The following is a 72,089-nucleotide window of genomic DNA, read 5'->3' on the forward strand; positions in this document are numbered from 1 at the left end:
ATAAACAGTATGATGACTGACTTATTCACCTCTCTTCTCACTCCTCCACTGCAGCTCCTCTATGCCAAACTTCACTGGCTGATAGTTAGCCAGTGGTTCAACTTCAAACTATTAATCCTAAAGATATCCATACAATGCGTGACGTCACTGTGATTGAATCTGTTGAAAATTGTTGCCCCAACATGCCGCCCAATCATAATTTTAATTGATTTATTGACCTCCTTAGCAATCTGGACAAGCTGAGCTCGTCCAGTAACGTCGGAGGGCACCACTCAGGCCATGGGCCCTGGTGGGCTGATTTGAATTGTTGTTTTTTTTAAACATGCAGCTAGCACTTTGCTAGCTGCGCGTTTCTCCGATCGCCGCGGCTCGCCGCCGATCCACCGCTACCCGCCGCGTAATAGGGCACCCCCCCCAGACCCCGTGCGCAGCCTGGCCAATCAGTGCCAGGCAGCGCTGAGCTGTGGATCGGGACTCCCTGTGACGTCACGACGGTTGATGCCGTCATTCCATTCGTTGCCTTGGCGACAGGGGAAGCCCTGAAGGAAATCCCGTTCGGAACGGGATTTCCTGATGGGCATGATTGCCCGCGGCGATCGGAAGGGTGGGAGGGAGAAAGCAGGGAGGGGGGAATCATGTAGCTAGCGCTAGGCTAACTACATGATTAAAAAAGAAAATTAGATTTAAAGAAACCACCCGCGGCCGCCAGGGAGGTTAAAGAAATAAACTGACATTACCAGTGGCGTAGCTAAGAAGCTGTGGGCTCCAGTGCAAGTTTTGCATTGGGGCCCCCTAAGCTCTCTATACATAACAATTGATACGTCACACCAAAACCTACTAAGGACAACGACAGTGTCAGAGGTGCAAGAAGGGGATGGGAAACAGTGTGTTAATGATCACTGCTATTCTAATCATCTATAAAAGTAAATATTATCAGCATAGGACCAATAAAGAGCTAATACTGTGGTTGAGGGCCCCGATGCGGTCGCTACCTCTGCACCCCTATCTCTACGCCACTGGACATTACCAGTGGTCAGACAGGATGTTGGCGGTCATATCTAAGAAGGGGGGAACCTAGAGCTGCTGCCGTGCAATGCCACCCCCCCCCCCCCCCCACACACACACACCACCACCACCAGAGTGATATCACGTGCGTCTCCAACTGGCGTAATCCTTTATCTGTGCTGCCCCCGTCTCCCACAATGACCATAGTTACTTAGACCATAGATTGTAAGCCTTCGTGCAGGGTCCTCCTCCTCATGTCTCCTACCTACTCACGCACCTCCATTACTGTCCACCCATCCTATGGATAAAAACAAGGAACACCAAGAGCCCCAATAGTGTAATATGTACTGGTAAATGGTTACTAGATAGAGTAAATATTAATACTCACAAACCAGGGTTACCATTAGGCAACCACTATAAAGGCAGGTGGGGAGATTTTCCTGACCCCACTCAGGAATAAGAAGTCGCTCTCTGTAGATGAGAAAAAGGGGGTTCAACCCTCCACCCAGGGTGGACTCAATATTATGCAGGAGAACAGAGGCGCCAAAAGGATGAAAGGAAGCTAAATGAGCTTAAAAACCAAATTCTTGGTAAATAGAGGAGGTAGTGGTGGACTTACCTCCTCCAAGTAGACACACAATGACTGTAGTAAAGACAGTCAATATATTTTATTTATGAACTCCAAATATGCAACGCGTTTTGCAGGTTTGATCCCGCTTCATCAGGCAATAACAACGGAGCAATAGCATATGTGGTCAGTAGAAGAGTCAGGCACCTCTGTCACAGAAAGAAATGCAGGCAGCTTGGACACAGGAAGATCAGAGTGGAGGCGATTGTAGCATCAAGGCAATCACAATGTCTGACATTCCAAAAGGGCAGATGCTGTCTGCAATGTCCGTGCTTCAGTAAAGAAAGCGAGTGCAAAAGTTTAGTGCTTGCAGCATGTGTACAGAGTGACTTATCGTTGTTCTGAACACTTGGCAGCCGTAAATCAGCAACACTGATTTGAAGTTTTGTGCACTCTGCCAAGATGAAAGTATGTACTTCTCACTTTCTTTTCAATAAAGTTTGCTTTGAATAGTGAGGAGAAAAAAAAAAGAAACAGGAACAAACTTCTTTAGCTAATTAGCAGCCAAGCCTGCTGGGATGCTTCCTCTCCTCTGATGTGCAGGACTGGCTGCAGATTAGACAGTCACCTGTGTTGGCCAGCGCTGTCTCCCTTATCTCCCACCCGCCAGTGACCTGCTCTGCTTTCAAGCCCTGCAGTCCTGTTCAGGAAGCCGAAGGGAGTGGCGGAGCCGGAGAAAAGATTGCCTGAGGTCTGAAAAGACTTTGCGGCAGGGACACTGTACAACAGCTGTTCCTCTGCCGATTGCCCGAGCTTCCAAGGACGAATCTAAGGGGGGGGGGGGGGGGGGTTTCTTGCCACAGGCGCAGTTTGTTGAATTCTTAAATAGGCAGCAAAATTTGGATGGAGAAATAAACACTTGGCAGTTGGCAGCATTGATAGGCAGCGCGGGAGCGTGACGCGTCGGCACGTCTGGCTTATGTGTCGCTGGTAATGACGTGTGAGACTCGTCATTACCAGCAGGGAGATCTCTAGCTCCTCTGTGGAATTCCCCTTGTTCTATTCCCCCGCTGTGTATAGCAATCCCCCCTTCTTCCTCTCCGAGGGTGGCGATTTACTGACCCCCCCCCCCCCCTTTGTTGCAATACCCCCTTTTTCCCCTCCAAGGGTGGCAATTTACTGACCCCCGTTTGTTGCAATCCCCCCTTTCATCCACCTCTGAGCGTGATGATTTACTACCCCCCCCCCCCCCCCCCCTTCAGCCATCCCCTGTTCGGTGTAATAATACATACCGAGCCTTCGATCCGATGGATGTCACACAAGCTCTGCGCTGCAGCTCCGTCTTCCCTGCCGAGGACACAGACACTCTGCTTGGTGACATCGCTAAGCCGCGTGTCTGTGTCCCGACAGAGAAGAAGGAGCTGCAGAGCTTGTGTGACATCCGCAGGATCGAAGGCTCGGTATGTATAGTTACATCAGGCAGGGGATGGCTGCAGGGGGGGGGGGGTCCCCACATGGGGGAGTTCAGTAAATCGCCCTCGAACAGCAGGGATAAGAGCATAGGCGCCAAAACCTGACCTTGCCCCAGGCGCAACTTGGTCTAGCACTGACCTTGCAGCAGGGGGGGATTCTGGGTAACGATATTACCCCCCCCCCCCCCGCCACCCTGCATGCGCCCGTGGTGGCCTTACTAGAGTTATGCTGGGTACACACGTTAAGTATGCAAAATCGACGGCTGTATCGATCGAAACCCGATCGAACATGTCGGAAATAATCGATCCCGCTGATTGAGTGGGAAATCGCAACGTGTGTACCCAACATTAAACAGGGGCAATATTATGCTAGCATCCTGAGTGCTTACTTCCCTTTTAATGCATCCCAAAAATGTATTTGCTTTAGCTGCAGCGGCTTGGCATTGAGTACGATTATTTAACTTGTTGTCAATGAGTACTCCTAAGTCCTTCCCCAAGTTTGATGTCCCCAACTGTATCCCATTTATTTTGTATGGTGCTAGACTATTGGTACGACCAAAATGCATGACTTTACATTTTTCAACATTGAATTTCATCTGCCATCCTATCCAGATCCTGTTGCAATATGTCGCTATCCTCCTGAGAGTCGATAATTCTGCCCAATTTTGTATTATTTGCAAAAATAGCAACATTGCTACGTTTCTACTTCATCTACTGGGTTATTAATAACTGACCTAGTAGATTTTTTGCACTGACCCGAGGAAGCGGGCAAGCACCTGCGAAACACGTTGTCAATTTTATGTGCTCCAAAAAAGGACTTTTTTTTTTAATAGACTAGTCCAAATTCTTCAAGAGAGGTAAGATTACCTCTCTGTTTATAAGATCAACAGCTTATTAGCCTATCTTTTATGCATTGGGTGCCTCCACCCCTGTTTTATGCTAGGTACACATGATGCGTTTTTTTGACAGATTTTCCGTCCGCTCAATTTTCTGCTAGATTCTCATTTCTTATCAATTTCCATTCATTTCTATGAGAAATCGACCAGAAAAATGATCGGAAATAATAACAGACATGACGGAAATTATCTATCGAACCATCTATCTAACACAAAATTGTATTGTGTGTACCTAGCATTAGTGTCTTGTCATGTCTTCTTTAGAAGTGATAGTTTTTAACCATTTCAGCCTGCGGGGATTTTTCACCTTATGCATCAGAGCAATTTACACCTCCCATTCATTCGCTAATAACTTTATCACTACTTATCACAATTTATTGATCTATATCTTGTTTTTTCCGCCACTAATTAGGCCTTCTTTGGGTGGTACATTTTGCTAAGAGCCACTTTACTGTAAAAGCATTTTAACAGGATTAATAAGAAAAAAAATGAAAGAAATTCATTATTTCTCAGTTTTCGGTCATTATAGCGTTAAAATAATATATGCTACCATGATTAAAACCTATGTATTATATTTGCCCTTTTGTCTCAGTTATTATACCATTTAAATTTTGTCCCTATCACTATGTATGGCGCAAATATTTTATTTCGAAATAAAGGTGCATTGTTTCTGTTTTGCGTTCATCACTATTTACAAGCTTATAATTTAAAAAATGTTTGTGGTATACCCCCTTCACATGCATATTTTAAAAGTTCAGACCCTTAGGTAACTATTTATGTCTTTTTTTTTTTAAATTGTAATTTTTTTTTCCATTAAAAATTTTATTTGGGTAATATTTTGGTGTGGGACATAAACAGTTAATTTTTAATACTGTTAGATGTGTAAATTGTAATGTAAAAAATGTTTAGATGTAGTTATACTATTTTGCCACGAGATGGCCACCTTCATTTTTGTTTTCCCTCCTTGTACTTCTCGCTAAGCGGAAGTACAAGGGGGATGTGACATTTTTCCGGGCAGAAGAACTGAAGCCTCACCGGTGAGCACTTCGGTTTTTCTGTGGGGGACAGGGATCGGCGATCAGGAACCATGTTCCCTTTCACTGATCCCAGGGCTACCGGGGGACACCAAGCGCGGGAGCGCAATAGAGCAGCTGCCCGGACGTGAGCTGAAACGGTTAAAGAGGAACTCCAGTGAAAATAATGTAATAAAAAATTGCTTCATTTTTACAATAATTACAGTATGTATAAATGATTTAGTCAGCTTGCTCATTGTAAAATCTTTTAAATCCCTGATTTACATTCTAACATTTATTACATGGTGACATTTTTGTAATGTAATGTAGCTGCTCCTTTTTTTTGGCAGTTGGAAACAGCTATTTCCCACAATGCAGCAAGGTTCACAAACAGGAAACTGCCAGGAGTACGTACTTTTCTTGTGGGAGGGATTTCACCACAATATCAGTCATACAGCGCCCCCTGATGGTCTGTTTGTGAAAAGGAATAGATTTCTCAAGTAAAAGGGGGTATCAACTACTGATTGGGATAAAGTTCAATTCTTGGTCGGAGTTTCTCTTTAAGTTTGTCCTGCAGAACATTCAGATTGGGACATCACTGGGAGGGCGGGGCTCTACATAACCATATAGGGAACCATATAGATGTAGGAAGTGTTTCTAATGCTGAAACCAAAACAACTATTGTATAAGTGGGTATCCTGGATCATCTACTGCATTCTACTAGAGGTCACTACAGGGCCTCTTTGGCAGATCAGATGTCTGACAAGATTAGCCGCATGCTTGTTTCAGGTGTGTGATCCAGACGCTAGTGCAGCCAAATAGATCAACAGGAAGGCCAAGCAATTGGTATTAATTAAATATGGCAGCCACCATGTTCTTCTCATTTCAGTGTCACTTTAAGTTGCCACTTTTATAAATATGATGATCACCACCATTATAAATAGTCTATAGAAAAGAAAACAACAATCTGTACTACCGGTGGAAAAAAAAGCAAACAATAACCTCAATGACCCAAAACTTGTTACCGTATATATTTCATTCTGCTATGCAAAGTCACACATACTGTACAGTAAAAAATAAAAATAAATAAGACTTTGACCTGCTATTTGTTGGTTGCACCTCCCTCCAGCTCTCTGTTCTCCTCTTTTTGTAAACTGTCCTATCACCACCTCCTACCTGGACTGGACTTTTTATTTGATCTGCAGGGCAGAGTCCAGCAGTGAAACATCATCATGGACTTCTCCCTGTTACCTGGGCTGGTATCTCTGAGTGCCTCAGATGTCTTCCGCTGGGCTGCCTGGACCTCTGTTGTGTATCTCCTGTACAAGGCTTATTCCTTATACCTGACGAGGAGACATCTGCAGAAGACCTTCAGCCAATTCCCAGGTCCGGAGACCCACTGGCTGTATGGCAATGCTCATGAGGTAAGGCCTTGTACATCCTGATAATAATTAACCCAAATCCATAAGAAGACTTTAGCTCAACCACTTTGTATTCCAACGGTTTTTTCCCCTTTAACCTCCCCAGGACCTCAGGCTTACACCCCCCTAGTGACCAGGCCATTTTTTACAATTCAGTACTGTGCAACTTTAACAGTTTGCTGCACAGCCATACAACATAGCAGGCTAAGGATTAATTCACAGGAGCCTATAGGCACAGACGTCCTGGAACCCTAGACTTCACCCTCCGTGACCCTACAAATATCCACCGAACTGCTCCACAAATGTGCTGGCTGTCACTTCTCCCTTACTTCCCTTGCCCATAATAGGTAGCTACAGGTGTCCCTTAGTATTAGGTAGCTAGAGGTGAACTCGACTGAAGGGAGAATTGGTCAGTGGAATCAGGGGCGTAACTAGAAATCACTGGGCCCCCCTGCGAAACTTTGGATGGGGCCCCCCTCCTCAAGCATCATTGCAGTACATAGCACTTGGGGAGGGGTAGAAAGGCTGGGTCTAGAGCAGCACTGTACACAAGACCCTGTTGAACACTGAATAGGGACTGACTACAAATCTTTGTCTGCAAAACTTTGTATGATTCGTTATCCCCCTGTGGCTGCATCCCTTGCAGGGTCTATTGTTACGCCCGAGTGGAATGCAGAGACCCGGGTAAGCAACCTCTCAGGAGTCATTTACACTCCGCTCAGGACTCTGCATAGGTGAGGGGAGATGGAGACATATGGGGAGAGGAGTGAGCCGCCTTTTTATCATCAGGCTCCTGTAGGCATGTGCCTACATTGCCTTATAGTAAACCCGGCCCTGCAACTTAGCACACAAATGAATCTTACCTCCCTTTCTTGTCACACAGTCTTTTGGTGGTCCCTGATCGCTCCTGCGATCGTTAGTTTTTTTTAATTTATAAAAGAGTATCCTTTTAAAAAACAAACCCTTATTTCCTTTAAACCCGCCCACCCTTCAATTGTCCCTGGACAGCGATCGGCACTCAGTCCCACGCCTACAAGGCAGAACTATGGCAGGGATTAGATTGTGCGCACATCTGAGGGACAGGGACCATGAGCAGTGCCAGAAATTATAACATTACACTTACCTGGGGCCTTTTCCAGCCCACCGTAGGCGGCGAGGTCCCCCGGCATCCTCCTGGCTCCTCTCCGCATGCCTCCGCCGGCCCCCGTTACCGGCAACACCTGGGCCGGGTGTTGGGCCGGATCTTTCTGGTTCCTGACGTTTGTCGTCATCTGCGCATGTGCGGAAAACAGCGCATGCGCAGACCTGTCACGCCGGACGGCGTGATGACGACAAACGTCAGGAATGAGGAAGAGGTCATAGGCCAATAAAGTCGCCGGGCACCGGTAGGAATATTAGAGGAACGGTGGCAGACGGAGGGGGGCAGGAAGAGCTAAAGGTATTTACTTGTACTCCCTCACACACTGCCGCAATCTTATTTTCAGTTGTGGTATCCTTTAAACATAAAGGGAATAAAAGTGAAAAAAAAATTGATAACTAGTTATAGTCTGAGCAATGTGTCAAGTTACTGTGACCTTTGGAATGATAAGTCCAAAACAGAAGATATCATAGTCCAATTATGGAAAGTTTTATGAATAGCAGTTCATGGATAACAGCCAAATCCTTAATGGTATTTACAGTAGGTTGGCTGGGGACTCTCTCCCTGCCTGTGTGTGTCCAGCCATTTAACTCCTTCTCCGCTGGAGGGTGGAGATGGTAATGGGAGATGGGCAGTTTCTGCTACGCGCTCCAGCTCCACAATCTGTCATGAGAAGGATACATGTGCATTCCTGGAGTCCTCAGCTTCGCCCAGAGACTAAACACATATAAATTTTCATATTTTATTTCAGAGGAAACGAGATCTCAGTGCCAGAAGATACTAGACAATCACTTTTCTGGCTCAAATACCTCCAGCTTGGGTTTAGCACCTGTCTGTTAACTTTGACATGGCTAGCATCTATAGAAAGATGATTATTTGAGTAAAATGACTATTCTTTTATTCCAAGATGAATTAAAAGTCATTTGAAATGTGCAGTAATTGTATCTCTGGTCAGTTAAAGAGAATCTGTACTCTAAAATTCTTACAATAAAAAGCATACCATTCTCTTCATTATGTTCTCCTGGGCCCCTCTGTGCTGTTTCTGCCACTCCCTGCTGCAATCCTGGCTTGTAATTGCCAGTTTTAGGCAGTGTTTACAAACAAATGACATGGCTTCAAACCAGAGTATGATACGCTGAGAACAGCTTACTGTGTGACTCATGCAGAGCTTGGAGAGGGTGTGAATAGCTTCTGCCAATGACAAGCAGTGCTGCACATTCCACACATTCCAGCCTCAGCCCGACAGAGGAAAGAAGATAAGATTTATTACAGAGACTGTGCAACTAGAAAATGCTGCAGTAAGACACACCACATTAGAACAGGCATAGGAACTTATAGGGTAGAAGAAATAAGGCTCAACATTGTGTTACAGAGTCTCTTTGAGGGATTGATGACTGGTGGTCTGTTTTCTAGCCCATGCATTCTCCTTATCAATGTCCCTTGAAGTAAATCTGAAGGATATGAGGTAATTCTGATTTATTTATTGGCCTCCCTCTAGGGAACAATAAACCAACAACTATTACCCCAGAGCAGAGGCTATTAGTATGTCAAATTTACGTTCTTAAATCTTAAAGAGGTTAAAGCAATACTCACCTACGTAGAGGGGCGACTGTGGATCCCATAGAGCAGGCTTTCTTAACCAGGGTTCCTTGAGGACTCTGCAGGGGTTCCTTGGCATTTTCCCCCATCGTGGGGGAAGTATAATAAAGCACACTATTATAGGTGGTAGTGTAACAAGAAGCACTAAATTGAGGGTCAGAATAATAATGAGCACATTATTAAAATGCACCAGAATAAGGAGACAGTATAATGAGTGGCTGTGTAACAGGAGGTAGTGAAATAACCAGCCACACCTACTTTTAAAGAGAATCTGTACTCTAAAATTCTTACAATAAAAAGCATACCACTCTATTCTATTCATTATGTTCTCCTGGGCCCCCCTGTGCTGTTTCTGCCACTCCCTGGCTTGTAATTGCCGGTTTTAGGCAGTGTTTACAAACAAAAAACATGGCTGCTAACCAGCATGTGAGAAGCTCAGTCTGTGACTCATACAGAGCCTGGAGGGGGCGTGGAGAGGGTGTGTATAACTTCTACCTATCACAGCAGAGCAGCACATTCCTGCCTCAGCCGACAAAGCCATCAGAGGAGAGAAGATTAGATTATATAACAGAGATAATACAGCCACTGTGCAACTAGGAAAGGCTGCAGTAAGACAGACCACATTAGAACAGATATAGGAACTTATAGGATAGAAGAAATAAGGCTGAAAAATTTGTTACCACAAAATAATTGCTGGGGCTCCTTGTCCTTGACATCCCAATAATATTTGCAGTGTACCTTCAGGTTAAAAAGGATGAGAAAGGCTGTCATAGAGCTTTCCCTGTCGCACGGTCCATCACCCCCCCCCCCCCTTCCCCCTCCCGGTTGAAGTTATTAAGCCAACTAGTCCGCATGATGTCTAGTACCTGTCTGAGTCCCCATAAAGAAATCCTCATTCTTTGTTTTATGTCAACAGTTTAAACAAGATGGCACAGATATGGATAGGCTGCTGGTTTATGCACAGAAATATGAATATGGCTTCACCTCATGGCTGGGAAGATACTTTGCCACATTAATCGTCTGTCACCCAGACTATGCCAAAGCCATTCTGACCAGACAAGGTACAGTCTGCTTTCTGTCTGTTTTTATGAATTTTGCTAACCTGAGCTTCTAAGCTGCCTTAATATTTACTTTTGTTTTGGGCAGGATATTGGAAGGGGCTAATTGGACCATGCCTTGTGGGGGGTTTTTCGCCTTCCTCTGGATCAACAGGGATATGTGAGGGAGCAGGCTGGTGTTGTACTTTATACTGGTTGAACTCGATGGGCGTATGTCTTTTTTCAACCAAAATAACTATGTAACCCACAAACTATCATGCATCTGTGCTCCTTAAAGTGAACATCCGGACTAAAAATCTACTCAGCAGAACTGAAAAGTCTTGGTGTTTCTTTAACAGTTTCACAGCATCAGAACTTTGTTTTTCTTACCAAAGCATCATTTTTAGCTGCATTTTTAGCTAAGCTCCACCCATCAAAGAAAACTGCCCAGGCTTTTTTTCCCTGATGCTGTGCAAAGCATGATGGGATTTCCTATGTTGTTATTCACATTGCCTAGCAACTGGGAGAGGTGATCTGGACACAGGACAGTTGGAACTGTGTCTCATGCTCCCTGTCACCTCCTTTCAACCAAAAAGATGGCTGCCCTCATTAAATCAAACATTTGCCTGTTCTTTTAAAACAGGGTGGGTAAGAGATTATATTACCTATCTATTTTAATTAATATAACTAATGTAACTTAATGACAGTATGTTTGTTTAGGCTGAAGTTCCTCTTTAAAGAGACTCTGAAGCGAGTCTAAATTCTCTTTTTTAACCTGTATTAATTTTAAGAACCATAAGCCCTGCTAAACCGCCGCCCCCCCTGCGGCAAAACGAGGGGTTTATACCCCCCAAATCTCCTCTGCAAAATCCACGACTTTCTTGGTTGTTGCTTTTGCTGCTCATGGAGACAGAGCTTTGAGCTGCAGCTCTGCCTCCATGCGCGTCAATCTGGCGGCAGATCTCCGCCTCTCCCCGCCCCTCTCAGTGAAGGAAGACTGAGAGGGGTGGGGAGAGGCGGTGATCAGCGGGGATTGAAGCGCGAAGAGGCAGAGCTACAGCCCTAAGCTCTCTGCCTCATCAGAAAGCGCTCCCCGGACCGAGCAGAGGGGATTTAGGGGGTACAAACTCCTCATTTTGTCGCAGGATGGCGGCGGTTTAGCAGGGCTTATGGTTCTTAAAATGAATACAGGTTAAAAAAGAGAATTTATATTCGCTTCAGAGTCTCTTTAAAAAAAAACAAATTATTATTATTACTATTATTATTTAACCATTTCACCTCTAAGGGTTTTTTCTCCTTATTGACCAGAGTAATTTTCACATTTCAAGGCTCGTCTCAATTATTCGCCAATAAATTTATCACTAATTATCACTCCTAAATGAACTATACATTTTTTTTTTGCCACACATTGGAATTATTTAATTTTAAATGTATTTTAATGGGAATAATAAAAAAATTAAAAATATTATAGTTTTAAAATTAAATATTGCAGTTCAGATAAAACCCGTACATCGTATTTGCCCATTTGTGCCAGTTATTACAATGTTTACATTTTGTCCCTATTACTATGTATGGCAACAATATTTTATTTTAAAATAAATTGCATTTTTCCATTTTATGGTTTTGGTTTTCTTATTGTACTCTATCAATAATTATAAGCCCTCATTTGCAAAATAACAATAATATACCCTCATGGCATACATATACATTTTTTTTGTGAACAAATATGATAGTGTAGTGCAGTGTTTTATATGTCCACAAGATGGCACCTTCGTGTGTAGAAAGCTGAATCACAGCTTTCTATGCAAAATTAAAGTGAAAGTGTTTTTTTTTTTTTTACTTTACTGTTTTCAATGAATCATCTCTGCTGTTTATTACAGCAGAAATTTCTAATAAACTAGGCACTTAGATTGGCTTTGGGAACATATGTTCCCATTCACCAATCTGTCCTCTAACAGCCGCCAGCGGGGGCAAGCATATACACACATCCTGCTCATAGGCAGCAGAAAACGGATATCTATGCCTTTGGGACTTTATATGAAGTCCGGTGGGGCACAGATACACTGCCTTGGGAGGGATAAGTGGTTAAAGGCCCCATCCTTTATCAAATGAGTGGAAGAGGGTAACCGCCTGCAACAACACTTTGCTTTTTCTTTTTTCTTTTTTTACAGATCCAAAAGACAACTTTGCCTATCACTTCATAACTCCATGGATAGGTATGTTAATTTTATCTCTATCTAGACCTTCAGCAGCTAACACTGTAACATATCCCTGTGCACTTATACAGGGTATCGTGCCTCACTGGATGCTTGGTGTATCTCATGTGCAAATAGTTGGGTTGCCACTCTTCTCATAATTATAGGCTAGCTTGAATGCAACTTAGATGCAGACTGACAGGTGCATGAAAAAAGGGCGCCAGGAAAAAAGAGCCCGGCTGGATAACGAATTGGCACCGGTGGATAACCAAATCTCAATAATGATGAACATCCTTAATGAAATCGGTTAACGATAAATACCATTTTAAAACAGATGGGAGTTGATAAGAACAATATATTAACGTTAAAAATCATTACGTAATTCAATAAAGCTTAACCCAGCCTTACTCTCACACAGAACCCTCCCCTGGTGGTGCCTAAAACTAACCACTCCCCTGGTGGTGCCTAACCCTAACCGCCCCCAGGGTGGTGCTTAACCCTAACCACTCCCTCTGGTGGTGCCTAACCCTAACCACTCCCCCTGGTGGTGCCTAACCCTAACCATACCCTGGTGGTGCCTAACCCTAACCACTCCCCCTGGTGGTGCCTAACCCTAACCACTCCCCCTGGTGGTGCCTAACCCTAACCACTCCCCCTGGTGGTGGCTAACCCTAACCACTCCTCCTGCAGAAACAACCTTTTAAACATAGAAACTATAATATCTTTGATAACATAAAAACTGTACATACAAACAAAATAATATGACAAAAACTATAACGTTGCAAGCTTGTAAAACGATAACATACTTCAAAAACTTGAATGCTCTAATGTAGTTAATGATATTTATCAGGTGCCCTTTTTTCGCCGTATTAACGATAAATGCATTGGCGCCTATGGTGGCGCCCTTTTCCTCCACTAGCCGCCGGCGCCCTTTTTTCCTGCTACCAGACTGACTAATAAGTGTCAACCATGTTGTTATGCCAATAATGGGTAACAATAGCCCCCACTATCCTTACAATCACAAGGGCGGGGACTATATGGACATACGTCTCCTCCCTCTCCCCACCTGCATGCGGAGTAGCGCAGGGAGCGCTGCAATATAACCTGCTCTAGCACTGCTGGTGTCTTCCATGCATCACAGCCGCACGCTCTCTGCTGCCATTTGCTGGCTCCCGATCACATGACTTATGTGAGTCACATGATCAGGAGTCAGCGAAAGGCAGCAGACTGTGATGCATGGAGGAGACCTAAGTATTAGGGCGCGTTTCCACTTGAGCGGAAATAGCCGCGAATCTGCAGAGTTTCCCCGCAGGCGAATAGTGCGGGGAAACTCTGCCATAGGGTGCAATGGTAACGCCGGCCGAATCGCTGCCGCTAGCGATTCGGCTGGCTTTTCCATCCAAATCGGCGCGGGAGGCTGCGGATCCCATAGCCGTGCATTGCACGGCTGATTGGATTTGTCTGCTTTCCCCGCAGACCCAGAAGAGCCGGCTCGCGTCTCGCAGACGCGCGCCGCTCAAGTGGAATCGCACCCTTACACCGCTCCCTGAGCTACTGCGCAATGTTGTCAGGCATAGTGTGTGTGGGGGAAGGGGGGGGAAGAGGTGGGATTAACCTAACCCTACTCTTACAAAGTTTTGTAGACAGTTCCTATTCAGTGTGCAGCAGGCTCTTCTGTACAGCGCCCAGCCCCTAACCTCTCTACCCCTCCCCAAGTGCTGTGTACTGTAGTGATGCTGGAGGATGCTGGAGGAGTCTGCAGAGCCAGTTCTGCTATCAGAGATGGATAGAGTGAGTGTAAGAAGCTGAGGCTGGGAGCACATTCATCTGTTAGTTTTCTGTATGCGTTTTCTGCACACCATGTGTGTCTGTATGTGGGAAAACATGCACGTTTTATCACAGAAGCTAATGTAACTGATAGAGAAAATATGTGCTGTGCTTCACTGCTGTCTATTTTTATCTGCATGGGGAAAACACATTCAAGTGTGTGTGCACTAGCCAACTGAATTACATTGTCAGTTTACATGTGCAGAAAGCAGGGGGGGGGGGGGGGGGGTTGGGGGAGAGGAAGGGGGCCCCCATCCAAAGTTTTGCAGGGGGGCCCAGTGATTTCTAGTTACGCCACTGCTTTCCCCATTTGTAACTAGTAACTGAAGCTACAGTTTAGGGTGGCCTAATACTCTCAGACACGTCATCCAGGGTATAGCGCTGATCTCTGTTCTGTGGTTCTGTTCGGCAGGGAAAGGGTTACTGGTGCTGTCGGGACAGAAGTGGCACCAACACCGCAAGCTGCTCACTCCGGGGTTCCACTATGATGTCCTGAAGCCGTATGTTAAAATCATGTCGGACTGCGCCAACGTCATGCTGGTAAGAATAAGCTTGGCATGGAAATAAATGGATTGTCTTGCAGGATCTGGTGAAACCAATTGTTTTTTCTCTAATTCAGCCACCTCGGCATTGATGATCGTAATCTGCAAAATTTCGTGTAATTTTTCGCAATTAAACCTATACGTAATTGCGATTTTAAAACTAAATTGATTTCGTAGGCACACGAAATTTCGTGTCATTTTGTGCCGACTTTGGAGGTTAAAAGCAAAGCCCCCATACATGCTATAGCTACCAAAATTGCTACCTATGCTAAAGGGAATAGTGGGTACAAGGGAAGAAAAAGAATTTTCAAAAAAGACCATGTAGTTTTTGAGAAAACCGATTTTAAAAATGCAAAGGAAAATGGTTTTTAAACTTGAAAAAATGACAGTTTAAAACCATTTTTTCTTTGCATTTTTAAAATCGATTTTCTCAAAAACTAAAAGGTCTTTTTAAAAAAATTCTTTTTTTTTTACTTATACCCACTATTCTGCTTAACATATGTACCAATTTTGGTAGCAATAGCATGTAAGGGGGCTTTTCTATTAACTGCCAAAGTCGGCACAACATTTTGGGAAATTGCTCAAAAATTACGCAAAATTATGAAATACTACTATTACATGCGAAATCAATTACGGTTTTCCCTGAAATTTTGCATTACGATTACGATGTGAAAATGCGAATTTCGATGCGAAATTACGCATTTCGGCCCATCACTGCCTGGAAAAGAGTAACGGACCTATTATACAGTTACAGTCCCACTCCAGACATGGTCCTTTCTGGCCATATCGGTACCCCAGGCATGGCAGCTTTTGTACCCCTCATTGAATTGTGAAATGGAAGATGGTATCCTACATAGTGGTGGGCAGAAATTACACCTATGCGTAAATGAGTAATTATGTATCATAATGCAAAATTTGCAGATTATGCGTAAAAAAATTGCAATGCAACGTAACCACTAACCGTCATTACGCATGTTAGAGTAATTCATGCAAAATTTCGTTCACGTTAACTATGCAGATTTTTTTTTTCACATACGAACACATTTTTCACATTGATTATTTAAAAAATAGCCATGTATGTGCAGTACTGATGAAAGCAATTTTTTTCGCATTGAGGGCATATTCACAGTGGGATGTAGCGTTGTAATGCGTTAAAGTCGCAACGCAGCATTACAACGCAAAAAATAAGGTGGTAACATACATTTACGTTAGAAGTAATGCACTGCAAGCAGTGAGTTACCATAACGCAACATTTACAACGCGACATTAACGTCACACTGTGAATGTCGCATAGGCTTAGCATTACAGTGCGTTAACCTGCATTATAATGACTTTATAACACAGGACGACAATAACGTCCCTCTGTGAGTGCGCCCTGAATATTCAACTAATAGCTGTACATACACTGGCAAATAGATGCAAATTTTTTTTTATGCGTTAAACGCCAAATTATGCGTAATTGCGTAATCACATATGTAATTAAGATTCACAAACGTAGTATGCTGTACGAAGCATAACCGCTAGTACGCAATGCGTAAATGCGAAAAATTATGCACATTTTACGTAATCGTAATTGACCCATTATGGGCACCACTAATCCTACACGAATTGTTTTGATAACTTCAATAACAAATTGAAAAAGTTATATATAGGGATGGTCGGAAATGCAAATTTCCAATCCCGTAGAAATTCCGATTTCCGCCAATGCTGTTTGCTGATTCCGCAGTTTTTTTTTTATTTTCATTTACCGATTTCTGAGTAGTGTTTTTTTTCTCTCTAATTCTTTGCATTCTCTGATTGGTCCAATGCTTCCGAGTTCTGTGATTGGGCTAAAATGACCGAGTTGCGGTAATGCTGCATTTCCTCAAAAATCCAATTTCCGATTGGAAATGCAGAAATTTCAATTCCATGAAAAATCGAATGAGCATCCCTAATCGTATAATTGATAAGGCCTTAATATCATAACAATGATATGGCAGGTGCTATAAACCATTTAGCAGCAATTATATTTAGAAGCTTGCAAGTGCTCCAGGCCAATTTATTTTAGCACTTTTTTTTTCTTCTTTGTTAGATTTCCTAGCTTTTAATTAGTACAGCTGCAATGTGTATTTATGGCCACTTGTCACTAGGTGGCAGTGTGAGACAATAACAGGACTTCTGCTTTCAGTTTCTGTATTTTACGTTAGCAGGAAAGGATCATTGCATTCCAAAATAAAGCACAAGAGTTCTGCCATTTGAAGTTAAAAGCAGTGCACTTATCTCAAACGAGATAGCTCTATTTAAGCTGCTAATGGGTCGATATGCTAATAATTAAGCAGTAATTATTTTAAGTTTGGTCTGAACTGATTTTTGCATTTCTGAACTGTATAGACACAGGCTGTACATAAACAAAATGGCTACATACCCCTTCATTAACCTCTTCGGGACCAGCACCCTCTGCCCCCTTAAAGGGATACTGTAAGGGGGTCGGGGGAAAATGAGCTGAACTTACTCGGGGCTTCTAATGGTCCTCCGCAGACATCCTGTGCCCGCGCAGCCACTCACCGATGCTCCGGCTCCGCCTCCAGTTCACTTCTGGAATTTCTGACTTTAAAGTCAGAAAACCACTGCGCCTGCGCGCCCGTGCCCTCACTCCCGCTGATGTCACCAGGAGTGTACTGCGCAGACACAGACCATACTGGGCCTGCGCTGTGCGCTCTTGATGACATCAGTGGGATCGAGGACACGGCAACGCAGGCGCAGTGGTTTTCTGACTTTAACGTCAGAAATTCCAGAAGTGAACCGGAGGCGGGGCCGGAGCATTGGGGAGTGGCTGCGCGGGCACAGGATGTCTGCGGGGGACCATTAGAAACCCCGGGTAAGTTCAGCTCATTTTCCCCCGACCCCCCTACAGTATCCCTTTAACCACTTTCCCCTCCACTACAGTATATCTACGTCAGCTGTGGCACCCTCCAAGCCACAGCGACGTAGATATACTGACCTGCTTGCAGCGCTGTTGTGCAGGAACAGGTGCGCTTCAGAGTGCACCCCCCGGCACTGTCAGCTGCCTTACTAATTGGCAAAAGGGAACATGTTCCCTTGTAGCCAATTAGTGACCCCCCCCCGCGGATGAATGATCACCGCTGTAGCAAACAGCGTGATCATTCATCTTTCCCCCTCTGTGGCCAGATCGTAAAAAAAACGCCCCTGCAAGATGAATATCTTACCTGAACTGGTTCCTGTGATCATCCTGCAGCTCCAGCCTCCATTCTCCGCGGTGCACTCTGAATATCCGGGTCCCGGCTTGATGACGTCATCAGTATGATCGCAGGAACCAGGTAAGGTGAGATATTCATCTTGCAGGGGCATTTTTTTTACGATCTGGGGGGGCAGGGGGGCATAGTGATAAGGGGGGGGGGCACATCAGGCTGCCCATAACAGAGGGTGGGGGTTTAAAATCTGAAGGGGGGGGGTTGAAATTATTATTGGGGCCCATCAGGGTAATGGGGTGGAGGATTTTATAATGGGGGGCACATCTGATGGTCCTGAGGGACATAACTTAATGCTGGGGGGCACATATGCAATAATGGGGCGGGGGCGCTAATCCTGGGGGCACATCTGGCTATAATGGGGAACACTGATCCTGGGGACACATCTGGCTATAATGAGGGGTGCTTATTTGGGATACGCAGCTGTATAAATATATGTGGGGGGGTCGCAAATGCGGGGGCATATCTGGCTATAATGGAGGCAGATATTGGAGGGCACATCTGGCTATACTGGGGGGGTCTGATACTAGGCACACATCTGGCTATCTATCCTTGGGGGACTTAATACTGATGGCATGTCTTTTACCTACTGTAGCACTTTGTATTTTTTACTAGAATTGAAGAAAACCTGAGAAATAATGCAATTTTAACGTTTTCCCCTCTTTTTTTTCCGGCTAAAATGCGCAGAAAAATAAAATTCTCGGGACAAAATATCCCCCAGTGAAAGTCTAGTTTATCTTGAAAAAAACAATATGTACATCATTTACGTGTTGTGAGTAGGGATAAAGTTATTGCTGATTGAATAGGGACATAGCTAAAACGTCAAAACTGCTCTGGTCAATAAGGGGAAAACAAGGTCTGGATGCGAAGTGGTTAAGGACCAGAGGGTGCTGGTCCAGTAAACCGCCGCTTCCCGACGAATCGACCCGCCGGTCACGCCGCTCTGTCCCCGCCGCAGGCTGCTCTCTCTGCCGTCGCTATGACAGCAGAGCGCTGTGCGCCGGTCAGGAGCCGCTTTCATTGGCTCCTGACCCTGTCACTCCATGTAAGCCAATGGGAACAGCTTACAGGAATGACAGGGCCAGGAGCCAATGAAAACGGCTCCTGCCCGGCTCACAGGGCTCTGCCGTCATAGCGACGGCAGGGCAGCACATTTCTGCAGAGACCGAGCGGCGACAGCGGCGGAGACAGGCGGGGGCGCGCGGTGAATGGGATGTAGAGTTTACATCCGGTCAGAACCGCAGCGCCCCCTGCCTGCCGTAGATTTATACTGCGGCGGTCTGCAGGTAGTTAAAAAATATAGCAATGGTTTGTATTATTATTATTATTAATAATATTTATTGTATTTATATAGCGCCAACATATTACGCAGCGCTGCACAATAGATAAAAGGGTTAACATACAAGGTAGGACATACAGGAGACTCACAACAAAACAAGATCATGCAAATGATTTGATAATAGTGTCATAGGTCAAAATGGAGACTGTTCTAGTCCACAAGAGGGGTGATTGTCAGTAAGATTGCATAATCAAGCTGGAAACAATAAGGGAGATGGCCCTGCCAGAGGCTTACAATCTAAAGGGTGGGGGTGGAGACAATAGGTGTGTCTGCGAGAGGGTGTCTAACAGAACATATTATGGTGCTGGTGTAGGGGGGTATGCGAGCGTGAAGAGGTGAGTCTTGAGAGCTTGTGTGAAGGTATTAAAGGTTGGGGCGAGTCTGGTGGCTGGAGGGAGCGAGTTCCAGAGAGCAGCTTATTGCAGGTGGACCTGGCATTCCAGAGGCCACAGGAAACACGGAGCAAATGCCTAGGGGTAGGATGGATAGGAATAAGGTTATGCCGAGGGGGTGTGTGGGTAGAGTTTGGGGGGGAGGGAAGGGAGGTGCATGGGGGTTGAGGACCAAAAGGGAGTCTAAGGACAAAAGGGGAGAGGGTGCGGGGAAACAGAAGGGGGACAAGGTGTAGAAGGAGGTGGAGGTAGAGCATGTGGTGATGGGGGAGATCGAGATGGGGAGGGAGATAGCTTGGAAATGGTGGAGGGGTAAGGGAGTGAATAGGAGGGAACATTTTGTACTGATGGGATAAGGTAGGATGGGGTGTGGAGAGTGGAAGCATAGACAGGGGGACAGCAGTTAGACCAAGATGAGATAAATGTCACCAATGATGTGGCTGAAGGGGGTTCAGCAAAGTTGCATCAGTAATCAATCTGGTAAGGAGCAGTCCACAGGAGATCAGCAGTGAAGTTGGCAGATCATCAATGATGGCAAAAAAAAAATAAAAAAAAAATCCAGCTGTGTGTGATTGGTAGATGGGGTGTCTGGTTGGAAATGACGTAGCTTGTCTGGAGGTCGGCGATGGATCAGCTGATAGGGAGTTCAGCAGTGGAGCAGTTAGCGAAGATCAGCAGTAGTGTGGTTGGTGAGGCTTGTATGTGGGTTCAGTGTATCTAGCTCGACTTTTATTATTATTATTTATTGTATTTATAAAGCGCCAACATATTACGCAGCGCTGGACATTAGTTTAGGTTACAGACAATATTTAGGGGTGACATACAGCAATATGACAATACAGGAATACAAGAAAGACCAGATCACACAGCACAGTATGAGTACCAGGTAATGCTTAGACTTATTTTTAGAAATAGCATGATTTATGTATATCATTTATCAGGTTGTTTATGGTACCAGCAAAACAAATTATTTGTGATTGTTAAAGGGAGGGTGAAACAAGAGAAGTCTTGTCTGGGGCACCAATAATATGGCAAGAAACAACCGGATTGAGAGATACATATGAGCTGATTGAAAACAAATGCTTTTGTCCCTGTTTCTCTTTCAGGGAGGTAGACACGGGAATACTGTGCAGGTGTTTGTAAAGGTCTGAACCTGCAGCCTGCAACTGGACACCTAATGCTGCGTACACACTTGCGATAACGATCGTTCGTAAACACCAATTAATGATCGCTTGTCCGACAATTGCATAAAGTTCTTTCCGTCGCGATCAGAAGTGATCGTGAAGGAGAGCAAGGAACGTGCAATCATTGCACGAGCGAATTTTCCAAGTGTAGTGCGCAACTGCGCATATAGCTGGAACTTATGTATTTCTGGTGTATTGTGTTTGGTAACGATCGTTCTGTGAGAATAGTGAATAAAAAAAACAAAACATCAATCTTGCTGTTAATCCAAATGGTTTGTAAAACATTAATTACGTCATATCCATGTGCGCACGCAACCATTCTGCACTGATCGTTCGTTTCTGCAATAACAATCGCTGCGCTACATTCTCAGTTGCCTGATTTGCATTTACTGCTCTGCTCGTCCAACTATCGTTCGTCGTGGAACTATCGTTTCTAACGAACGATCGTTATCGCAGGTGTGTAAGTACCATTAGTCTTCAGTGTTTTGTCACAGAGTTGAGTTTGGGAGGAGCAAAAAGTGTACCTGAGACAACAAAAAGAAAAAAAATTATCTTGCACCATCTAGAGGTTTGCACGGAGGTGTTGGAACAAGAGAGCCACTGTGGAGCGCACATCCCTTCCTCCCCTTTTCCTTTTTGGATACGCGTCATTTACGTACAGAAGTACAGATGTGCACGAACGCTTGATATGCGCTACACACAAATAGTTGTACGCATGCGCACAGACGCGACGGTGTTGGTAGGAAGTGACGTATGGCGGCGTGGCGTGCGCGGAAGCTGGAGCGGATGTCCAGCACTATTAAATAACCCATAAACGGGACAGATACCACGCACAGAGCCTCAGAAGAAGCTCATCTTTGAGTGAAACAGTCGTCAGGCGGACTGCTGCTCCCACACTGCCCCACAGCTAGGACCATCAAGGGTATGTTGCATTGACATATATGGAACGTGTTGATATCTTTGACTAACTTTGAAAATTGTATACAATAAATATGAAAGAAGATTAAGCCTTTGAATGTAGTGCCGGATGGATATTTTTTTTTCTTTTTCTATGAAGATAAAAAAAAATTATACATACCTTGGGCTTCCACCTGCCCCCTTTAGGCTAATCAGTCCCTCGCCATCCTCCTCCACCACCTATATCGTCCGGTAGATGCCCCGTTATAATAATAATTGCAGTATTTGTATAGCGCCTTTCTCCTGTAGGACTCAAAGCGCTTGCGAGGCAGCCACTAGAGCGCACTCAGTAGGCAGTAGCAGTGTTAAGGAGTCTTGCCCAAGAAACTCCTTACTGAAATAGGTGCTGGCTTACTGAACAGGCAGAGCCGAGATTTGAACCCAGGTCTCCTGTGTCAGAGGCAGAGCCCTTAACCATAGTTGTCCTCACTAGTTGGGGCCAGCCTCCCCAGCCGCAGTCCGGACGCGTACACACTCCCTTGTCGCCCTCCTGCGACTGTAAGTGTTCTGCGCTGGCACAGTAGTACTGAGCAGGTGATGAATGCTCTCGGTGATGGGAGCGCAATGGGGCACAGTATACCCCGATTCCCAGAGATAACTGGGCATCTACTGGAGGATCTAGGTTGGCTGGAGAAGCCGAGGAGCCGATTGGCCTGAAGGGGACTGGAGGAAGCCTCAGGTTTGTGTATTTTTTTTCTATTTGTTGATCTCAGGTTTACTTTAAAGGAGTCATCAAGCAAATACTGCCCCCTTCCTCGCTTTATTTACCCGGGGCTTCCTCCAGCCCCTTACAGCCAACATGTCCCATGCAGCATCTCCTCTTTCATCGCCCGCCTGGGCTCCCTGCCGGTGCAGAGGCCGACGTCGAGGTCGTCCTTACTGCACCTGCGTGAAGCGCCGCTGTCAATCAAGCCCATGTTGTCCGCAGTGTACTGCGCAAGGGACAGTAGTTCTGTGCCTGCGCAGTACACTACAGACAACGTGGGCTTGATTGACAGTGGCGCTTGCGCAGGCGCAATAGAGGAGGTTGGCTTCTGCACCGGCAGGGACCCCGGGCCTGCGAGCGGAGATGCTGCGAGGGACATGTCGGCTTCAATGGGCTGGAGGAAGCCCCAGCCAAATAAAGTAGGGGGAAGGGGGGGGGGGGGAGAGGCAGACTGTTTCGGATTGTTTGATCCTCATCAGTGCATGGCATGGATTAATTTGGCTCTATGGAGTATGGAGTGCCTCTCGGTGTTACAAGCCCTACTGAATAGAGCCAAATTAATCCATGTCATGCACTGATGAGGATCAAACAATCCAAAACAGTCTGTATGCATGTTGGATTATTATGGCTCTGTACAAATTAACAAGCTGACACATCATTGCATTCCAGCGGTTCTGGAGGTGTGTTTAGCTTCTAAGGGTACAATGGTTAATTTGCATATATTCAGCAGTGTTGCTCTGGGAGACATCTCAAGCTCACTCCAACCTGAATTATCGCAAATTCTTTCTGTTTTAGGAAAGCAAACTTTTGTTTTTCTTAACATTTTAGTAAGGGGGCTTTTAGGACCATTGTAGTCCCTTACACACTCCAATGAGTTCTGGGTCACCATGAGCTTGCTGGTTAGTCTGTGCCTCTCTATAGGTAAGTATCTGGTTTCTTTTTTTTAACTAAGATCCCATTAGCTTTAAGATGTGCAAGAACTCCATTGAAATGTTGGAAATAATTATTGATTTTTCAAGCTCAGATCTCACAAGAACGTCTTCTTCATCTGCCATGATGACACATGCTGGGTGCTTCCACTGTGACAGAACGCTGAATAACATGGTGGTCCAACTGCAGGTTCAGACACGTCAATGCTTTTCACAAACACAAGCACAGCATCCCCACGTCTACATAGCTGGATGAGAGATATGGAGGGACACACTCATAAGAGACTCTGGTGACTCTAATTCTCATTAGTAACAGTATCTGAAGGGTTCCCTTGAAGAATGGCTCACATCCCAATTCATAACTAGACATAATATAACTTTAAAGTGGACCTGAAATCAGAATTTCCTCTCTGCTCTAAAGATAAGCAAAAGCATTATAACCTTTAAAGAGAATCTGTACTGTAAAATTCTTACAATAAAAAGCATACCATTCTATTCATGATGTTCTCCTGGGCCCCTCTGTGCTGTTTCTGCCACTCCCTGCTGCAATCCTGGCTTGTAATTGCCAGTTTTAGGCAGTGTTTACAAACAAAAGACATGTCTGTTACACAGAGCCTGAAGGGGCGTGGAGAGGGTGTGTATAGCTTCTATCCTATCACAAGCAGAGCTGCACATTCCAGCCTGAGTGCCTGAGCCTGACAAAGCCGTCAGAGGCAAGAAGATAAGATTATATAACAGAGATAATACAGCCACTGTGCAACTAGGAAAGGCTGCAGTAAGACAGACCTTATTAGAACAGGTGTAGGAACTTATAGGATAGAAGAAATAAGGCTGAAAATTTTGTTAAAGAGTCTCTGTAAAGGAAAATCATTTCTTTGTTACAGCTGATACAAATCCTTCAATAAACGCACCACATTGTGTCTACTTTCTGCTTTCATGGGAGCAGACATAGGTTTAACATCCTGTGTTTACAAATTAGCTGCTCTGCCATGATCGTCAGCTGACACAGCTGAGAGATCAAATTACACCCGTGATTAGTCACAGAAGAGGGGGAATTTGACAGGCTAAACTCTATAAACATATACAGGGTGCAATTTTTTATGTTTTCCTTCTGTCCTGTGCAAGAGTTCACGTCCACTTAAAGTGAAAATAAAATGAGATAGATTTTTTTTTAATCTTGATTAGGATAAATGGGAGCATCTGGTCTCTGATAAGAAGCCAGTGGAGCTCTTCCATCATGTCAGCCTCATGACCTTGGACTCCATCATGAAATGTGCCTTCAGCTACCAGAGTGACTGCCAGCTTAACAGGTCAGTGGTCTCTCAGTGGTTTTGCTTTTTACATGAACCGTTCTTCGGACGCCTAGGGGTTGATTCACATAACTTCTCTTATTAACCATTTCACCTCTAAGGGGTTTTTTCCCTTATGGACCAGAGCAATTTTTAGCGCTCATCCCATTTATTCAAACCAATAACTTTATCACTAATTATCACATCTAGGGCTTGATTCACTAAGACAAATAGCATGCCTTATCATAGATAACACGCCTTATCAAAGTTAACACGCCTTATCAGAGTAGCATAGCGAGCGCTACAAACTTATGCCTGCTAATTGGCAATGACGAGAGCTCCACTCGTCCTGCCCTGAGCCCTGCGGGTTCGTAGCCCTCGCTATGTTACTCTGATAAGGAGTGTTAACTTTGATAAGGCATGCTATTTGTCAGTGAATCAAGCCCCTAATCTATACATTGTTATTTCTTTTTTGGGGGGGCTTTATTCGGGTGGTACTTTTTGATACGAATGATTTAATTTTATATGCATTTTAATATGAATAATAAGAAAAAAGTGAAAAAATGTATTATTTCTCAGATTTTATCCATTAAAATAAAACATACGACTGTAGATAAAACTAACACATTTTATTTGCCCATTGTCCCTACTGGTTATTAATGTTTAAATTTTGTCCCTAGTAATATGTAGGGCAATAATATTTTATTTGGAAATAAAGGGTGTATTTTTTCTGTTTTTGTTTTTCTCATAGTTCTCTATCAATAATTACAAGCCCTAATTTGAAAACAACAATAATATACCCTCATACCATACATATACCGTATATTCCGGCGTATAAGACGACCTCACAAATTTTACAGTTAAAATGTAGAGTTTGGGATATACTCGCCATATAAGACTACCCCTCTTCCAATGCACATCAAATAAAAATGAGGAAAAAAAATCATGCACTGGTGCTATGTATGAACAGATACTGGTGCTGTACTGTATGTGGTACTCAGTATATACAGTAACAGAATATAGGTGATTGACTGGTTGGATTGGTCAGCTCTCCTTGTCTACCTGTTTATCAGCGCGGTAACACGCCTCTTTCACCTGTCTGGCCCACCCTTGTATCCTATTTGCCTCCTTCTCTGCCTCTCAGATCTGGCACATGTGCGCCTGCACCGCTTCACTACAGTCCTCAGCAACGAGATCTGAGAGGCGGTAACAGGATTGGGCGTATCACCCAGCATCAGTGACATCCGGCGTATAAGACTACCCCTGACTTTTTAGAAGATTTTCAAGGGTTAAAAAGTAGTCTTATACGCCAGAATATACTGTACTTTTTTAGTGGACAAATATAGCAGTGTGTTGCACCTTTGTATTTGTCCACCAGATGGCGCCTTCCATAGAAAGCTGAATCACAGTTTCTATGCAAAACGAAAGTGAAAGGTAGGGGGGCGTTTTTAATGAATAGTCTCTGCTGTTACCATTCACCAGTTTGTTTTCTAACGGCTGCCAATGGCCACAGTGGCGTAGCTAAGGAGCTATGGGCCCCGGTGCAAGTTTTACATGGGGCCCCCCCAAGCACTCTATACATAACAATTGATACGGCGCAACAAAACCTGCCAAGAATTTCCACAGTGTCAGAGGTGCAAGTAGGGGATGGGAAGCAGGTTGTTAATGATTACTACTATTTTAAGCATCTATAGAAGTGATTATTATCAACACAGGGCCAATAAAGAGCGAATATTTTGCTTGAAGGAGGGCCCCTCGTGGCCCCTATGGCCCAAGGGCCCCGATGCGGTCGCTACCTCTGCAACCCCTATTGCTACGCCCCTGCCAATGGGGGTAAGAATGTGTTTGCCCCACTCATAGGCAGCAGAAAACTGATATCTATGCCCCTGGGACTTTATATTAAGTCCATTGGGGTAAAGATATACTTCCTCGGGAGGGATTCCTCCTTACTTTTTCGCCTCTTGATGTTGAACTCTTGTATTCCTCAAGGGCCGAGGTCCTCAAATATTTTTGGCACAGCTAAAATTAATTGATGGGACTAAATCAGGAAAGTTTGGTTTATCAAGAAAAACACGTCTCCATTTCTAAGTCCATCCTAAACACTGGTTTGGATATGGTCCTCAAGGCCTGGAGTTTGACACCTGTGCACTAGACCAGAAAAAGACCATTTTTCGGAGATAAGTGGACACTTCAACAAATTCTATGTTATCTATAGGATTCATCTACACATATTCATTTTCCATGTTATTGGAACGTAAACTCCAATTGTGTATGACTTTTCCAGGCACTCCTATGGAAACAGGCTACATCTATTCTCACTAGTGCTTTCAACGGATATTGAACATGATGAACTTCCTGTTGGGCTTTATTAAAACTTCCTTGTCCACAGGCATCTTGGATGAATAATCCTTGTTGGTGGTAGAATAAAAATAATAAAGATATACAGTATATAAGCTTAACCCTCTGGGCGATACAAATACTTTGCCCAGGAGGGGGCGCAGCACTTTTAATTTTTTTTTAAAATCATGTAGCTAGCCTAGTGCTAGCTACATGATAGCCGCTGTGCAGCGGCATCCCCCCACCCCCTCCGATGGCCTCCGGCGATCAGCGAAAGCAGGAGATTCCGTTCAGAACGGGATCTCCTGCTTGGCTTCCCCCGTCGCCATGGCGACGCTCGCGATGACGTCACCAACGTCATCGACGTCGTGATGTCAGAGGGAGTCCCAATCCACCCCTCAGCGCTGCCTGGCACTGATTGGCCAGGCTGCGCAAGGGGTCTGAGGGGGGGCTGCGCGGCACGGCGGGTAGCGGCGGATCGCCGGCGAGCGGAAGTTACACGCAGCTAGCAAAATGCTAGCTGCGTGTAACAAAAAAAAATTATGCAAATCGGCCCACCAGGGCCTGAGAAATCCTCCTGCGCAACATACCCCCAGCTCAGCTCGGGATTATCGCCCAGGAGGTTAAAGGAGTTATCCGGGCAAAATACAGAAAATAAATGCTACTTACCGGGGGCTTCCTCCAGCCCCCAAGCTCCCTCGCCGCAGCTCTGCCCGCAGCCGTTTGCCGGAGCTGCAAAGTCCGCTCCGGCCCACATGGCGGTGATTGACAGCGCCGCTCGCGCATGCGCAGTACAGAGCGACCTGGAGGTCGCTCTGAAGTCATCGCCGGGGACCGGGTCGGAGCTCCGGCAAACGGCTGCACGCAGAGCTGCGGCGAGGGAGGTCCTGGGAGCTTGGGGCTGGAGGAAGCCCCCGGTAAGTAGCATTTATTTTCTGTATTTTGCCCGGATAACTCCTTTAAGAGAGACAGCTCATGAGCAATATTTTGTGAATGGAACCCTTAGTGATTAAAGACTAACTACGGTAAAAAAAAAAAGTTGAATGGCAATATATATGTGAAGTCTTTGCACTGTGTACAGTTAGATGAACATATAAAGTTTATATTTGGTACATCGAAGTGGATAGAACAGACTCACATTTATATCTGTAGTAGCTCCTCCATCTTTCTCCCCATGCTGCTACCTTGCATGTACACCCTCAGTATTGTGTCCTCCCCTCCATCCTTGTGCCCTCCGCTGTCCCTCCCTCCCCTGCTCTCTGCCTGCCTCGATCAAATTACATCTCTTTTCACAGTGAATAGGAGAGAAGAGAGACAAAAGAACAGCTGCAGCCTCTCTTATCATGTCTGTTTGCTATAATTCTTATCACAGATGTTTGCCTGTCTGCCTTGATCATAGTACATCTCTTTTCATAGTGGGTGTGGCCTGGAAGCAGGACATGTGGGGTGGAGTCATGACATCAATCCCACAACATTCTTTGCACCCAGGGCTAGGAAAACAATAGCTTGGGCTCGTTTTCAGACAGAGGGTGGGAATCTCAAGACCATATGTGGAATATGGACACTGAAGGGGAGATTTTATTATGTGTGATTTAATATATCTTGGCAACTTGTCATTTATAATGTGGGTACTCTTTAAATGAGTTTCCGACTTACTATAAATAAAAGTTCATTTGTCTCCTTTTGTGTTTTTATACAGTGAGAATGAGTACATTAAGGCTGTCTATAAGCTCTCTCACCTGGTGGATGTCAGAATTCGCACATTTCCTTATCACAGTGATCTGATCTTCAGTCTGAGCCCTCATGGATTCCGCATGCGCAGGGCGCTAAGGATAGCGCATGGGCACACAGGTGGGTGTGGCTTATCAGTTATTATTGTGCATGCGTGTTTTTGTGGGTGTGCATACGTACGTGCTTCCTATGAGCTGCAGGTAATGACACCATCAATGGTCTGTAGTGTGGCCAAAAGGGAAATTTGGGCACCTGGGGCTATTGGACTATTTGGGCACCCCATACGAGGTCATGCAAAATATTCGCTATTGGGCACCAAAGAAGAAATTACACCTTCGTTGAAGCATGCTAGAGCTCAAATCTATGAATTTTTATCTCTTTCCTGCTATCGGAAGCCATTTACTGACAGGAAAGTGTTTTATGGCTGTAATTATTTATCAGTGAGGGTTATGCTATAGTCTGATGCAGTGTGACCCGGATAGAAACTGTCACTTGCTTACCTGATTTAAACAGAGAAAGGCAGAGAAAGAAAAAAGGAACACAGCCTAGTTATTTGAATGTCTGTGCTTGGCACTGTACATACACATGTCTGTGTCATCAGGTCACCTCGGTTGTCCTTTAAAGTGAACCTCAAATAAAGTAAAGCAGGAGTTTCACTTACCTGGGGCTTCTACCAGCCCCCTGCAGCCGTCCTGCTGCCCCTGCCAGTCCTTAACGATCCTCCGTCCCACCGCCGCAGCTTACTTTCATTTTTTGCCGACTGACAGTCGGTGGGCCATTGTGCCTGCGGGGCCCTGGCCGCGCGCATCCTTGTTTGCATTCCCTTCAGCAGGAGCGTCCTGCGCAGGTGCAGCACGAGGTTTCCTCTTACTACGCCTGTGCAAAACGCTCTCGCGGACGTGAATACGTACAAGAATGAGTGCGGCCAGGGCCATAAGGGGGCAGTGGCCTGCCGACTGTCGGCAGAAGACGAAACTAAGCAGCGGCAGGAGAACGGAGGACCACTATCTCGAAAAAAGTAGGCAGTTAAAATCTGCCTGAACCAACAGGATTTGGGACAGTCCATCTCCTCATGGGGGATTTTCAGGGTTTTCTTTGTTTTCAAGAGCATTTCCTGAACAGCAGTTGCAAAGTGTAACTGACAAAATAGTGTGCAAGTGAGTAGGTAGGCTGGCTGGTATCTTAAGCTGGCCACTAACGGTCCAATTTCTAGCGAAAAATCGTTCGATCGATCAGAAATTCTGATCGGACGAAAAATCGTTCACTACACCATCAACTAACCAATCAATATTTCCTATCTATCACGACCACCAAGAAAATCCAAATTTTCGTTCGACGAAAATTCATTCGGGTGACATTTTTTTCACTCATTCATAATCGATTGTGTCCACAAATGGAGATTATTTACAACCCATCCGATCAGAATTTCTGATCGCTCGAACGATTTTTCGCTAGAAGTTGGACCGTTAGTGGCCAGCTTTACTATTTTGGCAGTTCAACTGCTATTCAGGAAATGCTGTTGAAAACAAACAAAACCCTGAAAATCCTCCATGAGGAGATGGATTGGCCCAAAACCTGACGGTTCTGTCCGATTTTAACTGCCTACTTTTTCGCGATAGTGGTCCTTTAAGGATCTGCAGGGGCTTCAGGACGGCTGCAGGGGGTTGGTAGAAGCCCCAGGTAAGTGAAACTCTTTTTCTTTAGGGCATATTCACAGTGGGACGCTGCGTTGTAATGCAACGTTAAAGTCGCATGGTGTCTGTGTTAAGAGGTAACGCACTGCAAGCAGTGAGTTACCACAACACAACATTTTTAACGCAACTAACTTTGCGCGGTGAACGGCAGAATGGATTAGCATTGCAGTGCGGTAAGCTGTTATAAGACTTTATAACGCATGACCATAACGTCCCACTGTGAAGAAGCATCATAGCGTGACGTGAAACGTAGTTGGGCGGAGCTAAGCGGCGTGTTTGACGGGCCGTCCGTACACGCGCAGCCATTCACAGAGCCTGGCGTCCCACTGCTCCCAGCCATCCCTGTCGTCCCCGCTTATCGCCGCTGCTTCTGGCCGGCTGGCCGCTCCTGCTGGATACTGTTTATGCACAGCAGTAGAGCTTACCTAGCAAGCTGGCGAAAAAGTGCAGGGTCCATGAGGCTGGAAAACTTTGTACTGCCTTTACATCAGACGTGCAGCCACACGTATCTTATCCCCTGGGTCATACTTACTGGACATTTGCAGACAGCGCCGACCATCAAGACTGGTGAGATCATTCCTTTTAGTGTCTACATCATTTGCATATAACTTATGAAATTTTTTTTTTCATCTCCCACGGACATTGAATTTTTTGCATAGTGCGACACGTTCCTTTAAAGGGGCCCCCAACCTGTATTTTTTCTGGTTTCTGGCACCGGTATCACTGCGCCGAATGTATGGTGTGTGGATGGTACTTGCTGCCCCCATTACATTATATGCCTGGCATAAGTCTGCAGCTGCAATTTATAGCCAATACCGCTTCGCATACGCGATTTTTAAATACATGAATTTTGTTGTATTGTCCCATCTCATTCAGTATATTGAAACTTGTGTCTTATTTTGGTGCTACTTTTTCTGACTTATTTTTAGGGTTGGCCCCACCCACTATCTTTTGTGGGCTATGTGACAAAGTGATGCAAAGACACGCGCCACATTTTTGTGCTCCCTTTTTTGACCACTGTGAATGCGACCTAACTTCAGTTGAGGTTCACTTTAACCACTTGAGGACTGCAGGGCTAAACCCCCCTAGTGACCAGGCCATTTTTAGCAAAATTGGCCACTGCAGCTTTAAGGCCAAGCTGCAGGGCCGCACAACTCAGCACAGAAGTGATCCCACCCCCTTTTCTCCCCACCAACAGAGCTCTCTGTTGGTGGGGTCTGATCGCTCCCCCCATGTTTATTTTTTTTAAAATAAATATTATTGTTTGTCGTTTTCCTTTAAAAAACCCTGTTTCTTTAAATTTCTTCCCTCCCTCCCTCCCTCCCCACAGCCAGCCAATTATGGCGATCGACTGTCATAGGCTTCTGCCTATGAGAGCCGATCGCTCTCTTGTCCCCCATGGGGACAGCCGTGTCACACGGCTGTCCCCAGTGCAGCGCTGCTGCTCATCGCAGCGCTGCACCTAGTAAATAGACGGCGTGATCGCCGTCTAACAGTCTCCCGAGCGGCAATAGCCGCTCGGAGACTGAAGGTGGGGCGGAGCTCCGCCCCCCAAGCAGGAGATGCGCGCGCACCATGCGCACGATCTCATGCAAAACAGAGCCCCAGGACTTTACGCCAATTGGCGTTAGGCGGTCCTGGGGCTGCCGCTGCGGCCACGCCCACTGGCGTGACGCGGGCGGCAGAAGGTTAAAGTGATCCTTAAGTCTAAAAAAAAAAAAAATGAGTTTTACTCACCTGGGGCTTCCCTTAGCCCCCTGTAGCTGTCCGGTGCCCACGTAGAGTCGCTCCGATCCTCCTGTCCCAGCGGCTACTTCCGGTTTCGGCGACAGCTGCCATCAGGCTGGGAACGCGAGTGATTCTTCGCGTTCCCAGCCGCAATAGCGACCTCTATGCTGAAATTGCGGCTGGGAACGCGGAAAATCACTCGCGTTCCCAGTCTGACGCCGAAACCGAAAGTAGCCGCCGGCGGGGACAGAAGGATTGGAGCGAGGCTACGAGGGCACCGGACAGCTGCAGGGGGCTGAGGGAAGCCCCAGGTGAGTAAAACTCATTTTTTTTAGACTTAAAGTGAAAATAATGTAGTAAAAAAGTGCTTCATTTTTTACCATAATTATGTATAAATGATTTAGTCAGTGTTTGCTCATTGTAAAATCTTTCCTCTCCCAGATTCACATTCTGACATGTATTACATGGTGACATTTTTACTGTGGGCAGGTTATGTAGCTGCTCCTAGCTGTTTTGGCTGTTAGAGACAGCTGTAAACAGCCATTTCCTGTCTGTGAACATTGTTACATTGTGGCAGTTTGCCCAGAATACCGCGGTACTCAGAGCTTCTTGTGGGAGGGGTTTCAGCACAAAATCAGTCATATAGCGCCCCCTGATGGTCTGTTTGTGAAAATCATTATATTTCTCATGTAAAAGGGGGTATCAGCTACTGATTGGGATAAAGTTCAATTCTAGGTTGGAGTTTCTCTTTAAGGTCCACTTTAAGCAAAGTACCCAATGGGCATTGTGCAAATAGCTCACCTGGCTCTCTGTGTGTAACGCACTGTTACTTGTATATGGTACACTACTGTACGTAAATGGCAAAACACGCAACATGCACTTCCATCAAGCTGTATCTTAGTTGAGATAACTGCCATTCTGTCTTTTTTAAGCAGAAAAGGTGGTTAAACAGCGGAAAGAGTCTCAGGAATCAGAGCTGGAGAAGATACAGCAAAAGAGACATCTAGACTTTCTTGACATTCTCCTATTTGCCAAGGTACTAAAACCTAGCTAATGCTGGCCATACACCATACAATCTTGGTTGAGCTATCTTACCAGTTTCATGTACAATCAGCTTTTCAAAACCCTCCTTGGTCAAATAAACATATAGACAAGAGGGTAGCAGGAAAAAAGGGTGCCGCCGGCTAATGGACGATTTGGGCGCCGTCTTAGACTCTAATGCATTTACCATTAAAGTGGACCCAAACTAAAAATACAAGATTTCAGAAATAAAATCTATTTTCTAAATTATAATAATAAATAGCAGCCTTTTTTCAGCTGCATGATGACAAATATAAAATATTTTACATTTATTGGAGGAACCCCTCCCTTCCTTTCATATTGTCTGGACAGAATCCGGCAGACTGGTGGAGGAGATAAAACCAAACATAGGCTTCTACTGATGATGTCACAGGGGAGGTGATCTCAGCTTGTGTGAGATTTCACATAGATGACGCCCCTGTGAGGGAGGGTAGCTGATGACAAATACACCCATTATCTAAAACCTCCTACTAAGCTCAGAAGTAATGGCTGCCACCTGTATAACTCTAGTTATGAAAAGAGAAGGGTGAAAAGCATGCACTGAAATGCTCATAGGCTTGAAGGAGTGTTTATTTATCTTTGTATGTGTCAGAGTGGTGCAGCTAAATATATTGAATTAAAAAAATGTTTGGTTTGGGTCCGCTTTAATATGGCGCCCAAAACAGAGAAAAGGGCGCAGGATAAATATTGTTTTCAACACTAGAGCATTAAAGTTTTTGAAGTATATGATCGTTTTAGACACTTGCAACGTTATTGTATTTAATTTCATTAATGTTTATTGTTATTGAGATTTCATTATCCACCTGCGCCAATTTGTTATCCAGCCGCGCCCTCTTTTTCTGCACGCCCTTATTTCATGCACACGACAAGAGTTTTAAAGGACAACTGAAGTGAAAGACATATGAAGGCTGCCATATTTACGGTATTTCATTTTAAACAGCACCAGTTGCCTGGCTATCCTGCTGATCTCATTGGCACCAGTAGTGTCTGAATCACACACCTGAAACAAGCATGCAGCTAATCCAGTCACACTTCAGTCTTCAGCACCTGATCTGATGCATGCTTGTTCAGGGTATAAGGCTAGATGCATTAGAGGCAGAGGATCAGCAGCTAAGCCAGGCAATGTGCATTGCTTAAAGAGAAGCAAACTGAGAAGGATATGGATTTCTCGTATCCTGTGTCTCTAATACTTTCAGCCACAGCCCCTGAACAAGCATGCAGATCAGGTGCTCTGACTGAAGTCAGACTGGATTAGCTGCATGCTTGTTTCAGGTGTGTGATTCAGCCACTACTGCAGCCAAAGAGATCAGCAGGACTGCCAGGCAACTGGTATTGTTTAAAAGGAAACATCCAATTCCCTCTCAGTTAAAGTTCCCTTTAAAAGGAAATAAATATGGCAGCCTCTATATCCCTCTCAGGTCAGGTGTGCTTTAAAGTGGGATTGTCACCATAAAAATCAAATTTCAACAGCAACTGGAGTGTATTAAGTGATAAATTTGCTAATTCTGCATTCAAAACGTTCAAAAAACCTTTTCTGCTGTTATAGTTTGGCGTTATCACATACTTTAGGGGCACTGGCTCCTTTAGTAGTCAGTGCCAAACAGTTGCATGCTGGGGGTTCTTTTTATCTATAACATATTCCTTCTCTACCATTTATTTCCCTGTCTAGCTGCCTATCTGAAACGCGATCCTCTGCTCACTTGTGTTTACAAGCAAGGCTGAGGTGACTCAGCGATTGGAGGAGAAAATAAAAAAAAGTAAAGTGCAGAAATGACATCATGAGTTAGCCTCAGCTGTGTGCAAAAGACATGGCCCCCACCACTAACAGAATTCTCTTGGAGGTACGCTGACGCCAATCACAAAAGAGGGAAAAACTGCTGAGACGTGCTGCCCTGTGTTCCACAGTCAGGGCCACTAATCTGTTAACCCATTAGCAGCTTCAAAGCAATTATCTTGTTTGTGATAGTGCACCGCTTTTGACCTCAGCGGGCAGAACTCATGCTGTAAATTTTTGGAATGCTTTGTTCTCTCTTTGCTAGCAGAGGATAAAGAAACTGAAAGCAGAAGTTCTTTGTTATTGTCTCACACTGCCCCCTAGCGATAAGTGGCCATAAATACACATTACAGCAGTACTAATTAGAAGCAACGAAATGTAGCAAATTAAGAAATAAATTGGAAAAATGGGCAGGCCTACTTAGACCGCTGTTAAGTTCATGTAAATTTGGCTCCACCCATGACCACACCCACATTCCGGTGCATAGCCACACCCATCTTTCAGCTGGAGTGCATAAAAGTTTTTGATCTCTTAGAATGTTAGGAACGCGCCTGGTGTATAGCTTGTCTTAGCAGTACTTAGCACTATGTGCGATTTCTAACTTGATTTCAGGGCATCCTTCTCTACCAAGTCTGGGAAAAGTTGGGGGAAGAGGCGCAGCTTGTTTGTGGCATTCGGTTTCACGTGAATATAATTTTGTGAGGCGATAAAATGACATTCGTCTCGCATGAATGTGTTTTTGCAAACCCACAGGAAAGGCCATTTGCATCCTTACACTTTCTCAAATAATTTGTGAAAATATAGTATTTTGACAAAATAAATTGTGATTTTTTTTTTTTTGATTTTTTTTTTTTATATTCCCAACTTAGAACTTGCCTATCTTCACTTTTTAATTTTTGTCATTGCAAAGTTTAATAAACCTGTGCTTTATCTGTGCAGTAACACTGCAGCTCTCCTGAAAGCTAATTGGAAGCCATAAGATTCTGTGTGGCTGTACAAACATTCCCAATAACAGGACAGTAATGAAACGTTCAATAAGTCATCATTACTCTGTGTGGGAGCTAAATGAACACCACAAACATAATTGTGATTTTAAAGTGTACCTTAAGCCCCAGTCTTATGGTTTCTACATTTTTATTTTGTCTCTGGTTACCTGAACAACTGAAGCGAGAGGGGTATGGAGGTTGCCATATTTATTTCCTTTTAAGCAATACCAGTTGCCTAGCTATTTTGCTGATCCTCTACCTCTAATACACTGGCGTAACAATAGGGGATGCGACCCCTGCCGTCTAAACTTATCACACCTAAACTTATCACACCTAAACTTATCATGCCTAAACTGAGTTTAGGCATGATAAAGGGCTTTTCACCAGCGTGCTAACTGTTAGCACCGCTTTGTGAATCAGGCCCTATGTGCGTTCCTAGCCGTTTTTTCACAACGCGTACGGGCAGACTTTGCGCATAGAAACGGCTACTAATGTTTTCTAATGTCCTCGTTCACATGTAAGCGTATGAGACGCATATGTTTCTCATCCGCATTGCTGCACGCAGTTCTGTGCGTCACGCACAGAAACGGATGCAATGAATGGACGCGTAGCAAAAACGCGTAGCCATTGTGTTTTTAGCGTACATTTCCCTCTGCGGTTCCCATAATTCTTTTCTGTTTCCTGTGTGAAAAACGCAATGGAAAACGCATGAAAAACGCATACAAACGCATGCGTTTTTCAGCTTGCGTTTTCTTTGCACTTCTATGCGTTCTGCAAACGTACATAGTCTGAACAGGGCCTTAGAGTATTAGGCCCCATTCACACTGCGCGCGTTTCCAGCCGCGTTTTGGAAACGCGTGCGGGAGGCAGACACGCACGACATCAGACAGTGCATAGAGTGCACTGTCTGATGTTCTGATGTTCACACTGCATGCATTCCGGACCTGTGCGGTCCAGGAACGCATGCTGCACACATTTTTTGCAAAAACACGTGGCTGTCCCACTCGCTTTTCAGTGATGGGATCAGCCACGCAACGCACACAAACGCAGATGGCGTGCGTTCGCATGCGTTGCGTTCCGCACGCATGGCCATCCGCGTTTTGTAATGTGAACGGGGCCTTAGAGGCAGAGTATCAGTAGGACATCCAGGCAACTGGTACTGTTTAAAAGGAAATAAATATGGCAGCCTCCATATCCCTCTTGTTACCGCTTTCCTTTAAACTCGCTTTTGGTTTTTCTAAAAAGTTGCACATCTTGCTAGTGTATGTTTTTTGAACTCCAGGATGAGAACGGCCGGGGTCTATCTGACGAGGACCTGAGGGCGGAGGTGGACACCTTCATGTTTGGGGGACACGATACAACGGCCAGCGGGATCACCTGGATGTTATACTGTATGGCCAAATACCCGGAACACCAGGAGAAATGCCGGGAGGAGATCAGAGAGGTCCTCGGAGACCGAGACACTGTGCAATGGTGAGAATGTTCACTTCAGTTAATTTAAAAGAAAAAAAGATACCAGTTTACATGACATACAGGGAGTGTAGAATTATTAGGCAAGTTGTATTTTTGAGGAATAATTTTATTATTAAACAACAACCATGTTCTCAATGAACCCAAAAAACTAATTAATATCAAAGCAGAATATTTTTGAAAGTAGTTTTTAGTTTTAGCTATTTTAGGGGGATATCTGTGTGTGCAGGTGACTATTACTGTGCATAATTATTAAGCAACTTAACAAAAAACAAATACCGTATATACTCGCATATAAGACGACCTGCATATAAGCCAACCCCCCAACTTTTACCTCAGAAATCAGGCATTGACTCGCATATAAGCCTCCTCCCCAGTATAGCCCCCTCCCCAGTATAGGGTAAATAGTCAAGGGGCACAGCATAAATAGCCAGATGATGTAAATAGCAGGGGAACAGATGCCATAAGGCAAAGTTATGATGCAGGCTCAGGTAGTAAAGATCCTCCTGATACATAGAGAGGGCAGCAGCTTTTAATCAGTCATTGCCTGTTTGGGGAAGTATTTATTTTGAACTCCTAGCTAATCTTTCTGCAGCTCTTCACCTTAATTAATCAGGACAGTGTAAATAGTGAGAGAAGCATGCCTTGCAGCACTGGTACCCCTGCTGTGTTCTGTGTCAGTGTCTATGCCAGGCAGCCCCCCTTGCAACATGGTGTGGGGTGTGGAGCGCGTCAGACAACTGACCTGTGTCCCGTGTGGCTACAGTGGAGCAGAGTGGGGAGAGAAGCATGCCATGCGGTGCTGTGGATCCCGTGCCCTGTGTCTGCCCTTGCAACATGATGTGTGGCATGTGACAATAGGATAACTGGCCCCGTTGTGACAGAAGCAGAGATAGAAGCATACCGTGTGTACTGGGGATCCCCACTGTGCTCGGTGTGTGGGGCAATAGGATGACTGACCTGTGTCCCCGTTGTGATGGTTGCGGTGGAGAGAGCAATGGAGTGCCGAGAATCCCTCTTTAGTTTCTCCGTGCGTCTCTGTTATTGTGCCTCAAGACGCCACTAGATGGCGTCATAGATATGAGACACGGCCAGCCCATCAGAGAGGTACGGGGATCCCTGGCGAAACACGTGATGTTGTTGCTCTCCGCTCCGCTCCTGCGACAATGGGGGGACACTGGTCAGCCGTCCTATTGCTACATGCTCCACATCATATCACGAGGGGGCGAGCACAGACACCCAACACAGCGGGGTTCCGTAGTGCGCACGGTATGCTTCAATCCCTGCTCCTGCCAACGGGGACACAGGTCAGTTATCTCATTGCCGCAATCGGGCACAGATACAGGGCACAGAGTTCCGTAGTGCGCACGGTATGCTTCAATCCCTCCTCCTGCCGCAACGGGGACACAGGTCAGTTATCCTATAGCTGCACACTCAACACCATGTTGCGAGGGGGGGCAGGCACAGACACAGGGCACAGCGGGGATCCCCAGTGCGCACAACATGCTTCTCTCTCCACTCTGCTCTAGTGTAGCAACAGCATGCCCGCGGGACAGTTATTATTACCGCAGATGCCATCTGCGGGCATGGAAACAGCTGGGATGTGTGGACCAAGTACATGACTCGCATATAAGCCGAAGGGGGGACTTTTGAGCACATTTTTGGGGTCGAAAATTCGGCTTATATGCGAGTATATACGGTATACAGTATACCCATTTCAATTATTTATTTTTACCAGTGAAACCAATATAACATCTTAACATTCACAAATATACATTTCTGACATTCAAAAACAAAACAAAAACAAATCAGTGACCAATATAGCCATCTTTCTTTGCAAGGACACTCAAAAGCCTGCCATCCATGGATTCTGTCAGTGTTTTGATCTGTTCACCATCAACATTGCGTGCAGCAGCAACCACAGCCTCCCAGACACTGTTCAGAGAGGTGTACTGTTTTCCCTCCTTGTAAATCTCACATTTTATGATGGACCACAGGTTCTCAATGGCGTTCAGATCTGGTGAACAAGGAGGCCATGTCATTAGTTTTTCTTCTTTTATACCCTTTCTTGCCAGCCACGCTGTGGAGTACTTGGACGCGTGTGATGGAGCATTGTCCTGCATGAAAATCATGTTTTTCTTGAAGGATGCAGACTTCTTCCTGTACCACTGCTTGAAGAAGGTGTCTTCCAGAAACTGTCAGTAGGACTGGGAGTTGAGCTTGACTCCATCCTCAACTCGAAAAGGCCCCCCAAGCTCATCTTTGATGATACCAGCCCAAACCAGTACTCCACCACCACCTTGTTGGTGTCTGAGTCGGACTGGAGCTCTCTGCCCTTTACCAATCCAGCCACGGGCCCATCCATCTGGCCCATCAAGACTCACTCTCATTTCATCAGTCTATAAAACCTTAGAAAAATCAGTCTTGAGATATTTCTTGGCCCAGTCTTGACGTTTCAGCTTGTGTGTCTTGTTCAGTGGTGGTCGTCTTTCAGCCTTTCTTACCTTGGCCATGTCTCTGAGTATTGCACACCTTGTGCTTTTGGGCACTCCAGTGATGTTGCAGCTCTGAAATATGGCCAAACTGGTGGCAAGTGGCATCTTGGCAGCTGCACGCTTGACTTCTCAGTTCATGGGCAGTTATTTTGCGCCTTGGTTTTTCCAAACGCTTCTTGCGACCCTGTTGACTATTTTGAATGAAACGCTTGATTGTTCGATGATCACGCTTCAGAAGCTTTGCAATTTTAAGAGTGCTGCATCCCTTTGCAAAATATCTCACTATTTTTGACTTTTCTAAGCCTGTCAAGTCCTTCTTTTGACCCATTTTGCCAAAGGAAAAGAAGTTGCCTAATAATTATGCACACTTGATATAGGGTGTTGATGTCATTAGACCACAACCCTTCTCATTACAGAGATGCACATCACCCAATATGCTTAATTGGTAGTAGGCTTTCGAGCCTATACAGCTTGGAGTAAGACAACATGCATAAAGAGGATGATGTGGTCAAAATACTCATTTGCCTAATAATTCTGCACTCCCTGTACAGCTGATTAGAGCTTGATTTAAGGAAAGGCCACAGAGGCCCAGGTCTCGTACGGATGGAAATCGCATATATACCAAAATAATTTTGTTTACATTTTTCACATTTTGTTTAGAAGTTTTGCATTTCCCCATAGAATAGCTGCTACCGGCTCCCAAAGTTCTTGTGCGTGTGAAGGCACACAGGGGCGTAATTAGAAATCACTGGGCCCCCCTGCAAAACTTTGGATGGAGCCTCCTCCCACCAAGAACCTGATGCACACTAAATAGAGACTGTCTACAAATCTTTGTCTGTAAAACTTTGTACGATTCCTTAACAGTGGCTGAGCACATGCAGTCATTAGAACAATGGTGCAGAGCAGAAATGTTTTTCTCTCCTTGCCTTTAGTTGTCTGTCTCTCAGGACAGGGCCCCCTTTGGCTCCTGGGCCCCCCTGCAGCTGCATCCCTTGCAGGGTCTATTGTTATGCCCCTGAGTGCACACATTCTTTACTAACTAATCGATATGCATACCCCCACCTTGTGTTTGACCAGGGAGGATCTGGGAAAGATGCCATACTGCACCATGTGTATTAAGGAGGCCTTGCGTCTTTACCCTCCAGCACCAGGCGTGGTTCGAGAACTCATGTCACCAATCACCTTCCCCGATGGGCGGAGCTTGCCTAAAGGTCAGTCCTTCTCTAAGTATTCCTATAATTAAAATGTTTTACAATGGGGGGGGGGGCAGAAGTATCTATATCTATTCAATGTCTTCATAATAAGATACCGGTATGTCATCTCTTCCCCAGATGTACGAATTGCGGCGGCATTGCTTGAGTTGGGTGAGGGGTGGTAAAATGAGGCCCTAGGCAAAGTAGTAGATTTAGGGTCCCCTCCCCACTCCATCCCCCCGTGCCGCACCTCCTAAACCCAGTCCTCAAATGACCGCAAGTTGTAAGCCGCTCGGCTACAACCATCAATGCTACTAACCATAATCGGGCGCTTAACTTCCCGCGGGAGCCCAAATATCTGTAATTAACCCGAGCATCTATCAGATCCCTGTCGATCCCTGCACCCAAATGACCTGATCCACCACTCCCAAGCACATACAATAGAAGCTGTTATCCTGCGCATATCCAGATGGTAAACGAAGGCCCCTTATCCACGGAAAGGAAGAAAAGGATTAAAGGACAATTGTAATGACAGTGATGTGGAGGCTGCCATATTTGTTTCCTTTTAAGCAATACCAGTCGCCTGGCTATCCTGCTGACCCTCTGCCTTTAATACTTCTAGCCATAGCCCCTGAACAAGCATGCAGCACATCAGGTGTTTCTGACATTATTGCCAGATCTGACAAGATTAGCTGCATGCTTGTGTCTGGTGTGGGTTTCAGACATAACTGCAGCCAAATAGATCGGCAGGGCTGCAGGGAAACTGGGATTGTTTAAAAGGAAATAAATATGGCAGCCTCCATAGCATCCTAGCATCAATCAGGCCCTCTAGACTCTCTGCAGGCCCTAGGCAACTGCCTAGAATTGCCTTGTGGATGATCCAGCTCCGATTGGAGGTTAAACTGCGTACTTGTTGGGCAATTCAGCCTCCAACCCATTGGCTACAAGCGCCTTCTGGCTGCAGTTGAGGTATAGAGTTAACAGAGGCGACCAGTAGAATAAAATACTCTAACATTTCTAAAAATACTGAGGGGGCAGTGGTGGACTTACCTCCCGAAGCAGACACAAGTACCGTCAATTTCAAAACATTAAATAATTTATTGGCATACTCCAAAACGTGTTTCGCAGGTTTAACCCTGCTTCATCAGGCAATAAAAATATTAGTATATAGCAGTGCTGGGTCAAATCGGGGTTAAACCTGCAAAACGCGCTGCAACCTGCTTTGGAGTATGCCAATATATTATTTTTATTTATTATTATGTTTTGAAATTAACGGTACGTGTGTCTGCTTTTGGGAGGTAAGTCCACCACTGCCCCCTCAGCATTTTTAGAAATTTTAGAGTATTTTATTCTACTGGTGCCTCTGTATACTCTATACCTCAACTGAGTCCACCCCTGGTGGAGGGGTGATTACCCCCTTTTTTCCAGAGAGCGACTTCTTAATCCTGAGTGGAGACAGGTCTAATCTCACCATCTGCATTATCAGTGGTTACCTTGGAGGTAACCCCGGTTTGTGAGTATACTTACCTACAATTATCCCTTTACCAGTATGTATTACTCTATATTATAATAATAATGGCAGTATTTGTATAGCGCCTTTCTCCTGTCGGACTCAAAGCGCTTGCGAGGCAGCCACTAGAGCGCACTCAGTAGGCAGTAGCAGTGTTAGGGAGTCTTGCCCAATGAACTCCTTACTGAATTACTGGCTTACTGAACAGGCAGAGCCGAGATTCGAACCCAGGTCTCCCATGTCAGAGGCAGAGCCCTTAACCAGTACACCATCCAGCCACTGTTAAGGCAGCCATACACTGGTCGATTGCCACCAGATCGACCAGCGGATAGATTCCTTTGTGATCTGATCAAAGAGGGATCTATTGGCTGTCTGCACTGCAAACAGATTTTGAATCGATTTCACTAGGAAATCGATTCACACTCTGTGAAGCTGTCGCTGCCGCCGCCCCCCTGCATACATTACCCGATCCGGCTGGCGCGAGTCCCCCGGTCTCCACTGTCTCTTCTCTGCTCTGGGCTTCAGCTTCACTTTACTTCCTGAGGGCTCTCTACTGTTTAGACTTCCCCCGACAGGAAGTAAGTGAAGCCAGCTGGAGCCCAGCGCGGAGAAGGGGCGGCGGGGACATGCGCCGCCGGAACAGGTAATGTATTGCCGCTAGCGTCGGTCGTCGGACATTCGAACGCTGCTATTGACGCACTCCTGACCCGCCGGCGACCGAGTGAAATTTTCCACGTGGACAGATCAACGGGACCGATCGATTTTGGACGGAAATCGGTCGATCGGTCAGTGTTTGCGCATCGATTTCACAGCAGATTCGATCACAGTGATCGAATCTGCTGTCTATCCGCGGTAAATCAAGTAGGTGTATGGGCACCTTTAGATGCAGCAGAATGGTAGCCTCTTATCACCACACGAGTCATCGTTTGCTGCAAAAAGGCTGCATGCCATGTGTGAGGATGGCAGCCACCACACTAAGGCCTCGATTCATAAACAGCAGTGCGATAAACAAAATCTTGTCGGGAAAATACCGCACTCGGTATTTTCCCGGTCTGTGTGCTAATTCATAAAGATTTCCCCAGCTGCCCTTGGAGGTCGGTAAATTACCGCAGCCCATTGAGCGGTAGAGCAGAGCAGTGTCTCGATTCCCTCTTTGCCCTGCAGAAATGAATCACACAGACGGCTCTTTCTGGCTCTCCCACTGATGACTCAGACAGATGAGTCACACAGTCTTTCCCTGCCTGCAGAAATTACTCACACAGCCGGCTCTTTCCACTGATGACTCAGACAGATGAGTCACACTGTCTTTCCCTGCCTGCTGAAATGATTCACACAGACGGCTCTCTGGCTCTCTCCACAGATGAATCAAACAGACTTTCGGATCTCTGCACTTTGCATTAATCAGAGCTGTCAGAGCTGTCGGTAACTTGTTAAGACCTCACCAGAGGTGTCGGTAACTACCGCCAGGCTTACCGCATGTTCAAGGCTTTATGAATTGACATTTGCTGACAATTTACTGACATGTGTTGTCGGTAACTGCAGCCAAGTCGGTAATTTAGCTCCCTGGTCGGTAATGTCAGCTTTTCATGCGGTAACAGCCTTTATGAATTGACATTTTGCTAAGTGGGTCCATCTGAAAATGGCGCAGGGAGAAAAATGACGCACCGTTCTGCCGATAAATGTATCATAAAACGATATTTACCGTTTTAATGTAAATACATTAAAACAGTAAATAGCGTTTTATGATACATTTATTGCAGAGCGGTGCACCATGAAAAAACACACAGGGGCTGCTAGTAAAGGCAGCGGGGGTCGGGGCAGAGAGAGGCAGCGGGGGTCAGGGCTGAGAGGCAGCTGGGGTCAGGGCAGAGAGAGGCAGCGGGGGTCTGGGCTGAGAGAGGCAGCGGGGGTCTGGGCAGAGAGAGGCAGCGGGGGTCAGGGCTGAGAGGCAGCTGGGGTCAGGGCAGAGAGAGGCAGCGGGGGTCTGGGCTGAGAGAGGCAGCGGGGGTCTGGGCAGAGAGAGGCAGCGGGGGTCTGGGCAGAGAGAGAGAGGCAGCGGGGGTCTGGGCTGAGAGAGGCAGCGGGGCACTGGAGGGCAAAGGCATCAGGGGTGGATGTGTGCAGAGACATACATTACCTTGTCCTGGGCAGCCGATCGCTCCTTCCCTCCGCTCCTGCACTGCTTCCATGTGTTTGCTGTAGTCCTGCAGCCGGCCAATCACCATGCGGAGACTGAAGCTATATGGTGATTGGCCGGCTGCAGGACTACAGCAAACACATGGAAGCAGTGCAGGAGCGGAGGGAAGGAGCGATCGGCTGCCCAGGACAAGGTAATGTATGTCTCTGCACACATCCACCCCTGATGCCTTTGCCCTCCAGTGCCCCGCTGCCTCTCTCTGCCCCGACCTAACCCGACCCCCGCTGCCTCTCTCTGCCCCGAGCCCCGCTGCCTCTCTCAGCCCTGACCCCGCTGCCTCTCTCAGCCCTGACCCCGCTGCCTCTCTCTGCCCCGAGCCCCGCTGCCTCTCTCTGCCCCGAGCCCCGCTGCCTCTCTCTGCCCCGAGCCCCGCTGCCTCTCTCTGCCCCGAGCCCCGCTGCCTCTCTCTGCCCCGAGCCCCGCTGCCTCTCTCTGCCCCGAGCCCCGCTGCCTCTCTCTGCCCCGAGCCCCGCTGCCTCTCTCCTCCCTCTGCATTTGTGAACACTTATAACGCTATTTAGCGTTATAAGTGTAAGGTCCACTGCCTGCGCCATTTTTTAACACTTATAACGCTAAATAGCGTTATATAATGTAAGTGTATGAGGCGCCCTTTTCATTCCCCTGGCGCTGTGCGCCATTTTTAATTGTCACGTGCTAAGTGGTCGGTAAAGTCTGCTGTTTTCAGCATTACCGCATGAGGTAATGCTCTCATGGGAAAGGGCTCTAAGAACAGTGTTCGAAGACCTCTACTTGAAATTATTGCTTTAGAAATGTTCCTTCCAGTGGTGCTCATCAGTAACTCGTGATCGCAAGCTGTTTTTTTGTGATCAGGAGGTCGTAATTGGCTCTCCATCACAAATGCCGATCAGGAGTGCACTCGTGATTGCACTCGTTACCCAACTCGTGATCACTAGTCAGTATTCGTGATTAAAAACCCACCGACTTTAGCGGTTAATAGCAAAGCCTCCTTACATGCTAGAAACATCAAATTTGCCAGATCTGTTGAGGAACAGTGGGAACAAGAAGAACATTTTTTTTTAAAAAGACCTTATAATTTTTGAGAAAATCGATTTTAAAGTTTCAAAGGAATAAAGTATACATTTAAATGCGGTAAATGACTATATTAACTGCCATTTACTGCATTTAGATGTATACTTTTTTCCTTTTAAACTTTAAAATCTATTTTCTGAAAAACTACAAGGTCTTTTTGAATTTTTTTTCTTCTTGTTCACACTGTTTTTCTTAATATATCTGGCACATTTGGTGTTTCAAGCATGTAAGGGAGCTCCTGCCCAGTAGTGCACCCGCAATACGCCCGTCTGGCCTCGGAGAACGGGGCTAATATCGGACGATTTAGCAGGCTTTAGACCGTGGCAAGGGAGAGATCTGCGTGTGTGTGTGTGTGGGGGGGGGGGGGGGGGGGCTGGAGGAAGCCCCAGGTATGTATAAAACTTTTATTTCCCCTCATCTCTGGCTCACTTTAAGAAGTGCAGAGAGATCATTTACAACTAATGATGGAACCAGATGCTCGGATACCCCCAATCACGTAATTGAGGCAGGGAACACACTTGACTGTTTTCGTACGCCTTTTCTGCACAGAAAAACTGAGAACTCGTGTTAATCAATATGCTAGTACACACTTACTGTGTTGTTCGCGCGCAGAAAAAAAACTGACATTCTGCATCCTGATTCTGCACATTTTGGCAGTTTTCTGTATCAATTACATCAGCTGCTGTGAAAAAACGCGCGCGTTTTCCTGCATGGAAACACACTTAGTGTGCAGAAAAAGTATGCAGAAAAACGTGCGCGGAAAACTGAAAGTCAAGTGTGTTCCCTGCCTCAATGATCACGAATTTCACACCGCCCGGTCTAAAGCCTCCTAGATTCTCCCGTAGCAGCCATGTTCTCCGCGGCCGGTCGGGGCGAGTTGGAGCAGGCGCAGTGCGGCCAAGCGTGCTGCCCCATCTTGCTTCCGTGGCTGAGAGTGTTCTGCACCTGCGCAGTAGTGTGCCCGCTGTCAGGGGCGTAGCAATGGGGGGCAGAGGTAGCGACTGCATTGGGGCCCTTGGGTCAGATGGGCCCTCCCTCAACTGCAGTATTAGCTCTCTATGAGTCCTGTGCTGGTAATAATCACTTCTATATATACTTTGAATAGTGGTAATCATTAACAAACTGTTCCCCATCCCCTTCTTGCACCTCTGACACTGTGGTTGTCCTTGGCAAGTTTTGGTGGGCCGTATCAATTGTTATGTATAGAGTGCTTGGGGGAGCCCAGGGGCATAACTAGGTCCCACCGGGCCCCCCTGCAGAAATTCTGTGTGGGCCCCCCCTGGGGCCCGCTCGGGACCGTTTTGGGGGGCAGCAGGGGTTGCAGCATGAGGGGAGAGCTTGGTGGCACGTCGGTGGGGAGGGGGGACGGTCCCCCCCTCCCTCACCTCGGGCTCTCCCCTCTGCGCTCCCCTCCTGCATCAATACGTTTGTCTGTGCAGCAGCGGGCAACGGCAGATACATACCTTCCGTGCGCTCCAGCGTGGACGTTCCTCTCTCTAGTCTCTGCGACTTCCTGTATAAATATTCCAAGCTGGAACGCACGGAAGGTATGTATCTGCCGCTGCCCGCCGCTCCACAAACGTATTGATGCTGGAGGGGAGAGCGCAGAGGGGAGAGCCCGAGGTGAGGGAGGGGGGGGGGGGGGAAGTCCCCCCTCCCCACCAACGTGCCACCAAGCTCTCTCTTCATGCTGCGACCCCTCCAGCCCCCCAAAATGGCCCCCACGGGAGCAGGGGCTGCAGGCCCTATTGTTATGCCAGTGGGGGGGGGGTCAAGTGTAAAAGTTGCATAAGGGCCCACAGCTCCTTAGCTATGCCACTGCACCCAGTACGCCCGACTGGCTGCAGAGAATGGAGCTGATATCGGATGATCTAGGAAGTTTTAGACTGCGGCGAGGGAGCGATCTGCGCAGAGAGAGCTGGAGGAAGCCCCAGGTATGTATAAAACTTTTTTCTACCCTCGTCACAGGTTCACTTTAAGCAAAGTTCCCTCCTTGGTTGAGGGAGATTTTCATGCTAGAGAAATAATGTACTGCTCAGCAGTGTCGCTCCAAAAAATTAAATTTTTTTTGCATCCAAAATGGTATTTTCGATGTCAAGATATTTTAGCAATATGTTGAAAATTCTTGAAAACACAAACATTTTTATTTTTACCATGATAACCCGGTCAAACGTTCTTTTTACCGCAAAAACACAAATATTTGTTTAATTCTTGTTTGAAAAATTTATGAAAAATCCCAAGCTTATTACGAAAAGATTTTCAATGGCGTTTTCACTCGAAAGTCGAATTCAACATTATTTTCGAGAAAATGAATGCAAAAAGAATAAAAGAATATCGGCTCAGCAATGAAACAATAAAAGGGCCAATCTCTTGGACGCTCAACCACTCGATCAGATTAGGTTGATGGTGCCAATCGATAACAAACGGTTAATGTATTACTTGTTCCGTTGATACGTTTTGCTGATTGATCCTACTGATTGCATCTGATTGCATGACCTTCTCCATGTTTATGGGCTCAAATGATCATTTCCGACAGATTGATGATCAGATCGGGAGATTGTACTGTTAGTCAGGGTAGACAGGGTACCTTTAATAGCTCCTGATTTAAAAAAAATATATTTTTATTTGTATCTGACAGGCACTACAGTGCTGCTGAGCATATACTGCATAAACAGATGCCCGAGTGTCTGGGAGGAGCCAGAGGTAACTGTTATTTCATTCATCTTTTTTAACTTCTTGTTAAAGTGTTCAATCTGCTTCTAACAATTTGATCATTTTATCACATAATAATTAACGCATCGGTTCAAAATCATACTGGGTGAAATGTACTCATTTTACAAGCAGTCTCCTACTGCCGGGCTGGGCAAAGGCAGAGGCAAGAGAGGCTCCAGCTTCAGGGCGCAGTGTAGGAGCACAACTCATTAAAGCGGACCCAAACCAAACATTTTTTTAATAAAAAATATTTAGTTGCACCACTCTGACACATACAAAGATAAATAAACACTCCTTCAAACCTATGATCATTTCAGTGCATGCTTTTCATCCTTCTCTTTTCATAGCTAGGGTTATACTGGGGGCAGCCATTAGCAATTCCTCCATTGCCAGACACCATCGACTCCACCAGTTTGCCGGAAAAATCCCGGCAATTTGAAAGGAAGGGAGGGGTTCCTCTAATAAATGTAAAATATTTTAGATTTGTCATCATGCAGTTGAAAAAAGGCTGCTATTTATTATTATAATTTATAAAATAGATTTTATTTCTGAAATCTTGTATTTTTAATTTGGGTCCACTTTAAGCTATCATTCCATATTGTGTTTGAAGAAGAGAGAAATAAGAAAAGGGGGTACATGGCAGTGCCTGCAAGACAGACAACTAGAGATGAAGGTGTTGGGGGCCCTGGGGCACCTCTTAGTCTAATAGCAATCAGTGTGTGATGGCTGGGGTGGGAGGGATGGAGGGGCGCACTTTGGTGTCTCAGCCTTGGGTGCTGGAGGACCTTGTCTCGGCTCTGTCCTACTGTATGCATAGTTCTTCATTAAAAAAAGGACCACTATCGCGGGAAAAGTAGGCAGTTAAAATCTTACAGAACCGACAGGTTTTTCTTCATGGGGGAATCTCAGGGTTTTCTTTGTTTTCAACAGCATTTCCTGAACAGAAGTTTAACTGCCAAAATAGTAAGATACCAGCCAGCCTCCCTAATCACTCGCACACTATTTTGTCAGTTAGACTTTGCAACTGCTGTTCAGGAAATGCTGTTGAAAACAAAGAAAACCCGAGAATCCCCCATGAAGAGATGGATTAGCCCCAAACCTGTCGATTCTGTCAGATTTTAACTGATTCTTTTTTCGCGATAATGGCCCTTTAAAGGGTTATTGCTAACTTTTTAAAAATGGCCCCTAGGTATTTTTATGTTAAAAGCAAACAGTGGCACTACTTGTTGTTCCCTATTGATGATGAGGGCATACGAACCACTATGTCTTCCCACCCCTATCCATAGAATCCAGTTAGACAGGGCTGAGTTTGATGCTGGCTACGCCCCCTCTTGCATCCTGACTGGGAGGGATGGTGAGCGACAAACTAGCCACGCCTCCCTTATATGATGATAGCACTTTTACAAAATAAGACAGAGCAGCGGTGGTCACATGACCATCTCTGTTTTTCTAAATGCAAAGGCAATTAGGATTATTTTTAATCATGTAGAACTCCAGGATTGCAAGAATATCGTGGACAAAACATTGTGCTATGCATACAGAACTTGGCCCAGAACTGTCATTCAAGACATTGAGTCCAGATCAAGGAAGGATTAATGTGAAATGCCCTACGCAAGATAGCAGATTTTGCTCTCCCTGGCTTCTTTAGTAAAACAAGATGGAGAAAAGGAGTCAGAAAAGGTGCCAGCGAGGCCCCCCTGGACACCCACCAGGCCCTAGACACCTGCCTAAGTTGCCTTGTGTATGATCCAGCTCCAGATCCGGTTTCAGATCCCTGCGAGTAAACTCAGAGATCTCACAAAACAGAGGAGAAGAGGAGCAAAGAATATTGTTTAGATAGGAGGCAACATAATGACTCTTGAAATGCAATAAATAGAATAGGTATTAGTGACAACATTTTATTATTCTGTTTTCAGGTATTTGACCCGTACAGATTTTCCCCGGAGAACACGTCTAGCAGACACTCGTACGCCTTCATCCCCTTCTCTGCTGGATCCAGGTATGACTCTTACCAGAGCGTCTCATGTCAGACAGTGCATCCATACTCTATGCGGGGGTGGGGGTCACATTCAAATACGAAGTAGGCCATAGATGCATCTATGGCTCTTTGGGCTTGATTCAGGAAGCAGTGCTAACTGTTAGCACGTTTGTGAAAAGCCCTCTATCACGCCTAAACTCAGTTAGGTCGTGATAAAATCAACTCGTGCGCAAAGTCCGGCATGCAAAACTTTGCGCGCACACAGCGCGGTGTGTGCGATAATGGCGCACCTGATGCGCCTATAAGTTCGCATGGGGTGCGACCTTAACGTCGCATAGTGCGCACGCAAAGTTTTGCGCGCTGGACTTTGCGAGTTGATTTACAAAACGGTGCTAACCTAGTTAGTACCCTACTTAACCCGCCCAAGGTCTTTAGACGTGCTAACTAGGTTAGCACCGTTTTCTGAATCAAGCCCTATGGCTATAATTACTAGCTAATGCCCAGTGGTGTTGATGCAGGGATTTTATCTGATTGCCATCTGGAGTTCGAGAAGGAATATTTTCTCTTTTCTCTAACAAGCCTTGTAAAGGTTCTTCGCCTTCCTCTGGATTAACTGACATCTATGAGGGTGCAGGCTAGTGTTGTACCTGTTGTATTTACTGGTTGAACTCGATGGACATACGTCTTTTTCCAACCCAACTATGGAACTATGTACTACTTCTGTTGCTAGAAATTGTGATTGTACTGTGCGTGGACTATTATTATTATTTACTATCTACTGTAAATAGCACTAACATCTTACGCAGCGCTGTACAGAGCATATTGTCTTGTGACTTAACTGTCCCGCAGAGGAGCTCACAATCGAATCCCTTCCCTACACTAGCATAACTATAGGGGCTGTATGCCTTGCATCCATTGTGGGGGGGGGGGGGGGGCAAGGCCCAGAGCACCGGCCCACGGATGCAAGGCTAGCAGCCCCTATTGTTACGCTAGCATAGGGGTTCGATTGTGAGCCCCTCTGGGGCCTGCTCAGGGCAGTTTTGGGGGGCAGGAGGGGTCAGAGCATGAGGGGAAAGCATTGGCCACACATTGGCAGGAAGGAGGGAGAGGGACACCCCCCCCCCCCACCTTGGGCTCTCCCCTCAGCCCTCCCCTCCAGCATCAATCAGTGGCAGCAGACGGCGAGCAGGGACACATACCTCCATGTGTTCCATGCGCCGGAGGTTCCGCTCTCTAAGTGTCTGACGCTACTTCCTGTTTAAACAGGAAGTAGTGAGGCACTTAGAGATTGGACCTTTGTGGTGGATGGAGGTATGTGTTTCTGCCCTCTGCCTGCTGCCACTGATTGATGCTGGAGGGGGAGGGCTGAGAGGAGAGCCCGAGGTGAGGGGAGTGTCCCCGCCGATGTGTGGCCAATGCTTTCCTCTCATGCTGCGACCCCTCCTGCCCCCCAAAACGACCCTGAGCAGGGGCCCGGTGATTTCTAGTTACGCCCCTGAATCCCTACCATAGTCATATGTGTATTGTAGTTTAGGGCCAGTTTTAGGGGGAAGCCAATTAACTTATCTGCATGTTTTTGGGGTGGGGGGGGGGGGACCAGACTGCTCGGAGGAAACATACGAAGACACAAGGAGAACATACAAACTTCATGCAGATCATGCCCTGGGTGAGATTCGAACCGGCTGCCGATACTATGTATTCATAGCCCCCCACTATTGTCTGTATTGTATTCTGTGCAGCACCCCAGAGAATGTTGGTGCTATGTCATACCTCCTAACATTTGACTTATAGAAAGTGGGACACTTAGGCCACACCCCTGGCCACACCCCCTAGTCACGCCCACCCAAACGGTTTTTAAATAAATATTTTTAATTAATAAATAATATTAATTACTCCCGAAAGGGGAGGCGCATGAGGGTGCCAGTGGGTGGAGAGGAGGGTGCCAGTGGGTGGGGAGGAGGGTGAGGGTGCCAGTGGGTGGGGAGGCGCGTGAGGGTGCCAGTGGGTGGAGAGGAGGGTGCCAGTGGGTGGGGAGGAGGGTGAGGGTGCCAGTGGGTGGGGAGGAGGGTGAGGGTGGCCGTGGGTAAGCAGAGAAGGGAAAAAAACGATCGAGGCACCAGCCCGGGGATGCGGCATGGATGGCCGCAGCCATTACATTTTTCCTTCCCTCCCTCCTAATGTGCCCCCAGTGTCCCCCCCCCCCCCCCGCCTGCAGAGTAAAAAATGCGCAGTGGAGCGGGCTGTAAATCTTACTATTGCCTCTCCGTGCGTACCAGGATCTCATCTGGTCTTCTCGGCTTCCTGCTTCCTGTGACGTCACAGGAAACCGAGAAGACCAGATGAGATCCCGGTGCGGAGAGGCAATGGTAAGATTTACAGCCTCGATCTGTTTTCTTCCCCCTCTCTCCCCAGCGGCCGGGACCAGGGGGGGGCAGCGCAGGATAGCGGGAGGGCCCCCCAAAATCGGGACCGTCCTGACGAAAACGGGACCATTGGGGGCTATGGCTATGTAAATAAATAGTAAGTAAAACTTATAATTAACCACACACGTTACTCCCCAGAAACTGCATCGGACAGAACTTCGCCATGCATGAGATGAAAGTCACCCTAGCGCTGACGCTAAAGAGATTTGACCTCCGCTCAGACCCCACCAACGAGCCGAAGATAATCCCCCAGCTGATTCTGCGCTCTCTGAATGGCGTTCACGTGTATCTGAAGAAATTACCTTAGAAAAAAAATCAGATGCAATAAGATACAGAAACATCATGTAATTTGTGTGATTTATCTACAGTGTTATATTATGTGTTCTTACCTACAGATGCAGGATTTGTACCCTTTCTAGCATTTGGTTGCCTCGTTTTGTTTAAAGGACAACTGAAGTGAGAGGGCTATGGAGGCTGCCATATTTATTTCCTTTTAAGCAATACCAGATGCCTGGCTGTCCTACTGATCCTCTACCTCTAAGGCCTGGTTCACACTTTTGTTAAGAGACAAACCGATCCATGAAAACGAATCTGGTTACCGGTCGATTGGATCCGTTTTCACACTGTTTGCTTTAGCTGCTTCCATTCCGTTTCCCCATATCCCCCTCCCCCCAGACCCCCATCAGCAAAGTGAATTTTGCTGGATAGAATGGTCTGCTTCTTCACTAGTGGGAAGAAAAGTTCCGTTCTCTCATTGCCCCCAATGCAGCGCTTCAGCTTCCGTTTCCCTTCCGCTGGGCTTAATGGTCCGGAAAAATTGCTGCAGGAGGAAACTTGCAGGCAGCGGAACGGATGCGTTCGGACCGGACAGATATGAGCGGATCCATAGGTTAACATTGGATCCGTTCGCATCCATTCCGATCCATTCCCTTCCAATCCGGGAACAGACCATTTTTAAACTCTAACTGGGCCTTATACTTTTAGCTTCTCTCGGAAGCCTTGCTTTTTCTGCCTCCTACGTCCCCCTATGTCCCTCTAAGCGTACATGTTACACTTACAGTGACGTCATGTAAACAAACTCAAGGGCCAAAAAGTAAAACTACATCTACGTGTAAAAAAATAAAAAATAAAATAAACACATATTTACATTAAAAAATTACTATTTACATCCCACCCTCCCAAAAATACCCAAATAAAATGTTTAACAATATATAAAAAAAAAAAAAACATTACAATAAAGAAACACATAATATTTACTTAAGGGTCTAAACTTTTTAAATATCCATGTAAAGATGAAATATTTCTTTTTTTTTATTATTATTATTATAAGCTTGTAAATAATGATGGATGCAAAACGAAAAAAATGCACTTTTATTTCCAAATAAAATATTGTCGCCATACATTATGATAGGGACATAATTTAAACGGTGTGATTCCCGGGACTATTAGGCAAATACAATACGTGAGTTTTAATTATGGAGGCATGTATTATTTTAAAATTATAATGGCCGAAAACTGAGAAATAATGATTTTTTTCTGTTTTTTTCCTTATACTGCCAGTTAAAATGCATTTACAGTAAAGTAGCTCTCAGAAAAATGTACCACCCAAAGAAAGCCTAATTGGTGGCAGAAAAAACAAGATATATATCAGTTCATTGTGATAAGTAGTGATAAAGTTATAGGCTAATGAATGGGAGGTGAAAATTGCTCAAATGCATAAAGTGAAAACTACTGAAGACTGAAGTGGTTAAAGATGCTTATTAACAATGCAATTTTACTATATTGATCAACCTTCCGATTTATTGTATTAGACAGTGTTGATGGTGCCAATTGACTTCAAACAACCACAATTGACGATTGTCAGTTGTTTTTATCAACCTGTTTTGTGGATCGATTACAACTGAATGATCGGAATGATTATCATTTGTTTTCCATTAATGGGCCAATTTGATGCTTTCCGCTCTGATAGGTTGGAGCTGGGTGGAGGGCGGAGTTGGACTGATTGATAGCTCAGGTCACAGATAATAAGCTGCCCACATTTGCTGCCCCAACATCCCCGAGTCCCAGACACTTGCCCGACTGATGAAGTTCAGATGTTTGTCACGTTGAGTGCATGAGTGTGCCAGCCCACAGACCGCCCCTTGCTTTCCTGGTGCTCTAGGCCATGGCCTTTGTGGCTTTACCTGAAATCCGGCCATGCAAGTCCCAATCCCTGTGGGAAAAAGTCCTCCTACATGTGTAAGAGACTAGGGGCCTGATGATGCAATTGTCAGACTCACCCTCGTTAAACGCTGGTGAGTCCGATAATGAAGAGACAATAACGTTGCCTGATCCAATTGCATTTAACCCTAGGCAGGGTGTTAACTACAACACGACCACGTCGCGCTGACGGGCGTGGCCTCAGCGGCAGCCCCAGGACTGCCTAACGTTGATCGGCGTAAAGTCATGGGGCTACAGTTTGCAGGAGATCGCACGCAGGCTGCGCACGCATCTCCTGCTTGGCAGGCAGAGCTGAGCTCCCCCTTCAGTCTCCCAGTGGCGATCGCCGCTAGGAGACTGTTAGACAGTGAAAACACAGTCTAATTAGGGTGTGCAGCGCTGCGATCTACAGCAGCGCTGTACTGGGGAGAGCCGACACGGCTGTCCCCTCCAGACTCTTGGCGGTGATTGGCTGTCATAGGCTGAAAGCATGACAGCTGATCACGGGAATTGACTGGCAGGGGGGGGGGGGGGGGGAATTGTAAATATTTTAAAAAGGCAAAATTTATAAAAAAAACAAAGAAATAAATATTGACAAACAAACAAACATCCCAGGGGCAGTCTGACCCCACCAACAGAGAGCTCTGTTGGTGAGGAGAAAAAGGGGGGGGGGGGGCAAATCACTTGTGTGCTGTGTTGTGCGGCCCTGCAGCTTGGCCTTAAAGCTGCAGTGGCCTATTTCACAAAAAATGGCCTGGTCTTTAGGGGGGTTAAGCCTGGGGTCCTGGAGTGGTTAAAAAACTCACTTGGGTGATATTATCACTGAGCGGGTTCTTTACACCTTATCCTATTATACTTTTCATGCTGCTGGGAAGTGATGCCCCTTGTCACAATGAGGATTTTCATTGGTCTACTCCAGACAGTGGACCAATGGGGAGCCCCGGTGGGAGCTTTAAAGCGAAGCAGGTTACTTTGGCACATGGCATCAGCACAGAGTGCTGTCATAGCGGCAGTGCTATGATGCGCGGCCTGCGCAAGAGTAATTCAGGGATCCGGTGAATGCCAGACACCAAATTACATCTACGGCAACAGGGAGAGCCATCATTCGGCTTGCCCTGTGCCCAACTCACCGAGGGCGGTATCAGATGTGCGCCTCCAAAGATTCTTTGCCGGGGATCAGAGACTATGACAGTGACGGGAGTTGCCGTAAGGGGTGGCGGATGTTCGGCAGTGAGTGCAGGCTCTCGCAGCGGATGCGCACGCATCTCCTGGGGGAGCGAGGCAACAGTGCCGTGGTGCTGAAGAACAGCACCACTGTGTTAAAACCTCGCTCCCCATCGCCCGGGAGCATCACTCAGGCTTTCGTCTGAGTAATGCTCCCTAATGATTGGTCATCCTACGAGTGAAACCGGCAATAGAATTTGCTGGAAATCCTTGTGAGGTTGTACAAGGATGCTTAAAGAGACACTGAAGCGAAAAAAAAAATATGATATAATGTATGTGTAGTACAGCTAAGAAATAAAACATTAGGAACAGAGACATAAGTCTAATATTGTTTCCAGTACAGGAAGAGTTAAGAAACTCCAGTTGTTATCTATGCAAAAGAGCCACTGAGCTCCACGACTTTCAAAGTCGCAGAGAACTCTATCTTCTGAAGCTTGTTATCTCAAGTGTAAGTCTATGTATTCTTTTTTTTTTTTCTGCAGAGGACAGTTCAAAATTTCATTAGCCTGCTCTGTAAAATCATTTAGAATGCTGAGTAGTGTGTTAACTGCAAATATTAGAGAATGATGCAATGTTATAAAAACAAAAACTATATAACTGAAAATAAAAAAATATGAGAATATTTTCTTTGCTACTAATGTTCTAGTAATCATCCGTACTACACAACCAATTCATTATATCATAATTTATTTTTTTGCTTCAGTGTCTCTTTAAAGCACTACATAGCTAGAGGCAGTGTTCCGATTGATATTCATTAGAACTTGCAACAGTCTGATCAAACGTTGTATGCTGCAGGTGTTAAACCAGGAAAAGTTAAAAATGGGTAAGATGTTGTTAAATCTGATGAAGTAGACAATGATTCAGATGACATAACTCCTATCATTCAGATTCAGGTACTTAAAGCGGATCCGAGATGAAAACCTAACTATAATAAGTAACTTGTCTATATATCATATCTTATCTAAAGGTTAGATAGTTTACACAGCAAACAGCTTTAATAGAAAATGATTATTTCTTCCTGTGATACAATGACAGCAGCCATGTTGTTCGTAAACATTATACAGAGGCTATCTGTATCTTGTTCACTAAGCTTGTGAAAAAAACCTAATCCCCTCTCCTCCCTCCTCCCCTCTGCCTCTGAAATCAATGGCTAGTAACACCTCCTCCTGCCCAGACTGAGCTCCCATGAGCCCTTGCTACTGCCAAGGCTCTCTGTAAACCTGTGGGCGTGGCTTATTTAGTTTATAGGGAATTAGAGTATTAAAACAAAAACAAAAAAGTATTTGACTTGAGGAATGCCCTATAAACAATAGTAAAGGAACACAATTATGCAATGAGTAAAAGTTCACCTCGGATTCACTTTAACACCAGTGGTGCTTGTGAATTTTTGCCAAAGTAATTTTCCCATTGAAAATGCTATTTTCGATTTTGAGAAAATATTTGCTAAACTATATAGTATTTTTGCAAAATATGGTCAAAGAAAATTAATTTCTTTCTGATGTAAAAATTCTCGAAAAACACGGGAATCGCTATTTTTACAGCAAAAAATCATGAAAAGCGCTAACATTTTTATTTTAGTGCAAACATTTTTTAAAAAAGATTCCAAAAAATCGCAAACTTATTACAAAATGATTTTCAATGGCATGTTTTCGCTCAAAACTTGAATTTTACATAATTTTCACAAAAATGAATGCGAAAATAATATCAGCATTTTCGCTCATCGCTGCTAAACACAGGTATTAAGCAGGTTTCAGTGATCAAGGAACCAACATTAGAGCCCATTCACCACGGCGATTTCGGCAAAATGCTCAAACGCTAGCGCTTTTGAAAGTGCTAGTGTAATAAAACTCTATGGGCCGGTTGTTACTTGGGCGATTTGCCATAATCGCCGCTAATGGCCCAAAATCGCAAAATGCAAACGCGTAGCCTGCACCATTTTCAGGCGAGATCCCGGCAATCGCGTTTCAGTGCTATAGAAGCACTAAACGCGATCATGGAGAAATCGCTGCACTGTCCAGTGATTTTTCCGCGTGAAATCGCATGAAAAATCACTCCCGCAAAACGCCAGCAAAAAACGCATGCGTTTTGCGCTTCTAAGTGTGAATGGGCCCTTAGAGATCCTGCAAGAACATTTGCACCTTGGTCATTTGCATTTCACATTTGTCATACTGTTGCATACATTTGTTTTTTTTTTCTCTTCTTCTGCAAATATTGTGTGACTTTTTTGTTTGTGAATTAAATGTCTGAAAATCATTAAACTGAATCTCTGTCTGGAGATGTCGTGAACATAGAATTTTCTGTTCGTGAACGGCGAACGCAAACTTCCGCAAATGTTCACGAACAGGCGAATCTACCATAGATCTAAATGGGCAGGTGAATTTTGAAACATACAAAGACTGTTTCTGGCCACAAACGTGATGAAAAGGTTGTTCCAAGGGGTCTTACACTAGAGCAGCAGGGCAGGGGTATGCCGGAGGGGGATCCATGCCAGAAGTTCCACCAAACATTATGGAGTTGACGCAAAGTCGGGTTTCAGTGGGCTGTGGAGTGTCTCACACACAAAAATGCAATAGTACTATCAGAATACAGTGACATAATAATTCACTAGAGTGGTTCTGTGCCTGCAACTTAACGTAGCAACAATAGTATTGTGCACACAGCTCTGGGTGTCAGTGGGCTGTGGAGTGTCACACACAAAAAAACACAGGAGACCGATGTGCTAGCCCTCAAAAGGGCTGTTTGCTTTCACAGCAAGTGAGGAACAAGAACACAGGCCTAGCTAATGCTTTCCCTACCTATCTGCAGCAAGTTTGACCCTGCTCTCACTAACAGTCAGCAGCCAGCAGAGAATGAATCCAATATGGCCACCACAACTGCTTTTTGATAGGGGGGTCCAGGAGGGGGTGCTAGCTGATTGGCTGCCATGTGTCTGCTGACTGTGAGGTAAGTGGTGAAAGTTTAGCTCAATGATAATGTATAGGGGGCAAATCAAACATGCCAAATGTTCGCTGTTCATTGCAAATGTGAACAGAGGATGTTCGCAGAATACTGCTCGCCAGCTAACAGTTCGGGCCATCTCTAGCCCCCAATATAGGCAGGTATAGGTGCACCCAGTATAGACAGGTATAAGTGCCCTCAGTATAGACAGGAATAGGTGCTCCCAGTATAGACAGGAATAGGTGCTCCCAGTATAGACAGGTATAAGTTCCTCCAGTATAGACAGGTATAGGTGCACCCAGTATAGACAGGTATAGGTGCACCCAGTATAGACAGGTATAAGTGCCCTCAGTATAGACAGGAATAGGTGCTTCCAGTATAGACAGGAATAGGTGCTCCCAGTATAGACATGTATAAGTTCCTCCAGTATAGACAGGTATAGGTGCACCCAGTATAGACAGGAATAGGTGCCCTCAGTATAGCTAGGTATAGGTGCCCCCAGTATAGACCAGAATAGGTGCCCTCAGTATAGCTAGGTATAGGTGCCCCCAGTATAGACAGGTATAGGTGCCCACAGTATAGACCAGAATAGGTGCCCTCAGTATAGCTAAGTATAGGTGCCCCCAGTATAGACAGGTATAGGTGCCCACAGTACAGACAGGAATAGGTGCACTCAGTATAGCTAAGTATAGGTGCCCCAAGTAAAGACTGGAATAGGTGTCCTCAGTATAGACAGGTATAGGTGTCCCGAGTATAGCTAGTTATAGGTGCCCCCAGTATAGACAGGAATAGATGCACTCAGTATAGCTAAGTATAGGTGCCCCCAGTATAGACTGGAATAGGTGCCCTCAGTATAGCTAGGTATAGGTGCCCCAAGTATTCATGGTTAAACAGGAAGCAGCGTGTGTATCAGCGTGTATGCAGAGAGAAGACCAGCGGCTAGTGACCGGCGATTGGAACGCAGGCAGGTGAGTTGTGACTATTAAAGCGCTTCCCTGCTGCGCTCTGCATCGGAGGGGGGAGCACGGAGGGCGGCCCGGAGATGAAGGGAGGGAGAGGTCAGGCTGTCCTCCCCGCGGCTGACTTCCCCCTCCATTACAGCGACCCCCCTTTCTTCAGCGCTCAGGGCGCCCGCACGGGCTGCACGGCCCTAGAAACGGGCATGTTCTTCAGATGTAATGTCCCCTTGTTTTGAGACCTGGGCCTGTTTACAATTAGATCTCCTCACAATCATTATCTCTCAATCTCCTTATCTCTTATCACACTCACTAAACATCGTGTGGTTAATTAGGGGTTTTTGTCTGACCAATGTGTGTGTGTGTGTATATATATATATATAGAAAGAAACGAGGAGTTGCAGCACAGGGCTATTTATTGAGCAACAATAAATCATATACAGGCAGAGCCGGATTAAGGCGAAATGGAGCCCTAAGCAAAGTAACTGATTTGAGCCCCCCCATCATGTCGTAATAGAATCAGAAGATGCAGCTGCACAGCAACATGCCGCACACATCGGGGCAGCCGAGCTACTGGTTGCTATGGGCAACAGCACGCTTTCCTCTGTGGGTGCACAATGCAGGGAATAGCAGCGGCAAAATGCGGAGTGAGAGATGAATGGCTGGGACATTTGCACTCAGGGGCTGGGGCACCCCTGTGAAGAGGGCGCCAGATATCACAGCAGCAGCACTTTCCCCCTGCATCTCCAGCCTGGCAATAGCAGAAAGCTCTGGACACCGCCAAACCGGAAGCCGTTCCCCAGACAGAATTAAATAACCACCCCCACCACCGAACAACCGATTTCCTCCCAAACTAGACAGCCACCATGCAGCCTCCATCCCAGTGAATACGATAGTCCAGCAGAGAAGGCAGCCGCAGCGGGGGAGAATGACAGCACCAGATGACTCACATTCACCTATTGCGATCCAAGCAATAGAGGTCCTGTCATCCGGAGCCCATCTGTCTCCTCTAGAGAGCTATTACTACTTCCTACTTCCTGTCTGATCTGAGAATCAGGAAGTTCAGAGCGAGCGGCTGCACTGTAGAAGAGACAGATGGGTTTTAGATGACGGGATCTCTATCGCTTGGATCATGGATAGGTGAGTGAGCGTTTGCCATCTGCTGCTATCATTCTTGCTGCAGCTGTGGTTCTCTGTGGGAAGGAAGGGAGGAGTGGGCAGCAGCAGAGCGCACAGTAGCAGGAGGGGGAACTAGGAGGAGAGCCTGGCTCTGAAGACAATCAGCAGCGCACGGCATCATTAGACAAGACAAGACAAATTACATTTATATTGCGCTTTTCTCCTGGCGGACTCAAAGCGCCAGAGCTGCAACCACCAGGACGCGCCCTATAGGCAGTAGAAGTGTTAGAGAGACTTGCCTAAGGTCTCCTACTGAATAGGTGCTGGCTTACTGAACAGGCAGAGACAAGATTCGAACCCTGGTCTCCTGTGCCAGAGGCAGAGCCCTTAAACGGACTCCGAGCAGTGCCTGTGGGTATGCCTTTAAGCATACCACAACTAATTAATTACATCCTCACACCTACCAGCATGATGTGTGTAATTATATCCCCCTGGGCTCTTTATATTTCATTGCATTGTGCTGAATCGAGCTGCCGATTTTGGAGAAAAGTCGTCCTGTGTAATACAATGTAACTATGGAAAGATGCATATCATTTTGAAGCTCTCTTTCTCCTCTTTCCAATGATAGATGAACTGCCACCCTACGCCTTTTAGTTGTCGCAATTTTCGCGATCGAAATTACCGTGGCCGCGATTTCGATCGCGAATATAGCGAAAACTAAAAGGCGTAGGGCGGCGGTTTATATATCCTTGGAAAGAGGAGAAAGAGAGCTTTAAAATGATATGCATCTTTCCATAGTTACTGCACTGCTCAGAGTCCCTTTAACCATTATACCATCCAGCCACCGCTGACAGGATGGCGAGGGCTGGTTTATGTGCTGATGGGGCCCCTTTGACTCTGAATGGGGCCCCAAGCGACTGCTTTTGTTGCCTAGTCGGTAATCCGGCCCTGTATACAGGCAAACGTTTCGGTCGTTCCACAACCTTCCTCAATGCCAAATGAATCAATACATCATATGCAAATATATACCTGTGCAGACAGGAAATGACAATGGAGGTATCCACCCCTTAAAGGGAAACAAAGGAAATAATGTATACATTAAATCATAAGTGTTAAATCCACACTTATCTCATCCAATTACAGTCCATAATCCAATTCTCTATGTCTGTGTCCAATCCATGTAGTCCAATTCACGTTTTAATCCCATAGCATATCACCTATAACATTAAAAAAGATGTTTCATAAATATATAGATGGAGGTCGAAGTCCCTATTTAAACCATGTGGGTGTAGGGACCCCAGTTTGTGGATCCACATGACCTCCCTCTTTTTGAGGAGCAGAACCCGATCGCCCCCTCTTTTTTTTTTCTTGTAGAAAGTCTATATAGGTGCTACACACTGAGCTGGTGGTCATTTCGGATGCAGCTTTAGTGGTATGCGCTGGCGTTCTCCTCGCTGTTCAACCAAATGTAAGTTACACATTTTTTTCTGCTTAGCTGCTCCCGAGGTTTTAAATTTAGGTTAGGTCACTTGCCCGGAGGTCTGCCTCACCGTGGCGCAAGTGTCTAGTATAATATACTTTGCATGCAAACCATATTGGAAGCTAAAGTACCTCCTAGTTTAATAAATGTTAGCACTTGTCTAGGATGCAGGGCATGCATTTTTCAGTCTGGCAGAGGCGGTGTATGCCTGTGCGATTAACCATTCAATTGCAGCATATGTTTAGGGATGCGCAGCCTTTCCCCCCTCACTTTTCCTTAAAGAGAACCTGTACTGAGTAAAAATATTTAAAATAAACACATGAGGTAACTTCAAATGAACATTACATAGTTACCTTGCCATCAGTTCCTCTCAGAAGCTCACCATTTTCTTCTGACAATAATCCCTTTCAGTTCTGACAAAATTTTGTCAGATCTGAAATATATCAGTTGCTGTCAGTAAAATATCAGTTGCTGTCAGTTATAGCTGAGAGGAAAACTGATGTACCAGGTAATGTCCATGTTTCCCTATGGCTCAAGTGGGCGATGTTACAGTTTAACTCTGTGCTGACCAGAAAGCTGTTATGGGGTAATGGCCATTTTCAAAATGGAGAACGGAGAATTCCCTTGATCACAGTGGCCAAACAGGACGTGGGACAGGAGAAAGACACTGAGGAATAGATTACATGGAAGGCAAGTATGACTTGTGCATGCTTATTTTGACTTTTAATTTTCAGTTCAGGTTTTCTTTAACTTTGTAACTATGTAACTGTCAGGTTAGCTGCTCCCAGCCCCTCCTCCTGAGTTTCCTGTTTGCATGATAAGTAGTAGCAGATTTGCATATGATTTGCATCTGAATTGAATGCGAAGTGTGTAGAAAGTCTATATAGGTGCTACACACTGAGCTGGTGGTCATTTCAGATGCAGCCTTAGTGGTATGCGCTGGCGTTCTCCTCGCCCCCTCTTTTTGGTTTAGGTATATCAGTGGCTCGAAAGTGTAATGGTTAAGGGCTCTGCCTCTGACACAGGAGACCTGGGTTCAAATCTCGGCTCTGCCTGTTCAGTAAGCCAGCACCTATTTCAGTAAGGAGTTTCTTGGGCAAGTCTCCTTAACACTGCTACTGCCTACTGAGTGCGCTCTAGTGGCTGCCTCGCAAGCGCTTTAAGTCCAACAGGAGAAAGGCGCTATACAAATACTGCCAATATTATTATTATTATTATTATTATATGATCTATAATCATGAATTTGAGATCCACATCTCTATGTCCCATGGAGCGAAAATGTCTCGCTACCGGGAGATCAGAAGTGCCTCCCCTGACAGAGCTCCTATGCTGACAGATGCGGTCTCGCACCTTCTGTGTGGTTTCACCGATATATTTCAAGCCACAAGGACAAGTCAGCAAATAAACGACAAAGGTGCTCTGGCAGGTGAGGAAATGCCTGATCTGAAAGTTCTCCCCAAAAACAGATCCCTTAATCATATGTTGGCACTCGCTACACGAGAGCCACGGAAATGATCCTTCGCGTTTTGGACCCAAAAAACTAATGGTCTCTGATACAGAAGGAGGATTGTAAGCCCTAACCAATCTACTACCTATAGTTTAATTGCGTCTATAGGCAGGTCTTGGAGGTGAGTTAAACTCAGGAACCTCGGGGTATGCACTGCCAAGTATGTGCCAGTGTCTCTTGATACTGGAAAAAACTTTGTTGGAATAACTGTGAAACTGGCACACAAAGGGCAGACGTGCACCTCGAGGAGCCCTGGTCCCGATGTTTCCATCAGGACCAGAGATTTCATCACGTACTTCCTGGATGAGATCGGGAGGGTATCCCCGCTCTGAGAGTTTATCAGCCATCTGCTGCCTTCGACTGTCAAGTACCCCATAATCAGTTACAATTCTATCCATCCGGAGCAACTGGCTCCTAGCTACCGAACGGAAGACAGCAGGAGGGTGAAAACTCTCAAAGCGGAGACACTGGTTGCCATCAGTCGGTTTCCGATAAAAATCTGAAACCAATGTCTCTCCACATCGTCTGATTGTGGTATCAAGAAAATCATAATTCAAGACGATCATAAGTGATCTAAAATTTGATATTGGGGTAGAATTGATTGAGATCATCATGGAAGGACAGGAGGGATCCAATGTCACCACGCCATACCGCAAAAATGTCGTCAATGAAATGCCACCAGACACCGCAGTGCCTAGTGAACGACTCATTGGTATAGACACAACTACTCTCAAACTGGTGCAGGAAGGCACCCGCGAAGGACGGGGCCACATTGGATCCCATCGCTGTCCTCCGTAGCTGTAGAAAAAAAGTCACATCATTATGCACACCCTCATCAATTGCAGATCTCTACCCCTTCCTAACCTATATATGGCCTATGCCTGACAGGGCACTCCGGCTCTGACTGGGACTATCTATGATGGGGGGCTTTTTGTAAATTATTGGTGTTGGATGTTTATGTAACAACTGTATATAATGTATAGAGCACTTTCTGATGAAGCCTGTTGGTGAAACATGTCCATGTTAAAGTCCATGTACAGCACTTTGCACTAATGTAATATGTGTTAACCCACCCGTCATTTATGGGTGTGTAGGAGAGACCAGACAGCAGGGGAGCGCACCATTGCTGAATGACCGACTGATTATAACCAGCAAGGAAGCGTCTCCTTATCCCATCCTATACACCTTATAATTGTGAAGATAGACCTGTGGGATAGCTACACCCCACTTGGTAAGATACACTGAAGTGGAAGGGGATAAGCAAAGACCCCCACAGAGTAATCAGGACACTCCCTGTGAGACCTTCACAAGAGAGTCCCCACAACAGTGGAGCTTTACTATTGTTTTAACCTCTGTGATTACAAAAAAAGTAAGATGCTTTTACAATGTACATATAGGGCAATGTCCTTTAGGACTCAAGTGTTTGTTCAATTGTTTTCCCTGGTACCACATTCATTCGGCTAGTGCAAACAATACCAGTTGTCTCAGTAAATCTGTAACTACCAGGCTAGCAGCTCCCATTGTGCTCTCCTGTTTGCATGGTAAGTATTTAGTTATGCATATGTTTTGCATCTGTTTGATAGCTGAGTGTGTATTTGAGCTGTATAAGTGGTGCACATGAGGTGATAAGTCATTCAGTTGCAGCTCATGTTGGTGAGCGCTGGCTTTATTCTCTGCTGTGAATACCAGTTGCCTGGCAGTCCTGCTGGCCTATTTGGCTGCAGTAGTGTCTGAAGCACACCAGAAACAAGCATGCAGCTTAAGGGGCCCATACACTCAGCCGATTTTCTGGCCGACCGATCGATCCCGATCGATCGATAGATTGCAAATCGGTTGGCCAATCGACCGATCGATGGCCGATTTCGATGGATTTCCATCGAACTGGCACGGTGGAAAATTTAGGTCGATCTGATGAGATTGCTTATCAGTTTGCATTGGCCTGAATGGAAATCTGATGGCAAAAAAATGCCATCAGATCGAATTTCAATAGATTTCAAACTGAAATCTATTGGAATTCTATCCTGGTAAAAAATGTTCTAAAAACGCATCAGATAGATCATCAGATGCATTTCTTATCTATCTGCTGCCAATCTGACGAGTGTATGGGCACCTTAAATCTTGTCAGATCTGACAACAATGTCAGAAACACCTGATCTGCTGCATGCTTGTTCAGGGTCTATGGCTAAAAGCATTAGAGGCAGAGGATCAGCAGAACAGCCAGGCAACTGGTATTGCTTAAAAGGAAATAAATATGGCAGCCTCCATATACCTCTCGCTTCAGTTGTCCTTTTAATTTTGCTCCCATTAATTACTTACCCAAAGACTCTCTCCTTGCAATCGCCACAATTATTAGATGCATATTTAGAAAACCATGACACAACCAGGACATTGAAGATACCTAAAGCTCTGTTAAAACTTGGGTACGAATGGCAGAAACCAATAGCAAAAAAGAAAAAAAAAAAAAAAGATATTTTTTACGTAACACATATAGAGTCGTAAAATAGACTCACCGATGCCAAAAAAGAATTCCGCGTAAAAGATTATGAAGTACATTATGTGTTCTCTCCTGTCCCTGCTGTGGTTTATGAGGGCATGGACTCTGCCACACCTTCCATCAATCATCTGTCCTCCTCCTTTATATGTACTTCTGCTGCCTCTCCTCCTTCTGTCATTAGTTCTCTCACTAGCTGAGGAGTGTAGACCTCAGTTTGGTCATAGCCTGAAGTCCTCTTCCCAAGTCCAGCATGGTCTCTCTGCTACCAGTGACAGCTTCAGAGATCTTCCAATGGGCTGCCTGGATATTTATGCTGTATCTCCTGTTCATGGTGTATTCATTGTACATGAGGAGGAAGAAGTTCCTGGCCATATTCAGCTCTTTCCCAGGTCCGGAGACCCACTGGTTGTTCGGCAATGCTCATGTGGTAAGACATTGTGCAATCTCATAGTAAAGTATAAAAATGATGCTGGAACTAACATCTGTTTGTTTTTTCTCTGTGATGTCATGCGGGTGAATGGGGAGAACAATGCTCTCGGCCAGGGATCAGCCAAATCGACATGCCAGGCTTATCACTGGTGAAGGGGTTGGGTGGCATTGGGGGCTGTTGTACATGCACTAGATTCTTGTCAGATGCAGTCATTACTGGCCGCCTCGGACAAGTTTCATCTAACATGTAAACAAAGCTTTAAGTGTACCCGAGGCAGGGAAGGGGGGCAGATAGGACACGGGGGCATGTTCCCTGGTCCATGACATACCTCTGTGTCACCTTTGCACTGCTTTTTGCCCCCCTTCAGCCATACTGTCACCCCCCGAAATTGCCGACATGCAGCTTGTCGGCAATGTCGAGGGGAAGGGGCGTCCCTTGCAGGAGAGGCACTCCTGCAAAATGCCCACTGGGGCCATTCCTAACACGCCTTCCCCAGCTCTCATTGGGCAGCTCTGCCTCTCCCCACCTCTCTGCTCTGTGCTCTGTGTTGAGACACACAGAGTACAGAGCTGCAGCATCGTGGCCCCAAGGAGTCGCCGAAACCAAAACCAGAGGATTTCTGTCCACAGGAACAATGGAGAGCAGTTGTAATTGAGGCTAGCTGATTTAGATAGCCCCCCTGATCAAGTAGCATGTTTTGTTTTTTGTTAAAAATTCCCACCTTGCGTTTTCTAAAGAGAAACTCTGACCAAGAATTGAACTTTATCCCAATCAGTAGCTGATACCCCCTTTTACATGAGAAATCTATTCCTTTTCACAAACAGACCATCAGAGGGTGCTGTATGACTGATAATGTGGTGAAACCCCTCCCAAAAGAAAGTACATACTCCTGGCAGTTTCCTATCTGTGAAACTTGCTGCATTGTGGGAAATAGCTGTTTACAGCTGTTTCCAACTGCCAAAAAAACATGCAGCAGCTACATCACCTGCCAACAGTAAAAATGTCACTATGTAATAAATGTCAGAATGTAAATCAGGGATTTAAAAGATTTTACAATGGGCAAACACTGACTAAATCATTTATACATAATTATTGTAAAAATGAAGCACTTTTTTATTACATTATTTTCACTGGAGTTCCTCTTTAAGGAACACCTAAAGTGAGATGGATATGGAGGCTGCCATATTGATTTCCTTTTAAACAATTCAGATTGCCTGGCTGTCATTGGCGTAGTTACAGACCTCGGGGCCCTGATGAAGAATTTGGAACTGCCCCCTCTCCGTTAAATAATGTGGCCTCCACCATGGTAGCCAGATGTGCCCCACTCCCTCATCCTCCCCGTATGGTAGCCAGGAATAGGTGGCCCAGTATAGGTAGCCAGGAATAGGTGGCCCAGTATAGGTAGCCAGGAATAGGTGGCCCAGTACAGATAGCCAGGAATAGGTGCCCCCAGTATAGGTAGCCAGGAATAGGTGCCCCCAGTATAGGTAGCCAGGCATAGGTGGCCCAGTATAGGTAGCCAGGAATAGGTGGCCCAGTACATATAGCCAGGAATAGGTGCCTCCAGTATAGGTGGCCCAGTATAGGTAGCCAGGAATAGGTGGCCCAGTACATATAGCCAGGTATAGTTGCCCCCAGTATAGGTAGCCAGGTATAGTTGCCCCCAGTATAGGTAGCCAGGAATAGGTGCCCCCAGTACAGGTAGCCAGGAATAGGCGCTCCAGTATAGGTAGCCAGGAATAGGTGCCCCCAGTATAGGTAGCCAGGAATAGGCGCTCCGGTATAGGTAGTCAGGAATAGGTGCCCCCAGTTTAGGTAGCCAGGAATAGGTGCCCCCAGTATAGGTAGCCAGGAATAGGCGCTCCAGTATAGGTAGCCAGGAATAGGCGCTCTTGTATAGGTAGCCAGGAATAGGCGCTCCAGTATAGGTAGCCAGGAATAGGCACTCCAGTATAGGTAGCCAGGAATAGGCGCTCCAGTATAGGTAGCCAGGAATAGGCACTCCAGTGTAGGTAGCCAGGAATAGGCACTCCAATATAGGTAGCCAGGAATAGGCTCTCCAGTATAGGTAGCCAGGAATAGGCACTCCTAGGTAGCCAGGAATAGGCGCTCCAGTATAGGTAGCCAGGAATAGGCGCTCCAGTATAGGTAGCCAGGAATAGGCGCTCCAGTATAGGTAGCCAGAAATAGGCACTCCAGTATAGGTAGCCAGGAATAGGCACTCCAGTATAGGTGTAACCCTGTGTGTGTCATTGCAACAGACACACACACCAAGGGTTCAATATGCATTTCGTTTTTTGTAGAAAGTGCTGCTGTAAAGAGAGCCTGCAGGTGCCACCAGGGGGAGCCCATTAGCAGAAAAGAGGAGAGAGAAGCTGGGCATGTGCAAGGGGAAATGGCAGTTGGGTTTTAGCAGTTGAAGGCTAGTTAGGGGGAGGAGCCTGATAATCCATGGAGACTAAATTGATGATGCAGCAAGAAATGAGTGTGTGATGTGGAGGATGTAGAGCAGAGAGACAAAAACAGAGACCAGCCATTAGTGAGACAGATGGAGCAAGTCAGCTCAGAGCCACAGATAAGAGAGCTCTACTGAAAACTAAAGTAAGGAAGAGAAAGAGAGTTGCAGATATTACAGGAGGGGAGAGAGACCTCTCACAGCTACAGGCCAATAAAAAGCAGCATTACTGGAGAGATAAGCCAGAAGAGAATAGTAAGCAATAAGAAAAAAAAGACCAGGATATTACAATTTAACTGTAACAGAGAGATAACAGAAAACAGCAGAGACATTACAGTGACACTAGTGGATGATTGGTGTCAGGACACCTTCTGGGGAAAAGGCACAGGAAACAAAAAACACGGGAGCCCAATAGTGTAATATGTTTAGTCAAAATTGGCAATGTAGAAGATAAGAATCTACTAACAAGAGTGGGTTGCAAGGGGGCAACCGACCACAGGAAGCAGGTGGAGACAATTAACCCGACTCCACTCGGGGAGGTCACTAAGGACCTGGATGCGGTCGCTCTCCTTGGAAAAAAGAAGGGAGGCAGATGTCCACCGTGGTGTAAACCACATATGTTCTGCCTCCACCCCTCACACGGATATCGTATGGGGGTTAGGGATGCACTAAATGGTTTAAAGAGGCGCCCTGGTGGTATATAAAAGCGTTTAAAAGCAGTTTAAAACCGAGAAAGGTTTGAGGTTGCTTACCTCAAGGACGACAAATCTTTGTAGGGACAAAAGATTTTATTGGTAGCACAGGCAACGCGTTTCACGGGTCTGAGCCCGCTTCCTCAGGCCAATAGCAGTGCCAGGCCAATTGAAATAGCAAGCTAAGGGAGCCTCACAGTGACACAGGGAAAACGAAAACAGGAAAAAAGGGCGCCGGCAGCTAGTGGACAAAAAGGCACCGCCATTCACTTTCATAATAAATATTGTTTAATGGGCGCCGAACAGGAAAAAAGGGCGCCGGAGATTATTAACGTTTTACAAACGGCGCCCGGAGATTTCTAATGTTTTACAACTGTGCTTGTGATGATTTAAGTTTAGAAAATGCGTCCGTGACGAATAACGTTTATAAAAATACTAAACATATTTATCGTATGTAACTAAAACATTATTTAACCACTTCCCAACTGAGGGGTTTTACCCCTGACCACCAGAGCAAATTTCACCTTTCAGCGCTCCTTCCATTCATTTGTCTATAATTTTATCATTACTTATCGCAATGAAATGAACTATATCTTGTTTTTTTCGCCACCAATTAGGCTTTCTTTAGGTGGGACATTATGCCAAGAATAATTTTATTCTAAATGTGTTTTAATGGGAAAATAGGAAAAAATGTGGGAAAAAATGTATTATTTTTCAGTTTTCGGCCTTTATAGTTTTTAAATAATGCATGCTACTGTAATTAAAACCCATTCAATGTATATGCCTATTTATCCCGGTTATAAAACCGTTTAAATTATGTCCCTATCACAATGTTTGCCGCCAATATTTTAGTTGGAAATAAAGGTGCATTTTTTTCAGTTTTGCGTCCATCCCTAATTACAAGCCCATAGTTTATAAAGTAACAGTGTTATACCCTCCTGACATAAATATTTAAAGAGTTCAGTCCCTAAGGTAACTATTTATGTATTTTTTTTAAATTGTAAATTTTTTTTTTTTTTTTTAATTACAAAAAAAAAAATTGGGGAGTGTGGGAGGTAAGGAGTTAATTTTTTGTGTAAAACAAGTTTATTTGTGTGTAAAAAATGGTTAGGGTGTAGTTTTACTATTTGGCCACAAGATGGCAACATTACCAATTTGTTTCATGCAACCTGCAAGCGTCCTTCCGGACGCTTACAGGAAGTAGAAAGAGGCTGGGACTTTGTTATTTTTTCACAATGATTGCGCTGCTCAGCCGAGCGGCAGCAGATCATTGCGGGGCTTAGATCAACGAACGGGAATGGATTTTCCCGTTCGTTGATCTCTGGGCGAGCGGGCGGCGGCGTGTTTACTAGCGGCGGGCGGCGTGTTTAGGAGCGGGAGCGCGGGCAGCGGCGGGAGTGCGCAGAGTACGGATTTCTCCGTCCCTGGGGGTGAAAGGATGGAAAAAGGGGCGGAGAAATCCGTACGCGCGGGGGTAAAGT

General features: G+C 45.6%; 2 protein-coding genes across 2 annotated transcripts in view; both read left to right on the plus strand.

The window, feature by feature from the left end:
* The first annotated feature begins 2,116 nt into the window (after window positions 1-2,116).
* LOC137522377 (cytochrome P450 4A5-like) lies at window positions 2,117-54,298 on the plus strand. The gene is made up of 13 exons (XM_068242423.1): window positions 2,117-2,324; window positions 6,160-6,378; window positions 10,029-10,173; window positions 12,321-12,365; window positions 14,584-14,711; window positions 24,654-24,778; window positions 28,794-28,945; window positions 33,183-33,283; window positions 37,370-37,560; window positions 41,130-41,263; window positions 48,641-48,705; window positions 50,631-50,713; window positions 53,254-54,298. Exons 2-13 carry the CDS (start codon window positions 6,187-6,189, stop codon window positions 53,420-53,422), a joined length of 1,530 nt encoding a protein of 509 aa, XP_068098524.1. The 5' UTR covers window positions 2,117-2,324; window positions 6,160-6,186; the 3' UTR covers window positions 53,423-54,298.
* Window positions 54,299-67,224: 12,926 nt separating this feature from the next.
* Window positions 67,225-72,089, plus strand: part of LOC137520728 (cytochrome P450 4A12A-like) — an 89,199-nt gene continuing 84,334 nt past the window's right edge. The window contains exon 1 of the mRNA XM_068239026.1: window positions 67,225-67,458. Within this exon, the coding sequence (XP_068095127.1) occupies window positions 67,282-67,458 (177 nt within the window). The 5' untranslated portion in view covers window positions 67,225-67,281. The remainder of the gene's footprint in view (window positions 67,459-72,089) is intronic.

Source organism: Hyperolius riggenbachi, chromosome 6, assembly GCF_040937935.1.
Source record: "Hyperolius riggenbachi isolate aHypRig1 chromosome 6, aHypRig1.pri, whole genome shotgun sequence".
Classification (NCBI taxonomy): Eukaryota; Metazoa; Chordata; class Amphibia; order Anura; family Hyperoliidae; genus Hyperolius; species Hyperolius riggenbachi.

What these genes read in the sequence shown, in the direction of transcription:
- LOC137522377 (XM_068242423.1), top strand. Translation starts at nt 6,187, where the DNA reads ATGGACTTCTCCCTGTTACCTGGGCTGGTATCTCTGAGTGCCTCAGAT. An exon ending in TGGGCGGAGCTTGCCTAAAG is followed by an intron (nt 41,264 to 48,640) that starts GTCAGTCCTTCT and finishes TGTATCTGACAG; the next exon opens with GCACTACAGTGCTGCTGAGC. An exon ending in GTGTCTGGGAGGAGCCAGAG is followed by an intron (nt 48,706 to 50,630) that starts GTAACTGTTATT and finishes TTCTGTTTTCAG; the next exon opens with GTATTTGACCCGTACAGATT.